Consider the following 65,928-nt stretch of genomic DNA (forward strand, 5'->3'; position numbering starts at 1 on the left):
CGCGCCGCTGCCTGCCCTACCAGCACCCGAGCTGCCCTCTCCCAGCACCCGTGGGGCCCCCAGGCAGCCCCCCCCACCCCTGTTTTAGTCACCAGTATATTTAGTAAAAGTCACGGACTAGTCACGGGCCGTGAATTTTTGTTTACTGCCCATGACCTGTCTGACTTTTACTAAAAATACCTGTGACTAAAACGTAGCCTTATGTATGAGCCCTGCCCCCCTCCCCCCCAGCTCCACAGGTTCAAATACCAACCCTCTCTCCTTCCCGGGACAAGAGTTCCAGCATGAGGCTTCTAGACAGAGCTCCTGGCTGGCCTTAATGGACACCAGATCCTCTGGGCCGCCACATTAGTGGGACTCATTGCAGTGCTCCCTCCCCAGCTACCCAACATGGGCTAGCTGTGTGGCTTTTCTTGACTGGAAGGGGCTATAGAACAGGATATGTTAGGTCTTTGCAAGGACTTTAGGTGTGTAAGGGGTGTGGGCCCACCATCTGTCCTTAGTGCAAGGTGTCCAGAATAAAACAGCACAATAGAGGCTGTTCAGTGTTTGCCTCAGAAGTGCCCTTGGCTTGGAGTCCTCTGTCTATCTAGCCTCTACCCAGTTGGCAGAGCTTCCGTTAGGGCTTAAACAACAGCCTTTTGTTATCTCCAGCCACTGCTAATTTAGTGGTGGCCTTGGAGGAGCAGGAGATGACTGTGGTAGGGGATGGAGGAGTGGAAGCTTTCCCCCACCCCCACTTGCAGTCCCCACCCTCCATATTCTCGACATGGAAGCAAATTGTCTCACTAAATGCATCAGCCTTTTTCTCACATGGGTCAAGTGAGTGGCAGGTACCCTTGGAAGGCATTGGGCTGGAGGCTTCTGGTGAGCTTTGTGCTTTTATTCCCCCGCTGACCCTTGCTTCCTGACACCACCTGTAGCACAAAATGTCTGTCAGAGATGAATTACCTACTTTACTTCAAGGGACCTAGGAAGCTGATTGCATGTGGAAATTTCAGGCTTGGCATTCAGAGGTTGTGTGAATTGAATACAGAGAAGAGCAGAGGTAGAGGGAAGGGGCAGTGCCTGCATTTCCCAAACCACACAGGAGGAAGGGCCTTGTCAGCTGGAATCCATTTCTCCCCGGACTCCTACGTCAAGGGGTAGGGGGAGGAGGTCTTTACAGGCAACCCTTCCCACCCCCCTAACCCTGCTGCTACTAGCATGATTCGTCAATAGCAGATGACTGACGGCCTATATGTATCCCCAGCTGAGGTGCGGTGCAGACAGTTGTGATGCAAGGGAGCAGCTTCCTACAGCTGCAAGCAGTTATGTCAGCCTTGACCTGCCAGGAATGCACTGGGTTTGATGTCTGCCTCACTGTTGGGCACATGTATGCACCCCACCATGGGAGGTAGTGCCTCAGTGACAGACAGTGCTGCTGCTGTATGAAGCAGCCCTTGATCTAATAGAAGGGTGGGTTGGGAGGGAGGAAGGGGCTGCCCCATCTCCAAACCGCAAACTATAAAGCTTTAGCCTTATATGGAGAAATAAGAACAAAAAGGTGAAGAGACTTGCCTAAAATCTCACAAGCAGTTGAGAAAAGAACCTAGGAGTCCTGGTGCTTCCAGTGCCTTACTGGAACTGCTAGGTCTCCCTGAGCTGGGGTTAGAGCCCAGGAGCCCTGAATCCCAGCCTCCCTTCTTCTAACCCACTAGACCCCACTCTCCTTCCAGAGCAGGGGTTAGAGCCCAGGAGCCCTGAATCCCAGCTGTGCTACTAGATTATATTCTCCAGTTATTTCTTCAGTCACCCTCCCATTCCCCAGAAGGCTCTTTTGTCTAGGCTTCTCTCCACACCAGGACAGTGAGGTTCTGCATACTGCATGCAGGCTTCCTATTAGCCTAAGTGCTGTGTATGGATCTAGGACAGTATAGAGCCCTTACTCTCCTGCTATTCAGCAGCTCCCTGTTGAAATCACCTATTGGTGAAGCAGAAAGGCGACTGAAGGAACATAATATACTAGAAGATGCAAGTAATTCCGACAGCGCCTCTGGCTTCATGGCTCCTGCCATCAGTGTCAATACCCTCTCGCGTTAGTGCTGTGTATGGATGCCGCATCTGCTATCTGTCATGTTCAAAGGTTAACCCCTTGGCAGCTTGAATCCGCTCTTCTATCAAAGCCTCTGATGCGTAAATGCAAGGAACTGAGAGGGCGCTGCTGGGGAAGTTAAGTTGGCAGCAGGTGTGAGAGGCAGGTTTCAAGAGGGCTTGTGAGTCACCTGTGTGCAGTGGTGAGACTGTGCCATGGGGATTCTGTGCTTCTGTGCGTGTTGGGGGTGGAAAGGAACTTTTGTTTCTTGTTGTCTCTGAAATTGACTTTTCTCAGTGTTTAATAGGAAAAAGAATGGACATTAAAACATTGTGTGCATCTGTCCCTGTGCTGGGAATCTAGCTTCAATGATCCTTGGTGTCTTTCCCTCATGGCTACTATCCAGGAAAAGGAATGTGATTTACTCCACACACTGAGGTGTTGGCACAATCTTAACTCGGATCTGTGCATTCAGTGCTGTTTGTTGTAGTTCTGATTCCCCCACGTGTACAGCGCCTGGCATGTTGGGATCCCGTCCATGACTGGGGCTCCCACCATCCTGCTACTGTTAGTCAGAAGCCTGTGTTCTTGCTAAGAAGTTTTCCGAGGACACGCTTGTATTCGTATGTATCTGAGGTGTGGACAGGTGAAGACTCTAGGCTGTCTCCTCCATTTGGTCTCTAGAAACCTGATTACAGTTGTAACTATTGAAGTTGGGGTGACTCCTAATTGCACCAGTGTGAATGAGCAGAGGATGGTCCTCTAGCTTTATCCTGTTGTCTGTTCAATCACTTAACCGTGAAGTGCTGGAAGGTTAAAGTTAAGATTGTGTGGGACAGGGTGGGAGTTTATTCTCCCCAATTCTTTAAGGGCTTTAATGAGGAGTATATTGTTTAACTGACCGTGTTAGAGGCTGTTGATGGTGATGGGTTGTATTGTAGCAACCCCAGTCATGGACCAGAATCCCTTTGTGGTAGGCACTGTACAAAGAAAACCAAGAGACAGGTCCTTGCCCTAGGCTAAGGCTTGTGATAATAGACTCCAGGAGTCCTGGCTCCCAGCTCTCCTGCTCTAACCCACTAGGCCCTGCTCCCAGAGCTGGGGAAAGAACCTGGGAGTCCTGGCTTCCTGCCCCTTGCTTTAACCAGTAGCTCCCCCAGCCTCTTGCTCTAACTGTTCTAGGGGTATTTAAGGGCTGCTCTAACCGCAGCCCTTACATACTGCATGCTTCACCAGAAAATAAGCCCACCAAGCTAAGGAATTACTGTTTCTCTTACTGAATTTTGAGCCCCCTTCCTTGTAACATCAGGTTGTTGATGGGATGGGGCTGCTGTGCCAAGGGTCTTGGGGCTGTTGGTTGTGAGCTGACAGCCTTAACTGAGTGGTGCTGTAACATAGCTCTTGACTTCCTTGTAGCCAGTGGGGAAGCTCTCCTCCCCCTCTTCCCCCCACCCCACCCCCCAGATTCTGTGACAGCCCTGGTGCATTGTGTTGACTTAGCCATCTTGCCTCTGTGTTCCCCAGCCTGTGGTTTGGCTGCTGTACAAGGATTTCTCAAAAAGGGCGTGTGCACACGGATGTGACAGGCTAGGAGCCACCCACTAGGGGAGTTGGGGGTGGCACATCACTGCATTCTACCCTAATCTCCCCCTGCCCCCACACTGCTCTCATTTGGCAGCATTTGATTCCCTTTTGAACTCTAGTAAGAGCTGCCCCATATCTGTTCATCTTGCTTAGGGGCTTGCAGGCCACCTGGTGCAGGTAGAGCATTAACTTCATACTCTTTTTTTCAGGCTGAGCATTTCCTTCTCACACTCACTGACTGAAGAGCCCTGCCCATTGCAACCAAGGGTGGGGCAGGCAACTTCCTGTGGGGGAAGAATCCTGAGTTGCTGTAACTCCGTCCTTCCCCCAGCCTAAGGCCAATTCTCCTCCCACCTTGCCCAGTGGGAAGAAGTGCTAGTGAGTTATGGTGGAAGTTTGCCTTCCTCCCTTGATGTATCTTGGAACTCAGATCCAGACAACACCCTGAAGCTCTCGGTAATCCCAGTGCTTCTGCTACCTGTGGTGCTTTTTAGGGAAGTTGCGGAGTTAGCCTGAAACTGATTAATTGCAAAACAGGCCGGGCTCTGGGTTAGCAATCAGGGAGATTGCGAAAGGTGTGGCTTGCTCAGGTATCGAAGGCGGAGTCCCACTGCCGGTTGGTGGGGGAAGTGGCTTGCCTGGGCTGTTCCTGTACTTTGCTCCTTCTGAAGAGTTTCACTTTGGCTGCTGCCGTTTGTTACTACCCTCCTTCACCACTTCAGAAGAGGGATTGCGGAGGCTAACGAGGAGAGATGAGACAGCTTTATTCCCTGGCGTGCCTCTTCCCACAAACACACTCGGAATAAGTTGGAGTTATTTCCCCTCTCTTACCGGCTGGCTGAAGTGATATAAATGAGGGGGGAGAGACGTTTCCATTTGGGGTCCGGAATGGAGAGCCAATGAGATACAGCGTCTGCCCTTCCAGACTACAGACGCTACAGAGAAGGCGCTTGCGCCAGAGTTGCTGAGATTGTGTGAAGGGAGGGGGAGAAGACGGCTTTTGATGAGCAGAGGGAGCACATACACAAGGCCCATGGCTGGAGTAAGTGTTCAGGGCGTGATCCTGAGATAAACGGGAGAGATATGATCAAAGAGCTGGGTCTTGGGTTTGGGGAGGTAGGGGGGTTGGGTTTGTTGTGCACCTTAGAGTTCAGCTGTTGGATTCGGAGACAAAGCCTGCTGAAGGATCACGGGTGTCCTCTATCTATATCCCATGCAGTAGGTCGGTACATTGCCTTCCTCTGAAACAGGCTGTACATGCGATACCCACCCCCGCGTGTGTCGCCCCAGTCAGGTTTGAGCTTGTTCAGCGGCCATACAGCTGTCTGCCTCCCTCCCTGGCCAAGTCAGCACTTAATTAGGTGTGCCCGCCTTCCAGGAGTGTTGGGAGCTGCACTTCCTCTGCAGCCCCAGGTCACAGGTAGTGGCTCACCAAAGCCAGAGCAGTACTGTGCCAGGCACCAGGATTCCAGCCTCTGGCTTTTGGGAAATGACCCCAGGTAGGGAATTTATGTGGGAGGGTATTCCCCAGGTCTCTGTGCATCAAGGAACAATGATGCTTGTTAACAAACAAGCTCTTCTGTAACATCTTAGCAAGCACTTGGAGATAGCCCCAATCCCCTAGCGGCACCAGCATCCGAGCTCGTGGATCAGGGTGCCCATGTGGCCTTTCCCACGCTCTGCTCCTCCAGCCAGAATAACAGCATGGCTTTCCCCATTCAGTGCCCAGCGTTCCACGCTGCCACACCCTGGGGCAGATACTTGCCCAAGGCATGCTGCTCTGGTAATAAAAGCTCCACAGAAACCCTGGAAACTCAGGATTATCATTTGCATACAGTTACCCAGCATGCATTTCCAATCAGCAGCTACTTCCTGGCAGCTCTAGTGTTAGACTCCAAGAGTGCATAGAGCCGTTGAAGGCCTTGATTTTAAAATGTACACCTCTCACGGAGACTGATGGTAAACTCTTCTTGCTGCGAAATGGAGAGCAAGCACCTCTGACTGTATAGCTCCGATAAACTGGGGTAGGGCAGGGGAATGAAAGCTACATGGAGATAAGGGATGTTTGCTTTCCTTGCTCCCAGCCACAGCATAGGGCAGCCACAGCCTAAGAATCTCCTTCAGAAAGGGTAGCAGTCTTATACTTGGAGATTGTTAGGGGGAAAGCACTATAGAAAGGCAAAAGGGTCCCTTAAGCAGCCTCTGCCCCAGTGAGGGAGGTGTGGTGGTAGAAATTCAGCCATAGGAAGATGAAGTGTCCTTGTGCAAGTCGAACTGCAGGTTGTTGAGGAAAGCTGGGAATGGGCTGTCCTAGTCCTGGGTCCCAGCCTCCCTAGCTCTAACCACTGGACCCAACTCTTCTCCCAGAGTTGAAAACAGAACCCAGGAATCCTGGCTGCATCCCCCCCCCCTGCTTTACCAGTTAGGTGCACACCTTTCTATATCTGAGGTTACTGTTTAGAGGAAACTCTTCCTTGCTCTCTGTAGCTCATTGCTTCTCTCCATTACATGCTGGGGGCAGAGGCTTGCATATCCTCTTGCTTTGTGGATGTGGTGTCATGTCTGGTAACTTGCTTTAGAGCAGGAGTGGGCAAACATTTTGGCCCGAGGGCCACATCGGGGAATAGAATTTGTATGGTGGGCCACGAATGCTCACAAAATTGGGGTTGGGGTGCTGGAGGGGGGTGAGGGCTCTGGGGTGGGGCTGGGGATGAGGGGATTGGGGTGTAGGAGGGTTCTCTGGGCTGGGACCGAGGGGTTCAGATTGTGGGAAGGGGTGCAGATTCCGACTGGGGGTGCAGGCTCTGGGGTGGGGCTGGAGATGAGAGGTTGGGGGTGCAGGAGGGTGCTCCAGGCTGGGATCGAGGGGTTTGGAGAGCAGGAGGGGGATCAGGGTTGGGGTGTGGGGAGAGGCTCAGGGGTGTGCAGGCTCCGAGCGGCGCTTACCTCAAGCGGCTCCCGGAAGCAGTGGCATGTCCCTTCTCTGGCTCCTACACAGAGGTGCAGCCAGGCGGCTCTGGACGCTGCACCATCTGCAGGTACCGCCCCTGTAGCTCTCATTGGAGCGCTGGAGGGGGCCATTGGAGCACGTAGGAGCCAGAGTGGGGCCGTGCCGCAGCTTCCGGGAGCCGCGTGGTGCGGCTCCCGACCCTGCGCCCAAGCAGGAGCCGAGCCACGTGGTGTGGCCCCTGACCCTGCGCCCCAGCAGGAGTGGGGCCGAGCCGCGTGGTGCGGCTCGCGGGCCGGATCCAGTCCACGGGCCGTAGTTTGCCCACCCCTGCTTTCATCTCATATGGGTGGCATCATAATCTCAACCCTGATGATAAGCCACTTTGCAGTGTCTCTGCCACTGGTTCAGTGGTCAGTTTCCCCTCCTTCCAAACACCCTTTTGTGCTCTCCCTGCCCTGCGCTTGCTGACATGCCATGTGCCTCCCTAAGATAGGAGCTGTTGCTGTGGAAACTAGCTCCCTGAACCACTTCCAAAGGGGCCTGCCTGGTGGGCTTCTAGGAGATGGAAGTTGGTTGGCTGGTTACTGGCTGCCACTCTATATGACATCTTTGATCCTGTATAATTGAGTTAATTCAGCTCCCCGAGCGATCCCACTGCAAACTGATTGCTGCAACAGTGCAGATTAGGTTGGATAATTGTGTGTACTGCAGTAGCACCAGGAGCTCCAGTCATGTACCATTGTGCTAGGCACTGTACAAACATGGAACAAAGGGACGGTCCTTGCCCCAAAGAGCTTCCAGTCTAAGCAGAAGAGGAAAGGCGACAAGGGGATACAGAGAGGACAATGGGGGAGTACAAGGAAACAATGAGACAGTATTTTTTAGCCAGCTAGTGATCGGTAACTACTAAGGGTCACAACATACAGTGGATGGAGCTATGGCATCTATGAATCCCCTCTGCCTTCCAAAGGCACTTTGTCCATGCTTCCCCCAAATACTAAGCTTTAACCTGACTTTTTGTGGAGAATTCTTTATGGGCACACGGACTATGGAGCTTATGGCCCTTTGTGGCTGTCGTATCTCACTTCTGTTTCTGAGAGGTGTCCCATGAAGGAAGTGGGATTAGCGATTCCATAGGGACTGGTCTCCCATCAAATGAGGATCCAGCCCAGTGCTGGAGGGGCTGTATTGCTAGTGGTGCCACCTTTCAAATAAGGCCTAAAACTGAGGTGCTGACCACAAACATCTGCGATCTGTATTGCAAGGAGTTTGGGTGGTAATCCCAGTATCCTGGCCAAGACCCAGTTTGGGTTATTTTAATCTGCCTCTCTAGCTGATGTCTAATTGTAACTCAATATCTTTTTGTCCAAAACTGCTTAGTGATAAACAGCTGCCATTCCCCATCCCGGAGGTGGCTGTATTTCAGTGGTGTGTGCTTTTTTTTTTTTTTTTTTTTTGCGGGGGACTCCTTGGAGTGAAAAGGTATTATTGAAATCTAAGATATTATTGCTAGCAGCTGTCTATTGGGTCACCTGTTAGAAGAGCAAATACCAGAGTACCAAGGCACAGAAATTGAATTGCCAGACTGGATCAGACCCAAGATCCATCTAGCCCATTATCCTGTCTAACAGTGGCCAACACCAGCTGCTTCAGAGGAAGGTGTAAGAAATCCACCACGGGGAGATGTGGGATAATCTTTCCCCACATATATATGGCTCAGCCTGGTCTCTAATAGATCAACAGAGATCAGCTCAAGCCCTGAAGCATGAGGTTTAATATCCCTCCCCAAATTTTTATCCTTAGTTATGATGACTCCTGTTTCCTCTCCCTTCTGATTGTTTCCATAGCTGAACTTGGGATGTTTCTAACATGCTCTGCAAATATTCGCACATACATCCTGCAGGATCTTGGCTGCTCCTTGGCATGTGACATTTCAGGGGATCGTGACAGAGTGTGAGGACTTTCCTGAGGAGCATCCTCTAGCTAGATGACCCCAGTGAACCTCTCACAGGAGGCTGCTACAGGCAGCCTGGTTGGCTAACGGAATCTACATAGATCCCTATGAAGTGGGAAGGGGATCTCGAAGAGATGGGCAGCTCCTCTGAGATCTTTAAAAATAATCATCCCTAGCTCTTCTATAGTGCTTTTTATCAGAAGATCTCAAAGCACTTTACAAAGGACATCAGGGTCATTACTGACAGATGGGGAAACTGAGGGATAGGAAGGGGCAGTGACTTGCCCCAGAATCGGCCAGCGGCTAAGCCAGGAATAGTCCTCCTGAGTCCCAGTCCAGTGCTCTATCCATTAGGTCACACTGCCTCCCACAACTTCTTCCTCATGGAGCTATGAAAGCAGCAAAGCTGTTGATAGTTCAAGCCCTCCTCAGCAGCTGCAACAGGTTACTGTTTGGTGACTGTTTGCCCCATGGAAAATGAACCAGGCCCTTGATCCTTATGGGAGGGGATTCCATGTCCCAGAGGGCCCAGGAGAACTGGCCCTGCTGCTGACCCCTCTGTAGAGGGGGTAGAATAGGCCCTTTTAGAATCAGGGCAGAGGGGCCAGGACTTCCTCCTACCTACAAGGAAATCAAATAGACCAGCACTCATTTCACTGTAAAACATAAGCTTGCTGAAATGGGAGCTTTTCCACAGCCAGTAGTTTAATTAGATGTGTCTGGAGTTACATCAGGAGCTTGGTGTGTTTCTTAGAGTGCAGCACAGGGTCAGCTGGAAGGTAAAATGGAGACTCAGGGACGGAGCGCTGCTGTGAGCCTGTTTGAAGAAGTAAATGGTGCTGGCCTCCTGCAGAGAGACCTGGGGGCCAGGGGGAGTCATAGCCAGAATGTTAAGCTGTTCTTGGCAAACAGCTTCCCAGCAAGCTCCCAGAAGAGCAGCTTAGATTTAGACTGTTTGCAGACAGGGGCTGATCCGGGGATCAGTAACAGCACTCGAACAACTCCAAACCCAGCATGGCTCCTTACCCAGGCAACGTTACTCCAGCCATGAAACACGTCGGCTCTGGAGTCGTGTCAGATAGGAGGAGACTTGTGGGGCACGGACATCCCAGCAAAGAGAACATGAATTCAGCTACTGCCCAGAATTGGGAGCACATAGCCTGGGTTTGGAGGCAGGAGTGAGGTGGTTCTCTCCTTGTTACAATCTGTCCCAGCGCAGGAAATGGTCCCACATGCCAGAGGGGAAGGTTAGACAGGGGACTCTTGCCGTGGTTGGGGTATAGTTCTCAAGGCTGCAGCAGGCAGGAGACTCTTGCTTGTCACAGGCCCCAGTTTAAACACAGAGCTGTTTTGCGCTTGAACATGTAATGCCAACAGATCAAACCTCCTGCTCAGACCTAGGGGCCTGCTGGGTGGATTATTTTTGCTGCACCTCATATTAAACTGGTCTCTCCTTCCCATTAGCTTCCCACGCTAAAGGCTGTGATGAACACATGGAGGCTTAGAGAACGCCCTTGCAGAGCAGAGGGTAGGCAAGCAAGGAGCACAGTACCTCTGTTTTTCCTAAAATGCTAGCTTCATGGAATAGCTAGAACAAGCTGCCTCTGCGGAGTCACCTCTGCGAGGCGTGGGTTCGTGGCATGCTTTGCTGTTAGTTTGTCACACGGGGCTCTGATGCCAAGGACTCCTGCGGCTGGCCTGACCTTGGGAAGCTGGAATCTGCACAGAGTGGAGGAAGACAGATTCTTCTGTTGGATTTGGAGATGGAAAAGATGTGGCTCTTGCTTCTGCCACGATTCCCATTTGTCCTGGAGAATAGGAATATCCTGGGTTACAGTAGCAAATGCTGAAAAGAGAAAGGTTTTGGAACAGAGATGAACCTTCTCGTGCTTCAGGCCTTAAACTAATCTCTAACCATTGTGGACTTTTCCAGGGGCCAGGTCTTCTTGCGCCATTGGCTGAAGCGTCCAACAGAGCCCGGTACCAGGCCTGGGTCTGATCCTGGCTGACATCTCCTTGGCTTCATTTCCCTTTGGTGCCTGAGTATCTGAACTCACTGGCTTTGGGGAACTGTCTGTATCTGAGTGCTCATAGACTGGAGTTGGAACATGTCTTACAAATATATCCAAAGGCCACTCCCCTATGCATCACACCCAGGCATGCTCAGCTAAGCAAGAGGATACGGGCTCCATCCAGGAACTGTCGGGTGAACATCTCTGCCCTAAGCTATGCAGGAGGTCAGACTGGATGATCACAGTGGTGCATTAAGGCCTGAAAATCTCTGAATCTGTAGGAAGAGAGGAGACTGTCTCTTCCTTGATTTTTCAGATTGGCAGGCAGTCTTTTCCCCATGCTTGGCGTAGCCCCATTGTGCTAGGCATTGTACAGACAGCCACGATGGTTTCTGTCCCGAAGAGCATGCGGCCTGAGGACAAGCCAAAGAGTTGGGGGAAAGGGATGCAGCATATAAGCAAAATGATCCATGGTAGCAGATGTCATGTCAAGATGAGGGGTGTTTGTCTGTGCTAGAGGAGAACTAATAAGGACAATGAAGGGTGGCTGAGGCTAGCAGGGAAGAGCCCGTGAGGTAGTAGGGACGCTTTCATTGTATTTTAAATTCTGGACGCTCCTCGTCATTCCTCAGTCCGCTTTAACTCTGTGCCAACCTCTGAGGTGTAATGTAGCAGCTGTTGTAACGGTTCCCAGCAGTGCTGTACAACCGCTTCATGATGGGGAAGAGGGACACTGTTCCCAGCAAACTGCAGGGGAGTTCAGGAGGTCGAGCTGGGTTCGGGTTGAATCAACACCCCTATCCTCATAGAAAGTGGCATGCGATCTTCCACGATTGGCAGCCTGATCTGCTCACAATCTTAGGCCTCTTTGGGAAGACAGCGTCTCAGGCAGGGCTTTGTCCCCGAATGCTGTGCTGATGCCTCGTGCCGAGTCCTGAGATGGGGGAAAGTCACCCACAACCCCCTGCAGTCGTCCACCCAAATAACTGGCCTGGCCAAGCTTTAGACCCAGCAGCCTGTGCAGGTGATGGTTGTGCACCCGCTGTCCATGCCGCACATCCACGCCTGGCACAGAGGGGTTAAGGTTCTCTCTGGCTTTCCCTCTGCTTGGCATTCCCCCTCCCTCCTTCCCTGTCAGGGCATGAATTATAGATGAGCAATGCAGCAGCTCCTTGGTGCCGTTAGCATAGTGGCTCACCTGCCAAGGCGGAGCCTGGAGAGCCAAGGCCCACAACGTCCTTGAAGAGCCAGACCCGAGCAGTGCAGGAACCCAGCGGGAAGGGTGTGTGTGCTGTCTAAACAAATGTTCTCAGACTATGTTTTCACACTGTGGAGCCGGCATCCCTGGGTCGAATGGGGGCACGGAGCAGTACCTGGCTTCCAAACCCCTAGGGGCAAAGGGGACTTTCATTTCCATCTGTATCTTACCTCCCCTGATTTGGGTGCCCTTGTAGACAAACAGCTGCATTTCTGCTCTCTCCAAGACCTTTGAGCGCTAGATCGTTAGTGGGAAGTGTTGTGTGGCCAAAGAGGCGTTTTGGGGGCTTGTATCCTAGTCTGACCCTGCTGCCCTGAGCTTGGTGTTGCTGGCTAGTTATTTGTTCGGGGAGTGGCTGCTGAGGAAAACGTCCACAGTAGATGCAGAGCTGAAACAAGCCTGATTGCCCTTGGGTACTGTTTGGAGGAGGCCTAATGTGATTATTTTTTTAAGTCCAGTAGCAACTCTGTACCCAAAGCGAACTTCACTTCAGTTGATTCTTCTGGACTTGAGAAGAATCTCACTCCCCTCCTCCCCAGTCTGGGGTAGGAACAGTAGTCTAGTGGGCAGGGGGCTGGGCTGGAGCTCAGGACAGCTGGGTTCCATTCTTGGTTCAGCCACAGACTCCCTGTATTTCTTTGTATTACCGTAGTGGCCAAGGAGCTCCTGTCACAGACCAGCACGACCCCCCTTGTGCTAGGTGCTGTACAAACCCTGCACCAAAGAGCTAAGGTGCGTTGTTGCCTCAGTTTCCCCCCACAGGTAAAATGGGGGTAACCCTTCCCTATCCCACCAGAGGAGTGAGTCCATAAATGATTGTGAGGCACTCACATACTACAGAGATACAGGCCTCAATGATGAAATTAAAGTAATTGCCCCTTCTTATACTGAGTCTGAAAGCTGTGTGGGGCAGGGACTGTGTCTTTGTTCTGTCTCCGTACACACATAGCACAGTGGGATCCTGTCCGTGACTGGGGCTCCTAGGCATGCCTGCAATACCAATAACAATTGAGAGAGTGTGTAGAGGTTACTCCTGCTGGCTGTCGTCCGTCCGTCTCCCGCCCACCCTCCCCCCCCCCCCCCCGCCCAGTGAGGCGGCTCTGTGGGTGGGCCCTCTGGCCCGCTTGTTAGTGCTGAGGACTTCAGATCGTATTGCCAAACCCTTTGGGCTTGCAGTGTTTCTTCCAAGCTTCTCAACAAGCTGTGCTCTTCCCCCCAGAGCAGGATCTGTTCCCTGCCACGGGGGTGTCTGGAGCAGCCTCCATCTGCACCTCAGGTGAGGGAAGGTTGGAGGGAACTCTGCAGCTGATGGGCCCTGTTCTGTCTGTTTGCAAACCTTTGCCTGGCTAATTAAACAGCAGCTGTTTCCTGGGTTAGATGAGTTCTGTGTCTCTTGCAGGAGCCTGATCTTGGGGCTGGCTGGGGATTGCCGCTAGCAGTAGCGCTTGTTCGCGATCTGCTCCGTGGGGTTGAGGAGCCGAGCTATTCCAGATGGACCAGCTGGAGGAATACCCTTAACCCTGCTGATTGAGGGGATTCCGGGAAGGTTTTGCACTGGGCTCATGGCTAGCAATCCTACAGGCAGCACAATTAAAGCGTATCGTGGCAGCATCGGCTCCAGTGTATTCCCCACATACCCCTCCCTTCCCTGCCAGGCTTCTCTGTGCTGCTCCAGGCAAAGGCTTCTCCTACCATTGCCCTTTCTACAGCAGATGCCAGTCTGACAATTCAAACACTGCAGTGCCGCCCTCCCCTTCCCAAAATCCCAGTGGCCGCTAGAAGAGCCAATTCCTTGATGTCTGTAGGTCCTACTGAAATACAAACAACACCCTTGCCTGTCCCAACTAGGATGCAAGATCAAGCCATGCCGATGGGAATATGCAGTTGCCAGCAGGTTCCCCTAAGACAGGAGCTTATAACAACATAGATCTGTCTGTTTAAGGCACTTACCTGGACCCCATCACCATAGGATCCAAGTGCCTCCCAATACCTTTGCTGGGCAGGCCAGTGCTCTTCTCCCATTTTACAGATGGGCAATTAGGGCACAAAGCCCATAGGTAGTGTTCAAAAGTGCTTACGTCCCTTTTCAAAATGGTCTCAGGAACACTGGCTCCTAAATCTCATTGACTTCCAGTGAGATTTAGGGCTTGTCTACACTGTGCCGCAGGGTGTGAATCGCAGAGCGCACCCAAGCGTCTCACACTAACTGCCCTATGTGGACACTGCCGGCGTGAATGAAAAGGTATCTAGTTCACGGTAACGTAGTCCTATCTGAAAGAGGACAACGTTAACACGAACAGGATACCTTTTAATTCGCACCACCTGCATCCACGCAGGGCAGTTACTGAGAGACGCTCTGGTGTGTTCTGCGCTGTAGCTCGCACTGTGGCGCAGAGTAGACACAGTGTTAGGCTCCTACCTGCGCCAGTCACTTTTGAAAATGGGACTTTGGGTAAAAATATTCACAAGCACCTAAGGCCTTTTCTATACACAATTTGAAATGGTTTAACTACCCCGCTCTCATTAGAGCTGACCAGCCCTGCTGGTGGAGGTGATGGAATCACGAGGCCTGGTGAGTATGGTGGATCAGAAGATCGCCAGTGTGGTTCCCTTTGTGACTGCTTTGCACATCGGGAGGCAGGATGGTCCAGTGGATAGGGCACTGGCCTAGGACTTGAGACCTGGGTTCAGTTCCCTGCTCTGCCACAGGCTTCCTGGGTGACCTTTGGGCAGGTTGCTACATCTCTCTGTGCCTCAGTTCCCCATCTGTACAGTGGAGATAACAGCACTGCCCTGCCTCACAGGAGGGTTGGGAGGGAAATGCATTAGATTGTGAGGCACCTGGTACTGCGGTGATGGAGGCCATATAAATACATTACATAGAGACAGTTATAGCACTATAAAGGTGCTTTATACCAGTGCAGCTGTTTCCATCCAGGAAGAGAAATAAGCTACACTGGTATAAAGGCACCTTTATATCAATATAACTGCATCCACACCAGGGCTTGTACTGGTAGAATTGGTAATCACACGCACCCCAACTGACACTGTTATATCAGCACAAAACCTGTGTGTAGAATAGGCCTTGGACTCAGGCACTTAGGGGCCACTTTGAAAACAGGACTTCAGGTGCTTCTAAGTGACTTGCCCAGGGTCATACTGGGAGTCTGTGGCAGAGCAGGAACTTGAACCTGGGTCTCCTGAGGCCAGAACTACACTAGGGGTTGCTGCTGGCACAGCTCTGTTGGTCAGGGGTGTGAAGAGGTGCAAGCCACAGCCACAGAGCTGTGCTGGCAAATAGGGCTTAACCAGAACTGTTGTTTCACGGGTGGGAGGGGGACTGGAATAAGCTAGATAGACTGATGAAAGTGCAACTCTGTTGGTATAAGCTGGGTCCACACAAGGAGTGCTTTGCTGGCTAGAGCTCTAAACACTGGGACATCCCTAGATAGAAACCGCCTCTACTGAACTGACCCTTCAAAATCATGGTGACTGGATTCACAGCCTTACTTCAGACTTCCTCAAAATGTGGCCTGAAACTCCTCCACCTCAGGCCAGCAATCCTGAATCACAATGGCCCCCAGAATTTGCATTACAGCAATGCCTCAGCGCCTGCACAAATACAACAGAGTCAACATGGCTTTTGTAAAGGAAAATCATGCCTCACCAATCTATTAGAATTCTTGGGATCAACAAGCATGTGGACATGGGTGATCCAGTGGATATAGTGTACTTGGACTTTCAGAAAGCCTTTGACAAGGTCTGTCACCAAAACTCTTAAGCAAAGTAAACAGTCATGGGATCAGAGGGAAGGTCCTCTCCTGGATCAGTAATTGGTTAAAAGACAGGAAACGAAGGGTAGGAATAAATGGTCAATTTTCACAATGGAGAGAGATAAATAGCCGTGTCCCCCAGGGATCTGTACTGGGACAAGTCTTGTTCAACATTTTCATAAATGATCTGGAAAAAGGGGTAAACGGTGAGGTGGCAAAATTTGCAGATGATACAAAATTACTCAAGATAGTTAAGTCTAAAGCAGACTGCAAAGAGTTACAAAGAGATCTCAGGAAACTGACTGGGCAACAAAATGGCAGATGAAATTCAATGTTGATAAATACAAAATAATACCACACTGGAAAACATAATCCCAACTATACATACAAAATGATGGGGTCTAAATTAGCTGTTACCACTCAAGAAAGAGATCTTGGAGTCATTGTGAATAGTTCTCTGAAAATATCTGCTCAATGTGCAGCAGCAATCAAAAAAGCTAACAGAATGTTAAGAACCATTAGGAAAGGAATGCCGCTATATAAATCCATGGTACGCCCACACCTTGAATACTGTGTGCAGCTCTGGTCGCCCCATCTTAAAAAAGATATATAGGAATTGGAAAAGGTAGAGAGAGAGGCAAAAATGATTGTGGGGACGAAACCGCTTCAATTTGAGGAGAGATTAAAAAGACTGGTACTGTTCAGCTTGGAAAAGAGACAGCTAGAGGGGAATATGATAGAGGTGTATAAAATCATGAATGATTGGAGAAAGTAAATAAGGAAGTGTTATTTACCCCTTCCCATAACACAAGAACCAGGGGTCACCACATGAAATTAATGGGCAGCAAATTAAAAACAAACAAAAGGAAGTACTACTTCACACAATGCATAGTCCATCAGTGGAACACTATTACCAGTGGATGTTGTGAAGGCCAAAACAATAACAGGATTCAAAAAAGAATTAGGTACGTTCATGCAGGACAGGTCCATCGATCGCTATTAGCCAAGATGGTCGGGGATGCAACCCCACACACTGGGTCTCCTAAGCCTCTAACTACCAGAAGCTGGAAGTGGACAACAGGGGATGGATCAGTCGATGATTCCCCTGTTCTGTTCATTCCCTCTGAAGCATCTGGCATTGGCCACTGTCGGAAGACAGGATACTGGGCTAGGTAGGCCATTGGTCTGACCCAGTATGGCCGTTCTTATGTTTTCTTATGTTCTGTTCAACACAGTCCAGGCAGTCCCTGCCCGAGAGAGCTCATTATCAGAATAGACAAAGGATGGGAGGGGGAACTGAGGCACAGAGCAGCTGGGAGTAGTACATCAGGTCAGTGGCAGAGCCAGGAATAGAAAACCTAGTGTCTTCAGTTTCCATCCAGTTCCCCATAGCTGCTATAACCCAGCCATGTTTCTGACTCTGTGTGAGCGTATTGGGGCGTGGGGAGGTCATGTCTGAACTCATAGCAGTGCATGTACCTAATCCTCCGTGAGGCTGGTTTCTAGTGAAGGGGCGGGGGGGAGAGTCTGGTACTGTGTGGCTGCAATTCCAGTGTCAGGGAAACCTTTGGCTTCTGGAGGCTTTACTGGAAGACACTTCATTGTGTAACCCCAAAACATGCTCATTGCTCTGGGAAGTGCTAGCCAGGCTGCCTGGGTCTGAGCTGGTAGCTCCCAGACTGCGTCAGAAAGAGCCTGTGGAAGTGTCAGGCTTTGCCACACCCCTCCTGAGTTGCCTAGTAGAGATCCTATTGCCATGAATGTGGAGAGGAAATGATCTCTCAGGGGAGCCCTGTAATTGATTTACAGAGAGCAAGGGCAGCTGTGCCAGGCACTGCACCTGCCTGACCTCCAAAGGGTTAAGTTAACTTTTGGCACAGGTGGGCCTTTAACTTTAGCTTTCTTGGCAGCTTCCTCTGATCTCTTCCTCCTTTGCACTTATGTTACATGAGTGCCTGGCTGGACACCCGCAGTAAGGGAACAGGTGTGGCTGTTAGCTTGGGGCGTGGATGGGAGCAGTGCTGGACTTGAACCTCTTCTCACATTCAGCTCCCCAGCTCTGCCTTTTCTATTTTCCCTGGAAACACGTAGGATGCAATTTAATGATTCCTGTGTCTAGATTGTGCAGGGTGGGAGTCAGAGCCAGAGATGTAACCCAGGCCCTCCTCATTAGAGTGGAGGACTGGGAGTCAGGACTCCTGGGTTCTATACCCAGCTCTGGGAGGGAAGCGGGGCTGACTGGGTTAGAGGGAGGAGAGCTGGAAGTCCAGACTCCTGGGTTCTGTTCCTAGCTCAGTCACTATCCTGCTGTGCGACCTTGGGCAAATCACTTGACTCTTTTCTGCCTCAGTTCCCCTTTGTAAAGTGGAGAGAACGTTCATACCAACTCTGAGACAGGTGCTGGAGCTGAAATTTCACACACCATGCTGGTATTGCACAGATGTATTTGTCCCTCGTGATCCCCAACCTGCAAAATGGAAATACCCGGGTGGGGGGAAGGGGGGCTCTGAGGCTTAATGGAGGCAGAAGCTATTACTGGATCATTTGTCTAGGAGGGTAGTGGCAGAATCCATCCCACCGAGATACACACTTGATATCTTTAGCCACTGATCTGTAGTGAGTCTTACATGTGCTGGGTTAAGCTGTCCCCTCCCCTGGCGTCAGGAAGGAAGATAGCCCACTGCGGGTTGGGTTTGCTTTTCCTTCCTGGGTAGAGCATTACCCAGGAATCCACACTCAGCATTGTGCATTACTGGTATGGGGCTGGTGCCAGGATCCCCATCGTAAAGAGTTTGCGGCGATGCAGAGCTCTTAAAGCTGGAAGGGCCTGTTAGATTAACTGGTCTGACCTCCTGTATAACACAGACCAGAGAATCCCTCCCATTCGCCCAGGACTGAGCCCTCCTCAAATAACAAAGCAGTGTGGGTGGTGGGACTCTGCTTCCCTCATTAGGGGATGGAGGACTGCACTTGGGGGTTTGCAGGGTTGTTCTACCTAGTGGAGGGGTGTCCCTGCCCCATCTGTGTCCCATGACTGCAGGAGAATGCTGCTCTTTCCATCTGGCTCCTGCTCCTCCACAAAGCAGTGTGAAATGCTTTCTAGCAAGAGGGCATACAGCAGCCCCAGCCAAATCCTAGGTGGGCTCTAGTGGCAATGAAATCTGTTGATCCCTTTCCTCTCAGGCAAGTGTGGGCTGGACCTGCGCTTCAGGCGTGTTGAGGCTACTGCCAGCCAACCAGATTGACTGGTGTGTTTGCCGTGGTCTCTGTGTGCAGGTGGGTGAGGGGTTAGTAGCATGTCGTTCCTCATGATCCCTGGTGACCTTGCATTTGGGCTTGGCTTTCACCCCCTCCTATGCTGAATCCCGTAGTGCATCCCTTTTAAAAGGGCCTGAATGAATTTGGGGCCACTTCCTAGTTAACACATGCTGGGGCAAGGGTCTTCACATCTCATGCTTCAGGGCACTGCCTGGTTCCCAGTAGAGATCAGGAAGGGAGTCCCCTCCCAATGCATCATGGCATAGCCTGACATGTGCATGGAGTGGAGACGAGGCCAGTGGAATTGGGGCTCAAACCCAGTGAGGCTGGGCAGCGGTGGCTGATCCCCACCCCTGCAGTGAAGAAGGGGCTGGGCAACGCTTGCTGGAGCATAGGCAGGGCCCAAAAAGGTTTAACCCGTCTCCTGAGGGCTCTATCCCGCCGGTCAGGGTGAGAAGCTGAATACCAGAGTGGGCCCCGCAGAGCACGCCGGGGTGGGGACACCGAGCCTCAGTTCGGCACTGGGGCTGAGCACAAGGGGATGGTGGGAGGAAGCGCATGACCCTCTGGTGGCTTTCCCTAGCCTAAGTTGTGTATGTTTGTCTCCACAGCCGGCGCTGGGCCACACAGAGTCCAAGGCCAGCAGCAAATCCAACATGCTGCGGGGCCGCAACTCTGCCACCTCCACCGATGAGCAGCCGCACATTGGGAACTACCGCTTGCTCAAGACCATCGGCAAGGGCAACTTCGCCAAGGTCAAGTTGGCGCGCCACGTCCTGACGGGGAAAGAGGTGAGATCTGTCAGGTAGGGAGGAGGGGGAGCAGCACCTAAATGGAAAGGGTGTGAGGCCAAGCCCACAGGCTGGGATGCAGGATAGAGGCCAGGGCAGATGTTCCCAGGCCAGGGCGGTGTTGCCGGGGGATGGGGCTCAATGGGGAGGGGGATGTGCTTTGCGATGATGGAGTGTCCATGTGACAATCTCTCTAAGGCTTGGTCCCCTCTGTTGACTATTTTGTTATGACCCCAAGCCTAGTGGCTAGAGCCAAGGGGAATCTCAGCATCTGGCCTTGCTACTGTGTGACCCTGGGCAAGTCCCTTCCATCTCTGCTTCCATTTCCTTCTTTGTAAAAGCCCCAGGGGCCTTTCTCCAGGGTCTGATGTGCTGCCGTGCAGAGTCTGTGCCACATCTGGGGTGGGGGGGTTGCCCCCTCTGGCAAATGGGTTGGCTGAAGTACCAGGGGAGGCAGAACCTGGGTCTCCTGACTCACCGGTATGTCTACACTGCAGTTAAAAACCCGCAGCTGGCCCATGCAGGGCTCAGCCTAAGGGGCTGTTTAATTGCGGTGTAGACGTTCAGACTCAGGCTATAGTCTGGGCTCTCTGTGGGATGGGAGGGTCCCAGAGGTCAGAGCCCGAACATCTACACTGCATTTAATCAGCTTATTAGCCCAAGCTAAGTCAGCTGGCACAGGCCAGCCAAGGGTGGCTAACTGCAGTGTAGACGTACCCTCTCAGCCCTGCACTTGAGCCACCATGTTGTGCTCCCTCCTGCTTGGAGCGCTTTGCAAGGCCTCCAACCCAGAACAAGCGTGTGCACTCGGAAATGCCAAGTACCGTTCGTTGCCAAGCTGCCAGGCTCCCAGCCCAGGCTCCCACTCCCCGGAGCAGATGGCAACAGATGCACCTCAGCACGTGGCTCTGCTGCAGCCGCTTGGGCCATTAGAGAGGCAGCCCTGAATCCTAACCAGGGGCCAGGCAGGTTTATCCCACTGCCTTAAAGCCTTGTGTGCTTGTAGGAATGTGCTAGAATCCTGCTGTGCTCCGAAGGGCTGCGGGAGGGTGGAAGAACCCAGTCTTGCGTCTGCTTGGCTTTCCCATCCCGCCCCTCTAGGACAGGCCCTGCAGGCTGCACTGCTGAAGGGGCAGAGTGGGGCGAACAAACTGGAGAGTGATCCAAGGAGCTCTTGGCTCCTTGAGAGGCTGGGGCCCCGCCCCCGAGAGCAGCTCAGCCAGGCAGCGCTCCACACCAGGAGCCAGGGCAGGTGCCATTGTTTCCTCTTCTTTGGGGAGGTGTGTGGGTGTTCGTTGGTTGGGCACACGTGTATTTTTCACAGGAACAGAGCAGGCCCCGTCCCACCATGTTTTTCCCAGGATAGGTAGCAAACAGAACCCAGCAGCTCATGGGTGGTTCTGCTTCCCCCCCCCTCCCCCCGCCCCTCATACAGCAGCTCTGCTTGGCTGCCCCTCTTCAGGATGGCGGGAAGAGGAAAGGGCAGCCAGTCAGATGGGGGCATTTTCCTCTTCAGACTCCCAGGAGGGTGTGAAATACCAGAGAAGTGGTGGATCAGCTGGATTCAGTTTCCCATGGGCTCAGCGGCAGGGCCAGGGCGTTGGGTGAGCGTCCTTTCCCCGCCCCCCAGCTCTGTAGGCTGTAAATAAGCCTTGGCGGCAGTGTGGAAATACCGGTTTGTTCACAGGGCCCTGGTGTTTGCACAGGCTGAAGAAGCCGGTTATCTCCAGCCTGAAGCCTGCGCCTGTTTCCCAACAGCTCTTGTAGCATTGTCACTGCTGAGGCTGCCCTTGGAGGGCATCTGTGTTTGCAGCCTGCCCCTGCCTATGCTGCAGCCCAGAGCACTGGGTTTGGTGCTCAGTTAACACCAGCCTAGCTTACCTGCCCCTTCCAGCTACCAGAGTAGGGTCTGTGTGAGGGGCACTAAGGGGCTTCCACTGGGGGAAGGGAGAATAGTTCCTGGAGGGGGGACTGCAGGAAGAGGAGGGGTTTTCTCATTCTGATTGATGGGCCCAAGTGCAAGCGTGGAAGCCAGGAAGGCGTGCTCCCCTGGCTCTGAAGAGCCCTCCCTCTGTCCTACTTCAGCACATGCTGCCTCCCAGCATTAACCCCTGTCCAGACTGGTGGGAGGGATTGATCCAGGTCAGCACTGCAGGTCAGTGCTGTGAGACCTAGCTGGGATCCCCCTTGTGAGCCACATCCATCCCTGGGAGTCAGCGCAGGATCGTCCCCAATGCCTTGTCTAAGTGTCCTGATCCACGGGGCTCCCACTACGTCCCCTGGGAGAGTTTCACAGCCCAACAGATCTGGCTCCCAGCAGGTTTTAGCCTCTTCTTTGGTCTGTTTTAACCCCCTCACATCTGACCCATCATTTGACCCTCTTTCCCTTTGCCATAATGCCCTTCAACACCCGTGCTCAAACAACTGTTGCCCCTGTCCAGCCCTGGCTTAGCCTGTTGGCTCTCCACCTAACCCCTCCAGCCCCTTCAGTGTCTCCACTGAACTCTGGTCTCGGGGAAGAGTTAAAGGGGCCTGGCAGAGCTGCGGGCTGTGGTGCTGCTAGGCTAGCTGGGTTTTTACAGCTGCACTGAGGCTCTGCTATTGTGTGTGTCCCTGGCTGTGAGGGGGGTGGGGAGAGGAGGCAGCAAGCTATTCCTCCCTGCTTTGCACGCAGCAGAGGGTTTAGGATCCAAGGGAGGATGAAGTGTTGGGGTAGGTTTGCTGGAGGAAAAGGGGGATTGCATTACCCTGGGGGTCCTGGTTGGCTGAAGTGGTAGCTGGCTGTCCCTTCGCTGGATCATAGTTCAATGGGGCTCAGGGAGCTATAGCTCCCTTTTGGGAGACTTGTATTTTCCTGACATGCTGGCTTGCAGTGGAGCTGCTGTAGTCAGTGGCTCGCACTGGCCAGCTCGTAGCCAGTGGTGTGTTTGCTGTAAAGACTTTAGAAGTCATAGGGCTTAGTGCCCATGAGGAAGTGTTTGAACAACATCTGTCCTCTGCCAAGGCCCAGGACTCCAGATTAGCATCATGATCGAGGGTGATACCTGCTGAAACTCTTCCACGTGTCTTGCCTTTCCTGGTCCTACTGGGTCTTGGGGGTGGTGGTGGGGGTTCTGTCTCAGTGCTTATGTATGCACCAGGTTGCCTTAGAGTGATCTAGCTTCAGCCATTTCTAAATGGATCTAAGGCTCCACGCAGGGGATGAGTGCAAGTTGGGGAGTGTGTATGTGGACAAAGCCTTGGCAGGAGTGATAGGTGGGGCAACAAGGGCCTGTCAAGCAGTGAGAGCCAAGCTTGGGTACCTGAGGGAAGGTGGAAATACCTTCCCCACCATCCTCACTGAGTGCCATCCCCCTGTTGTGGGTTACTGGCCCAAGCCGGCTAATCCCAGCCCAGCTCGCTAGCCTCTTTGGAGCGCTCTGCCGCACGCTGCTCGCGGAACCTGCTGCTGTGCTAGCTCTCTGCCACCTGTGAGATTAGCCAGCAGGTCTGGGCTCTTCATTTGGCTCTCTCAAAAGGATCCAAGTTGAACACCGTTCACTGCAGGTTCCCTGTCCGACTCCAGGAACCTGCCACGTGTTGCAGTGTGACACAGTCACTGCTTCGCACCCGATTGGTTCAAGTCCTCGAGACAGGATGAAGAACCGCCCCCACAGTCGGTCTGACACACACTGGCCTATAATCTGAGTTTTCCCAAGGCTGTAAATTGCCCGCTGGCCTGCTGCCAACCCTATGCTGGGCCCGCTGGGGAGCTCGGCGGAACAGAGACGCATTGTCGTTAACCGGGGCGGCAGAGGCAGCAGCGAACAGCCAGCCTGAGGATTGTCGGGGCCTCCATCCTTGTTTGCACCTGCCTAGGATTCTCCCTCGGGCATGTTCTGCTCCAGCTTGTCCAACACTATGGGAGAGATAACTGAGCTCCTCTCTCTCCCCATCCAGGTGGCTGTGAAAATCATTGACAAGACGCAGCTTAACTCATCAAGCCTGCAGAAGGTAAGGGCCCTGCCTCTGCTATGTTCAGACTGTGGGCATAGCTCCCTGACAGCAGGAGGTGCTCTAAGTACTGCCTCCCCCCCCTAGCACCACCTTCACTGTCATGGTGTTGCTCTGAATTAAACAGAGTAAATTCTCTGCCCAGCTGCTCGTGCTGTGTTCTGAGCCCTGCACTGTCCAACCACCTGCCTGCATGGGGGATTGGGAGCGTGGGGGGTCCCTGGGATAGCACAACCAAGTTCCAAGGGTTCAGTTTGCCAGCATTACTGGCAGGGTGTGTTGTGCTTCTGCTCTAACTATTGGACTTGGGAGCTAGGGCTCCTGGGTTCTGTCCCCAGCTCTGGGACGGGAATGGGGTCTAGTGGGTTACAGGGGGGTGGCTGGGAGCCAGGACTCCTGGGTTTTACTTCCAGCTCCGACCTGCTCTGCCTAAGTAGAATGGGAGAGACTACATGTTGCCTACCTTCGTGAAGTACTGGCTGTGTGACGCCACAGAGCTGTGCCCCATGAGGTCAAAGCTAAGCAATGGAGCACCCAATGCTCCATCCTGCTGAGGGCTGGAGGTCAGTCAGCCTTGCCATGGCGCCAGGGGGTCATGATGTGTCATTAATGGGGTCCCTAGAGTGGTGTGGGGGGGTGTGAATGTCCATGGGCACAGAATGTCCCGCCCCGGGAGCTTGACCCTGTGCCTGTTGTTCCTCCTCCCCCCCCCCTCCCCAAAAGGAATACAGCTCTGCTTGTGGGAAGTGAGTGGGGCAGGGAGCCCATGCCAGCGGATCCCTTCAGTGTGCTCTGGGGTGTGACTGCTCCTCTTGCCTGCTCGGCAGATAACCCCCAGCTCCTGCAGGAGTCGGGCTCCAAATGGCCAAGGCTGTCGCCAGTCCTCCGCCCGCATGGGTCACCAGAAGGCCATGTGGGAGGTGCAGCACTCTGTGCCCAGACTACTCCATGTCCTGTTTGACTCAGAGCCTGACACCAGCAGCCCTGCATGGCTTGGCAGCCGCTGATGCAGCCTTGTCAACAGAGCCTGAGCAAAGCGGCTGAGCTGGCAGCCGCTGCAGCTTTCAGGGCATGTGAACACCCAGGGAGGGACTGGCGTGGGGCCTGAACCATGAGGCCTCTTCTATCCCATTTCCCCCCATGTCAGGATGCATCTCCTGGAGCCACCTTACCTCAGTGACCCCCACTACCCCCTGGTGTGTCCCTCCCCACCGAGATGTAGGTCTCCCTTATCTTCATCAGGCCTTCATTCCACTTCCCAGCACCACCTCTGGTTATACCAAGCCCCCTGCCATGGGCTGGGTCCCGCTGGAGTGGAGGATGCGGAGCCCCTCGCTGGATGGGCCCTGTTGCCAGAGGAATGCCAGCCCTAGGTACAGCGGAGGCTTTCCCCAGCCAGGCTTGAATAAAGGGAGCTGGGAGACGTGTGCTCAGGAGCTTTCCAGCCACCCCCCAGCCTCCTGCCATGTGAGACCAGGCATGTGGCCCAGGTGAGCTGTGTGCTGCCCCATAATGCACCTGGCCAGCTGTGGAGGAGTGATCCCTGCCATCTCCTGCCCCTATGAACGTTGGTCCCCGGATTCTCCAGCTCAAGGCATAAGCATGTGGCGCCTTCCCCCAGGAAGCCAGAGCACCCTGCAGAGGAATCCCTCCCCCCCATTCTAAAGCCAGCCATAGCAACCGTCGCATCCCTGGCAACCAGCACAGAGCTGCGCCCACCTCCAGAATCAGCCTCTCCAGCTCGTAGGCTCTGGGCTCTGCTTTGGGCACATCCTGGGGAGGGGGTGTCTAGTGGGTGAGGGTGAGCTCAGCCCTGGGCCTCCTGCATGGGTGCCAGCGCTTCGTTTAACCCCTCCCTGCCCAGTGTGCTTCCAAGTCACAAGGCAGTTTGGTGCACTGGGCCCGGCCTCAGCCCTGTTGGGGTGGAGCTGAGGCTGGAGGGGATGCTGGAGCTCTCTTTCCTGGGGGTTTCTCACCAGCCCAGCAGCTCACTGCCTTATTGTTTACTATGGTGTCCTGTAGGGGACTCTGGTAGGTCAGAGCCCTACTGCGCCAGGCACCGTACAAACTCATGATGGACACAGTCCCTGCCCCAGAGAGGTTATAGTCTAAGCACAAAGCCTCATGCCTGACCCTGGGGAGCAGCTGTGTGTTGAGAAGTGGCTTATGGGATGTACAGAGGGGAGCTCTCCTATGGGAAGAGCATTGTGGCATAGTGGGTAACGCATGGGGCTTCTGGTGCAGTATCAGGGCATGCACCTATGCCTTTTGGTGCCCTGACTGCTTTTCTCTGGAGCTCTGAAGAGAGACGTGCCTTGTCCTGCTGGAAGGCTCTGTCCAGGCTCGCGAGCCAGCACAGAAGGGATGCCCTCGCTGACTAGTCCCAATGAGGTTTGCACCATTTCATCCACTTAGAGTCTCCACAATGGCTGGTGGAGGCATCCCTGTGGCTATGAGTGGAGAGCGGAGCTGATCCCCTCCTGTTTCTCTCTGCGCTGTTTAGCCCAAGCTATCCCTAAATCCTTGGCTGTACCCCAGCCCCAGATGGAGGTGGGGATGACAGATGGTTGCTGGAGGAAAAGCCTTTTGCTGTAAAGCCTCAATAGAGCCCCTTCCAAGAGCAGGACGTTAGGGAATAATGCCTACAAAGAGGCTTGCTGCTGTCTTAGCCTGCAGCTCAGTGGGTGACCAAGATCTAGTGAGCACTGGCTCACCTGTGGCCCAGATTAGCTGGGAGCGAGCACCGCTCTCTGGGGAGCGGGGAGCAGTGTGTTCTAGATCACCTGTGTCCTGGGCTATCCAGGAGCGAGCGCAGATCTCTGGGAGCAGTGTGTTCTCAGCTCACCGGTGTCCCGGGCTAGCCGGGAGCCAGCGCAGATCTCTGGGAGCAGTGTGTTCTCGGCTCACCGGTGTCCCGGGCTAGCCGGGAGCCAGCGCAGATCTCTGGGAGCAGTGTGTTCTCGGCTAGCCGGGAGCCAGCGCAGATCTCTGGGAGCAGTGTGTTCTCAGCTCAGTGGACCATCTGGGAAGCTGTTGAGGATTCTTCAGGGCAAGGGGGGAGATACATGTCACTGCATCCTGTCTGGGTAGGAACCCAAGTAGACAGCTCCTCAGTTTCACACCTGACCATACTCGCACCATTGTGGGGCATTTGTGGATCAAATGAATCGAAGGGCACCTGACTAGGAGCTAACAGTCCAGCTGCTGGACTGACTGACTCTGTGCAAGCAGCTGTGGCGTCTGAACATCTGGCTGCCAGTTTTCAATTTGGCTCAGTCTCCAGATGTTTGCTGGGGAGGTATTTATAGCTCTCTCCCATGTATGGTCATTAGGGAGCCCATAGACCGTTTAATTGCTGTGGTTTTGGGACTCGGGGAAGGGGGCGGGATGCGTCTGCGCTACCAGCTGCGGGAGGGAGGGAGGGTTCTCCTGGAAATCACTCTGTCACGTCCCCGCCAGTCGCCAAAGGGAAGCTGTGATGCAGAAAACAGGGCCTGGGATGGGGCCTCACTTTGTTCCCCGGCCCCAGGGCACCTGCCCACTGCAGCAGGACCTGGGTGCATGCTGCCAGGTTTGTGCCCAGGAGCAGGGTAGCACTCAGCATGGCATCCTGAAAGCCTCAGGGTTCTTCCCTGGCCGGAAGGTATCCCCCTCGCCCCCCAGGGGGAAACTGAGGTACAGACCCAAAATTCATCAGTCCCCTGCTCTCTCCTTTAGCTTCCACTTCCTTTCCAGAGCATGAAGCTTGTCACAGGCGCCCTGACTGCTCCGATGGCCAGAACACAGTCCCTGCAGCAGCTCTCACGGACCCACGGCCAATGTGCCTGGAGCCCTGCCCTGGGCCCTCCTTGCCAATGTCAGAGGCACCAGTGCAGTGTTCTCCTGCCCCGTGTAGGACCATGTGCTGTATGCTGGAAGGCAGTTCCCCTGTTCGGGAGGGTTTGTAGCTGGCGGCAGGCCCCCTGAGGAAGGGGCAAGGGTGCCTGCTTTCCCATGGCCTGCAAGTGGACCGCGTCCACCTAGCCGTGTCACGCAGGAAGTTGAGCAAAGGCCTGAGAATCCAGAGACTGACCTCAAATTAGCCCAACTCACAGATCCTCCTGGAAAGGAAAAGCTCTCCCCCCTTACTTCCCCACACACAGGGAAGCTGAGTGAGCAGGGGCATGGAAGATGCCGAGTGGGCGTCCCTGCAAGCCAAGACGTGAAGGGAAGGAATGGAGGAGAAAGCTCTGGGTTGTCTGTGGCTCGTTGCCTTGGTAACAAGGCAAGTGTTAGTCAGACACTTGGCATTGTTTCCCGAGAGATAGCTGGGAGAACAGCGCTGGGGCCCATGTGTGGACAAGGGCTCAGCCCCCGGGCAGAGCCTTGGGGGGATAGCTAAGTGGAGAAGGGGGGTCAGCCCAAGGCAGAGCTGAGGGGGTGGAGGGAAGCTGTGTGTGGAAGGGGGGAGACAGCCCCACATCCCGACCACTCCCGCTCTCCTGCTAGGCTGGGCACTCAGCCCAAGCATACCCCATAGGCTGGCAGCATCTAAAGCATGGCCCCCTCCGAAGCCTGACAGATATCCAGGCAAATCCCAGACCCCGGGGGGCCTTGCGGCCTGGCCTCAGCTTGGGGCCCATCCCAATGCTTCCTCTGTGGCCCCACCCACCTGGGTCAGGACTCGGGCAGATGCCAGCATGGCAATGCTGCCCCTGTGGGTTGTGCAAGGCAAGGGGGCAACTCCAGCCCCTTCCCTCCATGGGATATCTGCCGTGGGGCTCCCCGGCAGACACAGCTCCTCAAGCCCCACCCCACCCTCAGCAAAAGGTAGCAATGCCCTGGCTCAAGACAGGATACAGAGGAGCCAACCCCTCAGACCCACACCTGCTCCCACTCTCAGCCCCTGGAGCACTGCCCAGACAGTTTCCCCTTGAGCCCTTGATGGTACACAGAGGAGCAGCTCAGCATGACCTGATGCTCACCCACAGAGCCAGATGCTTCAGGGAGCCAGTGTTCACATGCTGACATGCAGGGGCATCACCCACAAAGGCCCTGTCTACTCTGCACCGCGCTTCCCATCACAAGAGAGATCAGGCCCCAAAATCCTGTGCTGGCAGCTGACTCACTCCACACCAGAGGTGGCTGCATTTCATCAGCATTGCCCCGGGGCAGCTCTGGGCTCCTCTGTGGCAGAAGGTGCTGGATGAAGTGGCATCCCCTGAGACAACTCCATTTCCAGTCCAAGCTCAATCTCCGGTGGTTAATTGCTTGTGCTGGGTTCTCTCTCTCTCTTTTATGGGGGGGAGACACGTTGCAGACGCCTGCCCATGACCAGCCGCCTGAAGGTGAGAGAGTTAGTGTACCTCTGCTCTGCATGGCAGGAGGTAATGTGAACCCTTCCCTTCTGAATTAAGCAGCTGAGACCCTCCTATGTCACAGTAACTTTGAGGCAGGGTGGCCTAGTGGCTACAGCACTAACCTACAACTCAGAACTTCTGGGTTCTAGTCCTAGCTCTGCTGTGACCTCTGTGCCTCAGTTTCCACATATGTAAAATAGGGATAGTGATACCGACCGTCTTTGTAAAGCACTTTGAGCTCTGCGGATGGGCAGCACTATAGAAGAGCCAGGGATTATTAGCATAATTGTGTGAGGTGCTCTGGTGTCTCTCCTGTTGTGTGCGCGTCCACCTAGCCCAGCCAAGGCGGCAGGAGGCTCAGTCTTGGTGCCCGATTACCCCAGCTGGTTACACACAAGCGGATTGCTTTGTTAATTAATGGATTACAGTAACAAGATCTGTAATCTGGGGGGAGCGGGGGGGGGATTCCGACCTGACCCCAGGGGAGGGGTAACGCGCTCCCACTTAACAGAATTGCTGTGTTGTCCAAACACATGCTAAGCCGCTCAGCAGCCCTGTTAGGGGGGCATTGTCCCTCTGCTTCCCGTTTCCAAGGTAGCTTTCAGACCCTTCTGCAGTGCAGCAGCCTCCCCTAGGAGCTGAACCCTGGCACTGGGGAAGGGAGGCAGGACTCCTGGGTTCCAGTCCCTGCTCTGCCTTTGTGGCCTTGGGCAAGTCAGTTTTGCCTCCTATGACAGTGCTCTGAGATCCTCAGCTATTGACAGGCAGATGGGCCTATGGGGGTGTGTGGCTATTTGGGCTGGCCACCCCACTCCAGCCTGATCTCAAGGGTCCTGGCTCTGTGCAGTGACCCCTAGAGTAGGGGTCTGGGCCTTTGGGATACGCTGGCCTCGTACTGTTGGGCTCCCCTTGCTGTTTAACCCCAGCTGTGTGCTCTCATCTCTGCTTTATTCCAGCTCTTCCGGGAAGTGCGAATAATGAAGGTTTTGAATCATCCCAACATAGGTGAGACTGTGCACACAACTTGTCCCAGTCCCAGGCTCGCTCGTCCTGGGAGAGGGATGGCTGGGACGCCCAGGGGCAAGCTCCCACCCACCCCACTGGGGAAGGCAGGCTCTAGCTGGTGAGGGTGAAATGCCCCAGACAGCTTCTACCCTCAGGGCTGGAGAGCCACATACCCAGGCCCTGGTGAGCTGGATTTCATGCTCTTTGCAGTTGTAGCAGTTCTGGGCTGCGGTGCGCGGGCACCTGGAGAGCTCCCAGCGCTGATCCAGGCACGACAGCTAATGCCAGCACTGGATGCCCAAGTGGGCACAACTCCAGTTAATGTGAGTGGGTTGGTGCCTACACCAGGTTTGGCCCCGAGAGCCTCCTGCCATCACCAGTAGGGGGAGCATCAGCCCAATGATGCAGCCAGCCTGCCACAACCCCTAGGACACCCACTTTCCCCTGTTTTGTGTCTTGCAGTTAAATTATTTGAAGTCATAGAGACGGAGAAGACGCTGTACCTCGTCATGGAGTACGCCAGCGGGGGTAGGTGCCCGCCGGGCTGGGAGGGGCATCCATAACACCCTCCTGCCCTCAGCCAGAGCAAAGGCTTCTGGGGGGCTCAGGCCCGCACCCTTCTCCGTGTAACGTCTCTGTCGCTCCCTGCAGGTGAGGTGTTCGACTACTTAGTAGCCCATGGAAGAATGAAAGAGAAAGAAGCCAGGGCAAAATTTCGACAGGTTAGTTCTGCTCCCGGTGACACGGGGCCCTGACCCCTGGTGCAGGGGTGCTGGGCGTTGTGTGGGCATTAGCACACCAGCCTCTGAGCTAAAGGCCACTTGACAGTGACCCCGCCATCCCCAGCAAAGCCCAAGGCTGCTGAGGGAGAGTCCGACCAAAGCCGGGTTTAGCCTTGTGAAGCCCTGGGATGCAGCAGGAAATTTTGGCGGCTGTGTAGAGGGCACTCTCCTCTCTGTCTGTAGTGGTGCCAGTGTGCTTAGATACCATGAAGGTGGGCACCATGTGGACACCTGAGGTGGGGGAGCTGGGCTCAGCTGTCCTTTTGAGCTGTACAGTGAGGCTGAGGGGGACATAGGTGGATTGTGAAGCGTGATTGCGTCCCTTTCCCCGCACGGGCAGCTCTGTCGTGAAGACCCCCCCTGCATCTTGATCTTCTCTTCCCTTCCAGATAGTGTCTGCTGTGCAGTACTGTCACCAGAAGTTCATTGTACATAGAGACTTGAAGGTAAGAGACACTCTCTCAGCAGGGCGTGGTGCTGCCAGAGCCCCTGTTCAGATCTGCTCCCTGCTCCTCAAGGTGCCGCTCCCACTACATTGATCCCTTCCCCTCAACTGGCATGGGACTCGCACTCAGTTTTGCCAATGCCTTTTCATCCCAACTCACAGCCCCATTGGCTGTCCTCTCTCCCTACCCTGCGAGGGATGCCCAGGCAGCAGTGACCCCCCCCGCCATGTTGCTCGTACCCTGCAGGCCGAGAATCTGCTGCTCGATGCCGACATGAACATTAAAATCGCCGACTTTGGCTTCAGCAACGAGTTCACGTTCGGGAACAAGCTGGACACGTTCTGTGGGAGCCCTCCCTATGCTGCGCCCGAGCTCTTCCAGGGCAAAAAGTACGACGGCCCCGAGGTGGACGTTTGGAGCCTGGGCGTCATCCTGTACACCCTGGTCAGCGGCTCGTTGCCCTTCGATGGGCAGAACCTCAAGGTGAGTGGGCACGGCACCCCCACCTCTGCCACCGGCGGTTCCCCCAATCAGCCCCTGGCTCCTTTCCCCCCGACGTGCACTGAGGGAGCACTGGGCATGCTGGGAGCCTGCATACCCACCGTGCGCACCCCGAGTAGGGGTGGGAGCCAGGACTCCTGGTTCCGTTCCTAGATCTACCAAGGGAATGGGTAGAGCAGAGGGCTGGGATTCCTGGGTTCTGTTCCCTGTTCTGGTAGGGGCGAAGTGTCTGGTGGTTAGCGTGGGGGGCTCGGCGCTAGGAGCCCTGGATTCTGTTCTTGGTTCCCTGACTTGTCTGACCCTGGTAAGTTGTTGGGTTTTTCCCCCATCTGCCTAATGAGGATAATCACATCCCGCACCTCTCCTTGCATAACAGAGTTGGGGTTTGTGTGTGGGGACATCGTCTGTGTGTGCTCACGTGTGTCTCCGTGCACCCACCCTCTGGGCTTCCTGCTGACCCTTCCTTTCCCCCCAGGAACTGCGGGAGCGGGTCTTGCGGGGCAAGTACCGGATCCCCTTCTACATGTCCACGGACTGTGAGAACCTGCTGAAGAAATTCCTCATTCTCAACCCTAGCAAGAGAGGCACTTTAGAGGTGATTGGAGGGCAAGGGGGTCCTGCCAGTGCATCCCAGCAGAGTCTCCTGTGCTACAGTTGGCTGTTCCCACTGCGCTAGTTGGAGTGTTCCCAGACTAGGCACAGGCCCGGGGGGTCTGGCTTGATACCGGAGCTGGGAGCTGTTGTGTGCCCTCAGCGCTGTGGGCCCCCTCTGTGGGGAGCAGTCTGTGGAGAGGGTGGGAGGGCCTGGCAAAGGCGGGAGTTCCTGCTGCCAGGCCCACCCCACCCCGCTCTGGAACAGAGCACTCTAATCTCTCTGTAGTGCCCCTTCCCCAGCCTGGAGCTAGCACAGGGGCAAAGGCCCCTCCGAAGGCTGCACTCGGGGTCCACTGCCCTGGTGGCTCCAAGGGGAGCCTCTCTCATTCCGGGGGCATGGCAGCTTGGGCCCCCCCGAACTGGCTGTGGAGAGAGCAGATAAGCCAGCGGTGCTGCCTGTGCCTAGGCAGAATGGGGCGGGGGCAATGCTCAGACATGGCCTAGGAGCCTGCCTGCCTCCCTCAGTGCTCCTCCCCTCTGCAGCAACAGCAGCTGCCCCCCATCAAACCAATGGGCCCAGCCAACCCAGCATCCCCTCCCCCCCAATCAAACCAATGGGCCCAGCCAAGCCAGCATACACCTGTCACCAGGCCAATGGGACCAGTCCCTGCCACTCTGGGTCAGGCCCATGGGGCCCAGCCAGCTCAGTATATCCCTCCCTCTTAGGGTGACCAGACAGCAAATGTGAAAAATCAGGACGGGGGTGGGGGGGTAATAGGAGCCTATATAAGAAAAAGACCCAAAAATCAGGACTGTCCCTATAAAATCGGGACATCTGGTCACCCTACACTCTCTCCTTCCCCATGGGCCCAGCCAGCTCAATATATCTGTCCACCCTCTCCACAGTGGATCAGACACATGGGTCCCAGCCAGCCTGGCATCCCCCCAGTCCCTGCCACTCTGGGTCAGACCCATGGGCCCGTGCAGTCCAGTATCCCTCCCCTCCCCACCCCCTAATCAGACCCATTGGCCCCTCTGGCCTAGGATCCTCTCTCCAGCAGTGGCCTGTACCTTGATGCTCCTGAGGAAGACCCAAATCCCTCTCAGTGCTGGGCCCATTGGGTGCCTGACGCACTCTGGGGGAGGCGGGTTCCTTCAATGGCTGCACAATGGGGGTCGAGGTGAATGTTGCATCCCCGGGTGTCCTCTGCCCATCCCTCTGTTGACTCCCCCTCTCCACTGCAGCAAATCATGAAAGACCGCTGGATGAATGTGGGGCATGAGGACGACGAGCTGAAGCCCTACATGGAGCCCCTCCCTGACTACAAGGACCCACGGCGGACAGGTACGGCACCGGAGCGCCCGGGGATATGGCAGCTTGGGCCCCCCCGAACTGGCTGTGTAGAGAGCAGACAAGCCAACAGTGCTGCCTGTGCCTAGGCCTCAATGCTCCCCACCCCTGCCCTGTGTACACTGCTCCCCCTCCGCAGTGGGGCGAGAGATAACGGAGAGGTGCAAGGCGCTCTGCTGGAGAGGCAGTGGGGGCTCGTGACTAGAGGGAGCTGAGAATCCGGATGCCTGTGTTCAGCTCCCAGCTCTGGGAGGGGAGTGGGGGCTGAGAGCCAGGATGCCTGGGTTCAGTCCCAGCTCTGTCACAGAGGCGGTTCCCCACTGGGTCAAACTACTGTGCCTGTTTGACCTCTGCTCAGTGTCGTCACCCCCCAGTACCTGCTGCTAGGGGGCAGTTGTTGCCAGCAGGTGCTTTGAGCCTTGTCATGGGAAGCACTGAGCTAGTCAGTGCCAGCTGGGAGCTAGAACAAGCCAGGCCAAACACCTGGGCCTGCTCTCTCCCCAGCTGCCCATCACCCGGGCACACCTCCCAGATGGGGCACCTTAGTGGGGACCTACGCCGTCAGTCACACGGTGCTGTGCACAGTTGGACTGGGGCTGTGGGCTACCTCGGCGCCAGGGCACCCCTCTCCCCCTGTGCTCAGCAGCGGGTGCCCAACCTGTGCCAGGCAGGGTGTGGGGCTGTGCCTGGGGACTCCTCACCATGGCATGTTTGTTTCTCCACAGAGCTGATGATCTCCATGGGGTACACGCGGGAGGAGATCCAGGAGTCGCTGATAGGGCAGAAGTATAACGAGGTCATGGCCACTTACCTGCTGCTGGGATACAAGAACTCAGAGGTGGGTGCTGTGGGGAGGTGGGCTCCAGTAGCAATCACACGGCTCTGTCAGCTGCTCCCCTGCCATCCCAGCCCTGGGCTGTCTCCTCCCCCTCCTCCCCCCCAGCCCCTCAATCTTGACCCACAGCCCCGGACTCTGGTAGGGGCTGTTTTCTAACACCCTTGTGATTCCACAATGAGCTTTCTGGGCAGCGATTGGATTGAGCCCCTGGAACTGGCCATCCCAGTGGTGGCAGCCTGTTGCCAATGCAGGCTTTTGGCAGTGAAGGCTGGTGCAGTACCCTATGCCCTGCCCAGCTCCCTGCCATTCCCTGGAGCTCTCTGGAAACCCCAGCCTGTCTCCTGTTCTTCCAGCTGGACAACGACAACATCACGCTGAAGCCGAGGCCTCAGGCCGAGCTGGCCAACAGTAGCGCCCCCTCCCCCTCGCACAAGGTACAACGCAGCGTCTCGGCCAATCCCAAGCAGCGGCGCTTCAGCGACCAGGGTAAGTGGCCCCCCAGGCAGCGCCCCACTGGCCACCCTGGAGCCTCTCAGAGCCGGGGCAAACAGGAAAGCTGATGGCTAGTCTGGCAGTTATCTCTACGGGATGGGTCTAGTGGTTACAGCGGGGAAGGGTGGGAGTCTCCTGGGTTCTATCCCCAGCTCTGCTGTGGACTAGCAATGTGACCCAAGGCAGCCCTTTTGATGGTGAACGGTGCGGCTGATGCTGTGAGCTCTGCTAGTGGGAAGGGCTAGAGAAAGGGGGCCCTGCTCTCGGCCATGGCTGGCAGCGGTTTCCCTCAGATCTGCAGTCTCTCTCCCTGGTCTCCTCCCTCAGGCCATGGTCCCAGGGCCGTGTGACAGCACAGCCCCCTTTCAGCAGCAGGGGCCGCCCCTTGAGGGCTGGAATCCATCAGCAAGCAGGAACACCAAGCTGCTCTAGTCTCCTGGCATGGAGATGTCCAGGGCAGCCAGCCAGGCCTCTGTGGTGATGGGGGAGAGCCAGAGCCTAGTGGGGTGGGTAGCAGTGGAGGGGGATGGTTCCCAGGCGGGTAGTGGTGCTGGGTGGGGGCACTGAAGCAGAACTTGAGACCCCTGGCTGGGTGGTAGTGGCAGGGGGTTGGGGGACAGTACTGAGGTGGGATGGTTCCTGGCCAGCCTGGGTGGTGGTGGGGACATGGGGGACTCATGGCCCCTGGCTGGCCAGACAGCAGCAGCAGTGGGTGGGGTCCATCTGGCGCTGCCCATGCTCAGCCCGCAGGCCCGTCGCTGTCATTACAGTCCCTGCCATCCCCACCTCCACTTCATACTCCAAGAAGACCCAGAGCAACAACGCGGAGAACAAGCGCCCCGAGGAGGAGCGTGAGGCTGGGCGCAAGGCCAGCAGCACCGTCAAAGTGCCCGCCAGCCCGCTGACCGGGCTCGAGAGAAAGAAGAGCACGCCCACCCCATCCACGGTCAGGACTCCTGCATCGTGTTCCTGGCTCTGGGAAGGGAGGGGGGCCTAGTGGGTGGGGGGAGCTGGGAGCCAGGACTCCTGAGTTCTATTCCTGGCTCGATTGCAGACTTGCTCTGTGAAGTTGAGTGAGTCACTTCACCTCTGTGCCTCAGTTTCCCCCTGTGCAGGATGGGCCTGGGATGAGGTGAGGGGCAGCAGGTGTCAGACGCCCCCATTCACTCCATGTCTGTCCCCCCCACAGAACAGTGTCCTCTCCACCAGCACCAACCGGAGCCGGAATTCCCCCATGCTGGAGCGGACCGGTTTGGGCCAGAACTCCATACAGAATGGCAAGGACAGGTAGGGATCCCCGGGCAGTCCCGGGTAGGAGGCTAGATGGGGGCCATCCCATCCCTGGGAGCCTTGGAGTGCCACACTGGGAGTCCACCGGGGCATTTGTCTCCCATCTGTGCCACGCTGGGGCCTGGGGGCTCGGCAACACCACGATCTTCTCTGTGTGGTGCCCCACTTCAGGGAGCGCACTGCATCCCAGGGCTGAGGAGGAGTGGAGGGGGCTTCCTGCCTGGGCAGCAGGGGCCCTGGCACGGCAACGCAGAAGCTGGCAGCTCTCCCCTTCCAGTGCCCAAGGGAGCTGACTTGCTGCTCCCTGGGGACTGCTGCTCATTTTGCCACCCTCGCAGATGTAGCAAGCGTGGGAGGGGCATTTGGCAAGGGGGTCATGCCAGGTCCCCATCCCAGGGTTTGGCTCACACCATGCTGCCCTCTGCGCGTTCAGCTGGGGAAGTCCTAGGCCAGTACCCTACCCATTCCCACAGCCTCTGGGCTCTGCGTGCCCGGCTCCGCATGCCCCTCTCCCCTCCCCGCGCCTGCTGACTGGGCTCTGCGTGTCCAGCTCTCCCCCACCCCCAGTGCCAGGGCATTGTGCATCCCACTGTCCCCCTCCCCCAGTGCCAGGTGACTGGGCTTTGTGCATCCCGCTGTCCCCCTCCCCCAGTGCCAGGTGACTGGGCTTTGTGCATCCCGCTGTCCCCCTCCCCCAGTGCCAGGTGACTGGGCTCTGTGCATCCCGCTGTCCCCCTCCACCAGTGCCAGGTGACTGGGCTCTGCGCATCCCGCTGCCGACCCCCCGCCCCCCCAGTGCCAGGTGACTGGGCTCTGCGCATCCCGCTGTTCCCCTCCAAGGCCAGGTGACTGGGCTCTTGGTGCCCGACTGCTTCTAGACCCCACTGAGCTCAGACTGAGGAGCAGCAAAAGGTTCCCCATCTGGAGCATGACACCCCCATTCCTTCCATTGCTGCTGCTCCATCTCCGCTCCCATTCATTGTGCACCCAGCATCCCCCACTGCTGCAGGACCCCAGTTGGGGGAGAGGCTCCATGCCCACCTGCACCCCACTGCCCATCTCCTTTATTTTACCCCTCACCTTCATCAGCACCCACCCCTTGCCCATTCTGCATCTGAGTGTGTGTCCCTCCCCCCCCACCCCCATATACACATATACTGGGCTGTATATTGTATATTTTGCTCCCTGATCTGTCTCTGCCAACATGGGACTGTATCTCTAGGGCAGCACAGGGGGGCTGGGGATTTCTCTTCCTGAGTGGGCTTAGGTCTTCCTGAAAAGTTGTAAGGCTATAAATTGGGGTGCCCCTACCCCCAAATCTCTGTAGGGAATGTGGCAAGGAGGCCATAGCAGGGCTAAGGGACTGAGCTATTGAGGCCTTTCTTTTCTAGAGGGCATCGGCTCCAGTCCAGCCACAGGGCAGGGACTGACTGGTTCAAGGTGGTGGGGAGTGGGATCTGGTGCCTTTCCCCTTTAGGGGGCACTGGCTCCACTCAGGCCCCAGGGCAGAAGCTGCCAGCTGGCTCATGGGCTGGGGCTTTCCTTTTAGGGTGCACAGAGCGAGAGTCGTTCCCTGATCCTGGGGCCAGCTAAGCTTGGCTCTCGGGCTGGTGGCTAGTGGGCCAAATGCAGCTGATGCTACTTGGCCCCATGGCTGTGCAAGAGAACAATCTAGCCACCCCTCAGGTCCCAGCACTGTGGAGGAGGGTGGGTGGGAGAGCCCTATAGACCCTGAGAGCAGGTGTAGCTCTGGATACAGCCTCATGTCCCCTCCCCCTCCCCTCCCTTTAAATCTGTGCTTCTCCCCTGCTTTTGTTTCCTAGTTTAACCACTCCAGGGTCCAGGGCTTCCACGGCTTCCGCTTCCGCCGCCGTGGGCTCCGCGCGCCCGCGCCAGCACCAGAAATCCATGTCTGCCTCCGTGCACCCCAACAAGCCCACGCTGCCCCCCACTGAAAATAATTGTGAGGCCCAGAGACCCAGGCAAGTAGGCAGGCAGGGTGCCCCCTAGTGTCTGCTCCTCGCCCACTTCCTGCGCACCCCTCCCTGGGCCACCCGGCCTGCAAGTGAGTGAGCAAGAGGATGCTGGGCCATGGGGCCCAGCAGATGTGGCAACCCCCATCTTTGTCCATGGTGGGTGGCACCAGGTGATCCCTGCAGCCAGCGCTGCCCAGGGACCCACCCAGCCACTCAGGGAGGGGATGGCTAATCCCATGATCCCCCTGAGGCCAGAACTGGTGGAAGCCTGTGCAGGGCTGGAGTCTCAGCCCTGGGTTAATGTTCCCTCCATATAGCCCCTGCTAGCCACTCCCTAGGGTCCCCCACACACTAGCTCACTGCACCCCAGCTGATCTGTGGGCTCCAGCCACAAGGGGAGCCTTAGGGGTCAGCTGCTGGAGATAACCATCTGCTGCACATCTAGCTGGCAGGGGACAGCCCCCTCTGAGGCCTCGTGGAACCAGAGATGGAGGCCCTGGGACAACTGGCCTCCGTGGCACCTCCACTCCTGCATGCGAGAGTGCCCTATGTCCCCTCTGCTCCCAGGCACTAAGGAGCCGCGCTGCGCAGGGAGGGGCCAGGGTGGGGGGCAGGATCTTGACTGATGTGGCTTTTGTAGCTGCCTGTGCCTGCTACACTTAATATTGATAACTAAGCGTATGTCAACACAGCAATTAAACACTCGTGTCTGGCCTGTGTCAGCTGACTCAGGCTGCAGGGCTGTAAAACAGCAGCGTAGACGTCCAGGCTCAGGTTCCAGAGCCCTGCCACGGGTGTTTAGACTGGGTGCTGTGTAGACTGGCTGGCTTGGGGTCCAGGGAATGGGATATGGGATCATTCCCCTCCCATGGGAACCAGCTCTGATGTGGCCCAGAGTGGGGGGAACTGGCTTGCTTAGGGGCATGGGGAGTGGGGTACAGGTCCATTCCTTTCCAGGGGGCACCAGGTCTGATTGGGCCCAGGGTGGGGAGAACTGGCTTGCTTAGGGGCATGGGGAGTGGGATACAGGTCCATTCCTCTCCAGGAGGCACCAGCTCTGATCTGGCCCCAGGTTACCCCACCAGCAGTCTCTTGGATCCATCTGGTCCCCAGAGGAGGAGGTGCCCAGTGTCTGGTTGGCACCTGATGGCACCTGTGTCAGGAAGTGAGTGGATGCTGGCAATCAATGCCCCCTGCAGACTGGAAGACTGGGGGGGTAGGCATGTCTACCAGCACTGCCCCCTGACTGGATCTCTGCCCCCACCACAGCACTGCCCCCCAGAGGGTCCCAGGGGCTTCACCCTCTGCCCACAACATCAGCAGTGCCATCCCAGAACGCACCAACTTCCCACGGGGCATCTCCAGCCGCAGTACCTTCCACGCCGGGCAGCTCCGGCAGGTCCGGGACCAGCAGAACCTCCCCTACAACGTACCACCTGCCTCACCCTCTGGGAACAGCCAGGGACGCCGGGGTGCCTCCGGCAGCATCTTCAGCAAGTTCACCTCCAAGTTTGTGCGCAGGTGAGAGCAGGGGGGGCTGCGTGTGTCTGTCATGCAGGGGGGAGAGGGAGGCGTTTTGCTGTTGTTGGCTCACCTGCTCCTAGAATACCTGCATCCCCAGGCCAGGGAAAGGCACAGAGCATCCTGGGCTGGCAGGCAGCAGTGAGCCCCCTGCGCAGCCCTGGCAAGGGCACTTGAGAGCAAGCTGTGTACTGTATTGTGCTGTGCCAGGCACTGGGCTTGGCACCCCTGGGCTCCCAGCTGGCTCATCGCCCTTCTGCGCTGTCGTCTGCTGCTCTCTGTGTTGTGCAGCTCTGATCTGGCTTAGGCTGCCCTCGGCATCTGTGTAAAGTCCTGTATCGCAAAACCACCATGTGCCCATGGCAGGGGGCTCCAGGGTGGAGGGGCACTGCAGAGCTGTGTTTGGGGGGGCAGGGCCGGGATAATGGGGGTTGCTGGTTGGAGTTGAGGGGCACTTGCAGAGCTGTGGGAGGAGCCCTGGGCTGGGACAGCAGGGGGCTGTGGATCAGGTTTGAGGGGCACCAGCAGAACTGGAGGGTAGGGCAAAAAGGGGGGGGTACAGAAGTGGGAAAGGAGCCTTTACTGGCAGTGGGCATAAAGTGGGGGCACGTTGCCAGTACAAGGGGGCACTTTGAATAGATGCCGAGTGAAGGGAAGAGATGTCTCTCTAGGGCCAGCAGCTGGGCGAGCTGCCCCTGAGCACAGGACCACGCTGGAGATTGGGCTGGGATGGCCCAGGGCTTGTTGGTGCAGGGGAGTGTCTTCTAACCCCTGCCCCAGGGCTGCCAGGCTCCCCAGAACCCACAGGGCAGCTGTAAGGCTGCTGCTGGGGTCACTGGAGACCACAAAGGCTGGGGGCTTGTGAAATGCCTGGAGTTGGTATGTTCTAGTGGGTTAGAGCTTGGGGGAGGGGACTGGGAGCCAGGACTCTGGGGTTCTATTCCCAGCTCAGGGAGGGGAAGGGGTGGCGTCTTGGGTGACTCTCTGCTGTGTCTGTGTGGCAGATTCCCCCCAGTGAAATGGGGCTGATTTCTGGGGGGAATTTGGTCAAGTGCTCTGAGCTTCACAGCTGGGCAGGCCTGTCCTCAAACCCAGCCTCTACCCTGATCCCTTCTGCTGTCGCTCGCTGGGGCGAGGTTTGGCTGCTTCCAGGAACCTGGGAGAGGAGCCATGGGTCCCCAGACGCCAACATTCCCCTTCGTGGTGGCAGCTCCCCCCCTCCTTCTGCTTAGGCACTAACCCCCACTCCACCCAGCACAAGCTGCTTGCTTCTGTTCCCTGCTCTGGGAGGGAAGTGGGGTCCAGTGGGTTGGGGGGGGCGGGGCTGGGGGTCAGGACTCCTGGATTCTACTCCCAGCTCTGGGGGGAGGGGGACCTAGTGGTTAGGTATGGCTGAAAGTCTTGTGCCGTGGGTGGGTGTGTAGGGGCGGTGCTGCCCTGCCCCGTGTTGTGGCACCATCTCATCCTCATGGCTCTCCTTTCCCCATGGGCCGGGGTCTCGCAGTGATGCACCCAACGTTCTCCCTTCTCTTCTCTGTTTGTGTTTTTGTAGAAATGTGTCTTTCAGGTTTGCCAGAAGGTAGGCGTCTCTCCGGATTTGTCCTGTCCGTCCCGTACTAACCCCGTCCCACCCCGTCTGCTGGGGGTCTGGGCTGGTGCCCCGACAGCAGCTTAAAGGGACAATGGGCTTATCTCCCCGCCTGGCATTGCCCCCTCTTGCCTAGTGAGCTGGCTAGAATCCCCTCCCCTGAGGGCAGCCTGCTCAGGAGGGGTCACCACTGTGGGCGTGCACCCCTACACCTGGCTCTGAGTCTTCCAATTCCCCCTGCATCCATGGGGCTGGGGGAAGAGTCCCTGCCATCTCAGTCATAGCCTAGCACGGGTGGCAGGGTGGTATGGCACGGGGCCTGATAGGCCGCACTGTCCCTTTAAGGGGGCCCTGCCTCTCCCTGGTGAGCAGTGCTGGGGCTCTGATCTCTAACCGGACCCAGACTAACCCTCTCCCCGTGCATGTGGCACTAGGAGCGGGGCTTCGTGGGGTGCTCGCCAAGCCTGCTAACCTGCTGGGAATATGCTCTAGGGGGGCTGCCAGGGTCCCCCGGGGCTGCTTCAAGGGGCGCTTGGCTGCTCTTGAAGCTGCACCCCCTCCATGCTTCATTCTCAGATCCGCAGGGTTGGCAGGGTCCCCCCTACAGCAGCTGGCAAACATGGCCAAGCTCTTCACCAGCCAAGCCACCCACCTATGGCCTGGGCTGTCACCACTCCCCATGAGGAGAGCCTGGTGTGGGGCCTCCGCCTTGGCCCCACCAGGGAACGAGCTCCTCCCCCCCTCACGGTGGTCGCTCCCATGAGAAAATAGAAAGGATAGGCCCTGTGCCCTGGGGGCAGCATCAGACCAGTGGGCAGAGCAGAGGGAGCTAGGAGTCAGGACTCCTGGCAGAGCTGTGGGGGCAGGGCTGGAATAGCAGGGAGCTGTGGGTCAGGATTGGGGGGCAGAGCTGGGGCAGTGGATGGGGGGGGGGCTGTAGGTCAGGATGGAAGGGCACAAGCAGACTGGGGCAGTGGGTGGGTCGGGATGAAGGGGCCCAGGCAGGGCTGGGGCAGAGCCCTGGACTCTAGCTGCTCTTGGCCCTGAGAGTCTATGAGGAGGAGGCGGCTGCGCTGTGCTGCATGGCTCCCTGCATGACTGTGCACCCGTAACCACCCTGTAACCAGCAAAGGGAGCCAGCCAGGCAGTGCGGGCTGTGCCAAGCGGATGGGCTTCAGGCTGCTGTGCTGGGGGGGAGAGTTGGGATTTGGCCGTGGATTTACGTTCTGTCTGTCCCCGCCACTCCTGTGCCCCCTTCTGTGCCATTTCCTCGCTAGCTGTCAGAGCTGGGATCAGGGCCCTGGCGCTGTTTGTGCCCCAGGCTGGGTGTCGTCCTAGGGATCCCTCCCCCGAGGAGAAGCAGGAGATGGCTGAGGCAGGGATTAGGTGGCTGCTCTGAACCCTGGCCATGTGGGGACGCCCATCCCCTGGGACTTGTGCTGCTGTCAGCTGGTCCCCGGGTGCCAGGGACTGGGCTTGGGCTGGGCCGTGGTGCCCTGGGTGAGAGTGGGCATGAGGCAGTGTGGGCTGGGGGCCCTCCTCAGGGGAAGCAAGGGCGGGAGGGTGGGGCAGTGGTGAAACGGGGAGCAGCGCTGATGCCCCTAGTGGGGCAGGGTGGTTGGTGCAAGGCAGGACTCGGGCTGCCTTAGCAGAGCTTGGCACAGATCAGGGTTCCGGGGTTCTGCTTCCTGCATGCAGGGTGGGAGTTGGATGGAAAGTGCGGGGGTTCCCCCAACCCAGCCCCCCTTCACCCCCACCCCTGCCTGGCTGCTGGCTGGAGCCTGCCCCTCTCCCTGCTCCTGGGAGGCTGTGTCCTTGGCCCAGGGGCTGCGCAGCAGGTGGGCTCAGAGGACAGTGATCAGCAGCATCATGTGACAGATGGGGGCACCCCAAAAGGCCATGGAGAAGGGGGTCTCTAGTCAGCTCTCCTCCAAGCACATCTGGGGGGAAAGGAGCGGGGGGGTTGGTAGTGTCCTGGCTCTGAGCTGGTTCTGCCCCTTTATTATTGGGAACAGCAGGTGCCAAACCTGTCCCTGCCCCCGGATCTGCTTCTGAATGGACTCTGGCTCCGGGGGACAAGGGGGCCTAGTGGGTTAGAGCAGGAGGTGTTGGGAGCCAGGACTCCTGGGTTCTATCCCGAGCTCCAGGAGGGGTTGGGGGGCTGAAAGCTGGGATTCCTGGGTTCTGTCCCTAGCTCCAGCAGGAGCATGTGGGGGGCTGGGAGCCGGGACTCCTGGGTTCTATCCTCAGCTCAGGGAGGGGCGTGCGGGGGCTGGTGCCAGGACTCCTCCTGGGCTCTGTTCTCAGGTCCATAACTCACTGTGCCATTCTCAAACTGGCCCGATCTCTGCGGTGCAGGGGGTGGGCGCTGCCAGTGAATGCCTGGTACTCATGCCAGCCTGGCCTAGTCCCTGCCTGGGGACAGGAGGTGAGCACTGCTGCCAAGTGGCAGCTTGTCCTGGGGCTGCTGAATGATGCCCAGCAATAATACAACACCCTGCGCCAGGCTTACCCCCAGCATGGCCTTAGCTCCTTTCTTCCCTGAGGGGAGAGGAGGCAATGGCATTCAGAGTCCTACCCCGTCCGTTCCGGCTTCTCCTGCCTCTTGGGTCTCCCTTGTGCCCTAGTGTTGGGAGTCCTCCTAGTGCAGCAGGGCTCCCAGCAACCCTTTCTCCACAGCACCCTTTCCCAGCATGCACTGCTCCCCCTCCACCAAGTGTGAGGCTGCTGAAGCAGGGCATGCAGGGAGCTGTCTCGTGCCAACGCCCAGGCTGAGGCGGGGGACTCCCTTCCTGTCCCCCTGCAATTGAGGGGGGCTGCCCCCGGGGGTGGGGCCATCAGCATTTTCATTCCCCAGTTGTGGGGTGTGGCCGTCAGCGTTCTCGCTCCCCGTCCCCCTCCAAACTAAACTCTCCCACTCTGTTTTTTGAGGAACCCGCATGAGCCAGAGAGCAAAGACCGAGTGGAGACCCTCAGGTGAGAACGGAGCTGCCTCCCTGCTCCCTGGGGCCCCCCAGCCATGGGATCTGGAGTGGGCAACCCGGGGAGGGGGGCACAGCTCAGCCTCGCTTTGCCTGACTGGTTCTCATTGGGGGGAACCCTGGCTTGGGGCTCCCTCTCTTCTAGGGTCCCCGGCTGGCTGGGGGCTCTCTGGGGGCCCCTAGCTGGAGTGCACCCTCTGTCTCAGCCCTTGCTCCTGTCTGTCCATCTGTCCTTAATGCCACCTCTGTCTCCTCCAGCTGTCAGGATGGGGGCTGGGCAGTTGGGGTGGGGTGCCCCCACCGCACTGACGCTGTCTCCCCCTTGCAGACCTCACATGGTGGGTGGGGACAAGGAGCGGGATGAGAACCGGGAGGCCAAGCCTCGCTCGCTGCGCTTCACCTGGAGCATGAAGACGACGAGCTCCATGGAGCCCAACGAGATGATGAAGGAGATCCGCAAGGTGCTGGACGCCAACAGCTGCCAGTGCGAGCTGCAGGAGAAGTACATGCTGCTGTGCATGCACGGGGCGCCCGGCCACGACTCCTTTGTGCAGTGGGAGATGGAGGTGTGCAAGCTGCCGCGGCTGTCGCTCAATGGCGTGCGCTTCAAACGGATAACGGGCACCTCCATGGCCTTCAAGAACATTGCCTCCAAGGTGGCCAACGAGCTCAAGCTTTAACCAGCCCCCTGCTGCGCTGCACCCCACGTGCCCTGGGCTGGGACGAGGCGATCCTGAGCTGCAGGATCTCCCCATGGCGGTGTGCCGGGGGCACTGAGACGCAGACCCTCCTCTCTCGAGCTGTGTGCCCGGGAGGGGCATTGGAGACGTTCCTGCCCACCTTGCAAGGACCCACAGCCGTGCACCAGGACAGGGCGTGCAGAAACATGCCTCCTCTCCCCCACTGCTGTGCCGAGATGCCCCCTGGCCGTGCACCAGGGGAGGGGGGCACAGCTGCCTCCCGTGCAGACATGCGCCTCCCGCAGTGCATGGGGGGGGCCCAGAGCTGCACACTCCTCCCCTCGCAGGATTGTAATTAATTGGAGAAATGTTTATTTTTTGATACCCCGGTGGGGGCAGCAGCAGAGACGGTGGCAGGGGGAGGGCTGGGGGGCAACATTGCCCCCCACTGCCGCCAGCATGCGGGCTCCAGCAAATCGTGGTACTGCCCCTCAGATGCCTGCCATGCTGGCCGGGAGCTCTTACCAAAAAAGGAAGTAGTTCAACAGCCAGAGAAGTCCGGCCCCCTTTCCTACAATGCCTTTCACCCCTCACCTCTCCCCCTTTCCCACAATGCCTTTCACCCAGCCCCCTTGCAGGTGCCGACTTGCCCTTTCCCTTGGGGCTGGGCCTGCTGTGCTGGGCACTGAGGGCAGCTCCCACAGGCTGGGGCAGCAGCAGGGAGCTGGGAAAGCCAGGCCCCACCTTCCTGCGGGTGCCCCCAAGGGGCATCAATATGGGGGTGGGGTTGTTGGCAGCCTCTCCCCCAGCCAGCTGTAGCACGTGGACTCCCAGGCTGAGCCCCTGCCCTGAGTGGGGATGATCAGGCCCAGCGGGACAAGCCCCTCCCCAGCTCTGCTCCCGCTGGGGTGGCAATGCGGGAGGGGGAGGGGTGCTGCGGCTGGGCTGTGAGCTCCACCTCCTCTGGCCTGGAGCACTTGGTTGACGGGCTCCCTCCCCCGCTGCACCCCGTCCCCCTCGGTCTGGCATTAGCTCCCCCAGCTGGGCCATGTCCGAGATCCGATGGGGGTGGGAGGGAATCTGTGCAGGGACTGGCTGGGATGGGAGGGGGGGGGGGGGCTCTTGGCAGCAGCCTCCTCTCCCCTGCTGCCTATCCCTTGCTTGGATGGAGGGTGCAGATGGATGTGTTCCTCTCCCTCCTCCCCCCCGTGCATCTCACAAGAGGGGGTGGTTCATACCGAATCTCCCCGGTCCCAGGGTGACTTCCCCCAGGACAGGTGTGGGGGTGTCAGGCTGGAGGGGTCTGAGGCCTCTTCCCCGGGGGCTCTGCCCTGAGCTGAGTCCCTGTCTTAGACACAATAAAGAGAATGTTTTTAACCTGCACTGCAGCTTTGGTGTTCTTCCCCCCAGCTCTAGGGCTGGCTCGCCCCCTGGCCTGCATTGGGCACAGCTGGACCCCCAGGGGGCATTGGAGGGGCTGTTGGGTGTCAGGGAGCTCTCAGTGAGGGCCCTTCTCTGGATCTGCCCCCAGCTATTGTTCAGCTTCCCCCTCTGCCCACCAGGGCTGCTGCTGTGCCCTCTGCCCCATGTGGGGCAGGGCAGGGTCTCCCTGGGACTGGCTGAGTGGACCCCCCCACATACTCTGGTCCCTAGCAGCAGTGGGCATCACTGGGGGCCTACCCTGAGCAGTGGAAGGGGCCTAGTGTTTCGGGGTGGGGGAGTCAGGACTCCTGGGTTCTATCTAGCGAGTCCCTCTCCATTGGGGAGCTAGTGACATCTTCCCCCAGCCCGTGTGCTTGGCCCTGCTCCCTGTCCAGTTCATTGTGCCGGGGTGAGGAGTTGTGGGAGCCACGGAGTGTTCCTTGCAGGGCCCCCCATGCTAGACTTTGGATGATCCTGTCAGGGGGGGGTTGTGTTTGGAAATGCCAAATGATTCCCTGCGGGGGGGGGACGGGGGACTGTTACCTGCTGTCCTGGGAACAGGGGCTCCTCCCACTCTCCAGCCATTGGTTCTTGGCTCTGGCTTCCCCTCTGCGGGAGTAGGGGGAGGGGAGGCCTTGCCCACATGGCTGAGGTCCTGATTGAGCCCGGAGCTGCTCCAGTTTTCTGGTTAGGCATTGTATAGGGGGGGCACTGCCTTGGTGTGGGGGGGGCACAGGTACTTGAAGCCAAGAATAGGCAGGGGGAAGGCAGCAGTTGTGTGGTGCTGGGGGGGAGAGGGTCTAATCCCCATCCAATCACAGCTGGCCCTGGCTCAGCAGGGACCCCTCAGCCAGTGTTTCAGGGCCTACACTGGCTCCATTACCCGCCCCCAACACTGGCTACAGGATTTCCCCTGCTTCCCACCCCCACCCCCTGCACTGGCTGCACTAACATTCTTCCGCCCTCCCCTTCCGCCCCCCCCCCCCCCCCCCCATCGCCACTAGGCTTCTCCATGCATCATAGCCACACTTGTGATGCTAAATAATGTACTGGGCTGCCCCTCCCCTCTTCTCCCCCCCCTGCCTGTATATATCTGTACTGATACCTCGGTTTTGTGAGTGGTTTTTTTTGTTTTGTTTTGTTTTATTCTGATCAGAAAATGCCTTTTTTTTTTTTTTTTTTTTTTTTTTTAAATAAAACAACACAAATCTGCTCTGGTCCCGACGCTGCCCCCTGCTGGGGGGGTCAGGGAATGGGCTCTATGCTGCCCCCTTCTTGGGGAGGGAGGGGGGGGCCCTGCCACTGCCCCGTCCTGGAGGGCTTTGGCCTGCTGGGACCCTGGAGCGGAGCTGCGATTCGATGTAGTTTTCCAGGTTCTAGATTAAAACTTTCCAGAAAGAGCCGCTGCGGCCTCCTGTTTTGTATTCCTCTGCCCCCCCCTCCCGTGGCCCTCCCCAGCCCCAAAGGAGCTGCACAACTGAGGCTGTCTGGGCACTACCCCAGAGGCAACTGCAATGCCTATAGAAACAGCCCCCCTTCTCCCAGCACTGGGGGAGGTGGTTTGGCCAGAGCTTGGGCTGGAAGGTGCTGTAGTAATACTGTTTTTAGGGGGAGTCTTGGCTCCCCTCGTGGCCATTCTGGGTTCATCAGCCCCGCTCTGTGCTCTGCAGCCAGGGGAGGGCCTGGGGTTTGCTCAGCCAAACCCCTATTGGGTTGGCTTCAGCGCTGCCCCTCTGCCAGGAATCCTTGCAGTCAGCAGTACAGGTGCAGGAGCCACAGGCTCCCTGGTGCTGCAGCCTCAGCCCACCCCAGCGGAGGCCCCCAGCTGGATGCTCCTAGAGCCTCAAGCCTCACTGTCTGTGTCCTGTCACTGGCAGGGCCCCTGTCCCAGGCACCCAGGCTCGAGGGGCTGGTTGTACAGGCCCATCCCAGCTCCAGGAATCCAGGGCAACAGATTCCAGCCCAGCAGCTCCAGGGGTGTTGGCCCCCTGGACTGTCCCCACCAAAGTGAATGCACCTTTCTCAGTCCCAACTGCTGGTGGGTTCCCATCCTGCCCTTGGCCCCACCTGCCTGGCTGCTGCAAGGGGCGGCCACGCTAATGCCCCAGCCCAGCGGCAAGATGGCTGAGGCAATAGCTCGAATTGGACCAGCTCTGGGGGTGGGGGGAGCCAGCCAAGCATTTTGAGCTCCAGACAGGAAGAGCAGAGCTTGTCACTGCCCCCAGCAGAAGCTGATCCAGTAACAGCTGTTACCTCACCTGCCTTGTCTCGGCTAGTCTGGGCCCCTGCTGCATCCAGCCGGGAGGGGGCAGACCCAGCCTGCCCAGGGCCCAGAGGAGCTGGCTGCTGTTCCCAGCTTTGCCTAAGCTTGGGGTTAAATCCTTGCTGGGGCTGCCATGTCAGTCTCTGCCTTGTCCGGGCTTCGGGGGGGGGAACGACATTGGCCCTGGGCATTGGGGGAAGTGCCCCAGCTGAGTTGTGGGCTCAGCCCACCTAGAGCCTGGTGTGCCCATTGGCCAAGCACAGGCCCTTCCTGCCCCAGGCAATGGGGGGTGGGAGGCTCCAGGGAGTGCACGGCTCCTCTGCAGTGCGGGAAGTGGGGCAGCTGATGTTTGGGGGAATGGGTGGCAGAGGGAAATGGAGGGGTGAGGGGCAGCACATGGATGGGCTCAGGACACATCTAGTAAAATACTTTTATTCAAAATGCAACATGAATGTAACCCCCTTCTCCCCCCCCCCCATCGCTCCTACCTCCCCCTACCCCATCCCTGGGGCTGCAGCTACAAACCCTGCCTACAAATGCCCCATTGCCCAGACCCCCCTCCCCTAGCAGAGCAGCATGCACCCAGCATGGGGGGGGGGGTCTCCATGGCTGTGCAGGTGCCCACTGAGCTGCTGTCCTCTAGATGGGGGAGGGGGATGCCCAACCCCCTCACCCAGCTCTGTGCTTCTTCCAAGGCCTCGTCAATGCTGCTCCCACCAACTCTCCTGTAAGTGACTCACCCAGTGTTAGCGCTGGTTACCCCTTACCTGGACCCTGGCATTCAGGTCCCCCCTGGGAGCCAGTGCTGCCCCCCAAGGTGAGGGAGCTGTGCCCATTTGGGGGGGGGGCTTTTGTGCTACTCCTGCCCCTCAACACCCCCTCCCCCCCCAGCAACTGCTCTGCCAGCCAGGGGCTAGCGTCAGCTCTCTCAGCTCTCCCCGCCCCCCCCCCCCCAGTGCCAGGAGAACATTCCTGTGCCCCTCCCCCCAGGAGGTGATACATCCCCCAGCTCATTCAGCCACAGGTAGGAGCCCCACCCCCACCCCCTGCCCAGGCTCCTAGGGGTGAGGAGGGGTCCCTGCCCCGCACTGGGCACGGCTCACCAGCAGGGGGTGTGCCACTCCATTGAACTGATCCCTCTACAAGAACCCCCCTCCCCCCCACTACCCCAGGCTCCCCACAGCTGGCATTGGTACCCACTCCCCTGCCTGGATTTCGCTTAGAGCCCAAATGGACCACGCTGGGGGGGCTGGGTTCAACCAATGCAAGTCCTTCAGTCTCTCCCCTCCCCTGGGGAGGGGGGGTCCTAGAGACACCCCCAGTGTGTCACTATGGGGTAGATGGAGCCCCTGACCCCTTAACCAAGCAGGATCCAGGCCACTAAGGAAGCAGGGGGCTTCAGCTGGCCTCCCCCCCACCTCAGAGGGAGCTGGAGGAGGACGGGGGAGGGGGCTCCAGGGCCACGCCCACCAGCGAGGAGGGGTGCTGGGGCCCCCGCCCATGGTGGCGGGAGGCAGCAGGCCGGATGAGTGGCGGGGGCGGCTGGTTGGGCGACAGTCTGGGCTGCAGGAAGCGTCCCTGCTGGAGAGGGGGTGGCTGGCGGTGCAGCGTGGGCGCTGTGGGCAGCGTGGGCCGCAGCAAGGGGGGAGGTTGCGACAGCGTGGTGGGTGGCAGCTGGGGGGAGGCAGAGGGCGGAGCCGCTGCAGTGGATGCTGGGGGCTGCGGCTGCTGCTGGGCAGAGCGGGACACAGCTGTGATCTGCACCTGCAAGGAGAGAACAGAGTGAATGGGGAGCCGTGCAGGGCGCCCGGGACTGGCAGGGCAGGGGGCCGTGGGTCGGACTGGGGGGCCTTGGCTGAGTGTGCGGGCGCCCGGGACTGGCAGGGCAGGGGGCCGTGGGTCGGACTGGGGGGCCTTGGCTGAGTGTGCGGGCGCCCGGGGCTGGCAGGGCAGGGGGCCGTGGGTCGGACTGAGGGGCCTTGGCTGAGTGTGCGGGCGCCCGGGGCTGGCAGGGCAGGGGGCCGTGGGTCGGACTGGGGGGCCTTGGCTGAGTGTGCGGGCGCCCGGGGCTGGCAGGGCAGGGGGCCGTGGGTGGACTGAGGGGCCTTGGCTGAGTGTGCGGGTGCCCGGGGCTGGCAGGGCAGGGGGCCGTGGGTCGGACTGGAGGGCCTTGGCTGAGCGTGCGGGGGGCCCGGGCCCGTCAGTCAGACCGAGGGAAGTGGCAGAGCCGGGGGCTGCGTGTGGCAAATGGATGGCTGGGATAGCAGGGGGCTACTGGTTGGATTGAGGGGCACCAGCTGGCCTGGGATTGGAGGGGTCTGTGGGTACAGGTCAGGGGTCTCACCCCTTCCTCACCTCATCGTCCTCCTCGCTGCTGGCAAGTGAGACGCTGGAGCTCTTGGTGTCATGGGGGGGGGAGCGGCCCCTTGGGGAGCCCCCCTGCTCAGCTTCCCACTCCTGCAGCACCTCCTCCAGGTTGAAGCGGCGCCGGTAGCTGACGAAGAAGGTTTTCACCTGGGCCAGCGTCTTGTTGCCAATCACACCAGCCACGGCCTGGAAATCCTTCCCGTACCTGCGGATGGCTGGGGAGAGGGAAGGGGGTCAGCTACCCAGGGGAGGCAGGGTCCCTGCATGCAGGGAGGGAGTCCAGGGGCAGCTACATCCCCAGGCTGGTGTCACTTACATACCCAGGGGGCAGCCATGATGGGAGGGGCGCCTACCCCCCCCCCCGGCGCTCCCTCCCTGGAGCCCCACCCCCACCTCCCCCGACCCCAGCTCACCCTGCACAGCCAGCAGCTGCTCGTCCGTTGTCCAGCGCGAGTTGAACTTGCCGTTCCCCTGGCGGGAGAGTGGAGAGCATCAGGCTGGGATTCAGACCTGCCCTTCCCTCACCCTCCCACGGGGCGGGTCCTGGGCTCGCACTTCCTCTCCCCAACATTTGTGCACCATGGGAGCTGGGCCCAGCACCTCACCTCCCTCAACGGGCTGGTTCCTTCTCCCCCTACATGGAGGTCAGTGCCCCTCATCTCACCTCAGGGGGCCGCAGCTTGTCGATCCCACCCTCCAGGGCCTGCTTCATGCTGCTGTTGATCTGCTTGATGCACTGGACCTGAGTGGGTGGGGAGAGAAGGGGACTGTCAGTGAGAGCTGGGGGCTAAGGGGGCTCAGGGGTTACCTGGCGCTTGAGGGAGACGAGCTGTGAGTCGAGGTGGCGCAGCACCAGGGTGCCCACGTCAGGGCTGGGGGGTTGACAGGGGTGATGGGGGGGGTCGGGGTTACCTGGCGCTTGAGGGAGACGAGCTGTGAGTCGAGGTGGCGCAGCGCCAGGGTGCCCACGTCAGGGCTGGCTGAGATGCCAGCGATGTCATCCTGGCTCAGGTACATGCCCTTGGGGGGGCGCCGGCGTGAGCGCAGTGGGTGGTGCCGATACTGCGACAGCTGCGCCTCCTTCCTCACAGGCCCTGAGCCCGATCCTGGGCCCGGCCGGCTGTTCGGCAGCTTCTGGTAGCTCGGCTGGGCAGGGAATGGAGCTGATCTGAGTACAGCGCCCCCTAGGGACCCCTGCTGCAGCACAGTGCCATGGACTGGCTCCTCCCACAACACCCCCTACAGCACAGCACCCCCCTCACCGTCCCATGGCACAGTGCCCCCTACTGACCCCATGCTGACCCCTGGAGCATATTGCCCTCTAATGATCCACTGCAGCCCAGGGTCCCCTCTCCCACCCTCAGCACAGAGCCCAAGCAAGTGAGGATGTGCCCTCTCCCACCCACCTGCCTGTGAGCCAACCCACCCCCAACCCCTCACCTCCTTCTTGGGGTCCATGGCATCAAACTCCCCCTCGCTGGCTGCCCGTCCCTCCTCCATCTCGTCGTTACTGGGGGGAGCATGGCATGGGTTAGAGGGGATGGTACCAAGAACCCCAGGCTGCCCCCCAACCGGACCCCCCAGTCCCTGCCCTCCACCTCACCACAAACCCCCTGTCCCCACTGTCTGCCCTCCACCCCCTCCGTGGCCATCTAGCCTGCCCCCCTTCCTCATCCAGAACCCCCCACCCTGCCCATGCCTGTACCTCCCCCCTCCCACACCTCACCTGTCATCCCTCTCCTTCTTGCTGAGCAACCGGCGGGCCTGTCGGTCCATGACACTCGTGCGGCTCCTTGTCTTCTTCCAGGAGTAGTAATACTTCACCAGGCTGGGGATCAGCTTGTCGGGGAGCTGGGGACAGATAGGGGATGCGGTCAGATGCCTGGAGGGAGCGGGGGGTTGAAGTGCTTGGCAGAGGGCTGGGGGAGGGGGGGATACGATATCTGGGAACGGAGTGGTGAGGTGCTTGGGGAGATTGAATGGTGCAGGGAGGGATGGGATGACAAGGAAGGGGAGGGAGCGTGAGGAGATGCCTGTTGAGGGGAGAGACTCAAGGGAGGGATGGGATGCTGGGTGGGGGAGACTGGAGGGAGGGATGGGATGCCAGGGGAGGAGATGCTGCGGGGGAGAGATGGGGCAAGGGATGGGATGCCGAGGGGATGATGGGGAGAGGAGATGCTTGTGTGGGGGGGGGGAGATTGGAGGGAGGGATGGGAATGCGGGGGGGGGGCCGGGGGAGGGAGAGATGGGGCAAGAGATGGGATGCCAGGGGTATGAGGGGCAGAGATGGGATGCAGGGGGGCAGGGGTGGGAGGAGATGGAGGGAGAGATTGGAGGGAGGGATGGGATGTAGTGGGGGTGGGCGAGGGGTGGGAAGAGATGCTGGGGGGGAGAGATGGGGCAAGGGATGCCGGGGGGATGAGGGAGAGGAGATGCTGGGAGGGAAGAGACTGGAGTGACAGTTGGGATATGGGGTGGGGCAGGGGTGGGAGGAGATGCAGGGGGAGGGAGAGATGGGATGCGGGGGTGGGTGGGGGGAGGAGGAGATGCCTGCATGGGGAAAAAGTAGGAGGGGGAGAGGAAGGAGAGGCCTGCCAGGATCCCCATGAGAAGGAAGGTGGGTCCCTAGCTATGGAGGGTACACGAAGTCCGCACCCCCATGCCAGGCCCTAGGGGGTTGGCATATATCACATATGTTGGCCGCAGGGGGAGATGGGGACATCGTGGCATATACCATCTGCTGGCGGGGGGGCGGTGCAGTCATTAGCACATACCACCTGCTGCCTGCAGGGGGAGAGACAGTGGCAAATACCGTTTGGTCACTGTGGAGGAAAGCAAGGGTGCCATATACTATCTATTAGCTGCTGCAGGGGGAGGGGGGTCACATACCATCCACTAGCTATGGGAGTAGAGGGTGGCACAAGCTATCTTTGCTAGCTGCCAGGTGGCGGTTGGTGGCATGTACCATCTTTGCTGGCTGCTGGGTGGGGGTGCATGGAACATACTATGTGGTGGCTGGGGGGGAAATTGTAGCATATGCCAATTATGTTGACTACAGGAGGGATGGCAGGTACCATCTGCTGGCAGGGGGGAGCAGGCACGTCAGGTGCCATCTGCTGGTTTGTGCGGGTGGGGGCAGCAGGTACCATTTGCTGGCGGGGAGACAGGGTGGCAGGTGCCATGTGCCAACTGCAAGGAGATTGTAGGTACCATGTGCTGGTTGTATGGGGGAGAAGAGTGAAGTGGAATGTACCATCTGCTTGTTTGCAAGGGATGAGTTGCAAGCACCATCTGCTGGCTGAGGGGGCGTGATAGGCACGTACCATCTGCTGGATGCGCGCGAAGCTCTTGCCATGGAAGCTGAACGCCTGCTCGAATAGCACCTTGTCCTCCACTGTCCACTCGTCTGGAAAGGGCGTGAAGTTGGCCAGGTCAGCCAGAGACTTCTCCACGTCATGCTTGTGCCACAGCAGCATCCCCAGGGCCTGGGACGATATGGGGGGTGAGAGGGGCAGCAGCATCCGCAGGGTGGGGAGGGGACGATGAGATGGGGATGAGGGGGATCCCCAGGATGGAATGAGGGAGATGAGCTAGGGTGGGGATTGGGGTGTCCAGGGGTAGGGTAGGGGAGATGTGTCCCTGGGGATGGGGAAGATGGTGAGACAGGGCGGGAGGGGTCAGCGTCCCCAGGGCAATGGAGGGTGGGTGAGATGGGGCACAGGGTTCAGTATCCCACGGACGGGGTAGCATTCCGGGGTGTGTGTGTTGGAGGGGCCAGGTCAGGCATCCCGGGGCATGGTGAGGTAAGATGGGGTAGTATCCCTGGGACCTGTGGGACACAAGAATCAAAAGGGCCAAACTCTGTGGGATCTATCCCCACACGGCTGCCCCATGCAGTGTGCGGGGTGTGGGGATTGCTCCTACCTGCTCAATGTTGTAGCCGTGCTTGTCCTTGGCCATTGCAATGTATTTGTCCACTGGTGGGGGGAGAGAAGAGACAAGACAAGTCATCAGGACAACTCCTTCCTGCAGGACCCTCTCCTCCCCCACAACTCCCACCACCCAAGGTATCACATCCACTGTGCAGATCGGCCTGAGACAGCACAGCACATGCATGGCAGGGAGTGTCTGATGCCAGGTGTGTGTTAGGCGGGGGTTGGTGTGATACTGATTGTGTATGTGCAGGGAGGGGAAATGTCTAACACTGGGTTTGTGTGTGGGAGGGATCTGATACCGGGTCATGGGGGGAAGGGGGTGTGCATGTGGGGACATGCCTGACAAGGGGGTGTGCATGCACGGAGGGTGTGTCTGATGCGGAGACATGCATGTCGTGGCGGGGTGTCTGATACACAGGGGTGTGCACGCAGGGAGCATGTCTGATGTGGGGTTATGCATGCGGGGCGGACCTGTGATACACGAGGGGCGCACGCAGGGTGGCATCTCTGATACACGAGGGGTATGCATGCAAGGGAGGTGTCTGATGCTGTGGGGCTGGATGTTTGTCTTTCTGTGTTGGGGTGTGAGACCCATCCAGCCCCCATGCCCCGTCTCACCCAAGGGTTGTGTGGGAGTGATAGGCTAGACATTCTGTCTAAGCCCACAATCCCCCTGCACCCTGCAGGGCAAGAAGTTGATCCCCAGCCTGGAACCTCCCCACGCCGTTTCTCTGATCCCAACCCTGCCCTGCAGGATGGGGAAGCAGTGTCCTGGGCAGTGAATATCTCTAGAAGGAGGGGGGCAAGCCGTGGCCATCTCCCCCAGGTCCTAAACCCCACCGGAGCAAGAGCTGAAGGGTTAGAAATGACTCATCTAGAGTATCTGTGGGGGTAAGCGGAGGGGAGGAGCAGCATGTGGGGGCCAGAGGAGGAGTAAGGGGGCAGTATGTTGGGAAGGGCAGAGGGGATTGCTAGGCCAAGGAAAGGGGGAGAGAGATTTGCTGGCCATGGAAAGGGGGGCAGCACACAGGGCTTGGGGGGAGGGGTTTGCTGGGGGCAGTTGTGCACTGGGCTAGGGAAGGCATGCTGGGCTTGGGGGACAAAGGGGATTGCTGGGTGGGAGAGGGTGGAGCACTCTGGGCTGTGGAGGTTGCTGGGTGGGCCTGGGGGGGACAGAGGTTGGGGAGGGGAGGAGGTAGCATGCTGGGCTGGCAAACAAGGGGGCTATGGGCGATGAGAGAGATGGGCAGTGCACTGGGCCAGGGGAAAGAGGCAGTGAGCTGGGCTTGGTCAGGGAGGAAGAGAGGGCCATGTGTTGAGCTGGATTGGGGCATTGATTGGCAGGGGAGGGGGGGTTCCTGGGCCAGGGGAGTGGGGGAGGGATTGCTGGGCTGGTGCCTTGCCCAGACAGGGAAGCGGGAGAGGGAACAGCCCCAGCCAGCAGGTGCCCTGGCTGTGGTGCCCATGTGCTAATGATAAGGGCTAGGGGCTGCTCACATTTGGCATCTGACACGCAGTGGTTGGGCGACCAGACCAGCATCCCCTTCAGCTCCTTGTTGCTGTAGCGAGCGGGACTTTCTGCATCAGACAGACAGGAGACAAAGGGTCAGCACAGAGCTCCCCGCACCAGACACTCCTGGGCCCCACCCATCACACAGCCCCCAAGCCCCTGCTCTGCTCTAGGACTCACTCCACAAAATGAAGAGGGCAGCAGGGACCAAGACCCCACAGCTCTGCCAGTGCCCTTCAATCCTGACCCGCAGCCCCCTGCTATGCTGGCCCTGGGCTCCGCCCACCGCACAGCTCTTATGATGCCCCTCAACCCCAACCCACAGCCCCAGTGAGAGAAAAGCAATTGTACTGAGCCCCCCAGCAGCCCAGCTGGCAGCGGAGGCAGCTGTGGCCCTATGCCAGGAAAAGCTTCTTGCTGTGCCAATGCACAAGTGGGGGGAGGAGAGACTATGGGCACAATCAGGCCCAGAGTATGTTGCTCTGCTCCTGGTAATGGGGGAGGTGGGGCATTGGCAGGGGCAGGCACCATGCAGGAAGGAAGCGAGTACACTTTTCCCCTCTGCTCCTCCGCCCTTTTGAACCTTAACAAAGCCCAGCACCCCCATTCAACCCCACCCAGGCACTGTCTTGGGGGAGGGGGCTCCCACAGCATGTGAGGGGGGAGGCTGCCTGCAGACAGACCAACCCCCCCACTCCTCTCTCTGCTCCCCCCATCAAGCCCGCACTGAGCGAGGCTGGGGGGTACAGCCATTGGTCCTGGGAGACTGGAGTAAGGATTTCAAAGGAGCGGTGCCCCCTGCTGTCTCTGCCCCTCCCCAGGAATCCAGACGGCATCAGTACCCTTACCTGGCTTGCACTCAGGGATCACAGCTTGGTAATCAGCCCCCACCCGAATCATGCTGTCTACAAGGGAAGGAGAAGGGCGGGTGTGAGGGAGCAGCTGCAGTTGAAGGACAGAACCCAGGAGTTAGGCTCCCAACCCCTAGCTGCCCTCCCCTAAGGGAGGGAAGTCTTGGACCTTCCTGTGAGCGCCAAGCTTGCACAGAACAGAGCTGAGATGTGACACGGGTTGGTTGGGAGGCCCCACAAGGTGCTGCAGGAAGTGATGGCTCAGTAGGGGGTGCTCTCCCCTGCAGTCAGTGCTGATCCCAGTGCAGCACTAGGGGGTGCTATGCTGCAGGGAGCTGGGCAGGGGGCTCAGTAGGGGGTGCTCTCCCCTGCAGTCAGTGCTGACCCCAATGCCCCAGTTAAGCACTAGGGGGCGCTGTGCTGCAGGAAGTGAGATGGGGCTCAGTAGGGGGCTCTCCCCTCCCAGTCAGTGCTGGCCCTAATGCAGTATTAATTCCTAGCTCTGGTAAATACTATTCTTCTTAAATACCCTGTCAAATAAGTACAGCTTCTCCTTCACTTCCCAAACTACGTGTAGCTTTATTTAGCTGTTAATCAGCCCAGACAGCCCTCCCCAGAAGTGGCTGCATCCCAGCACCAGGACAGGGATCCCTGTATATAAACATCCCCCCGTAGCTGCATATCAGAGTTGGACAAGCAATCTAGCTCTAGACGCACTGGTTCACCGGGGCGGGGGGGGGAGGGGGGGAGGACTACACTATCCCATTCCCCTCTCTACTTCCCACCCCACCCCTGGCTCCCTTTCCCAGGAAGCCTGACTTGTCACAGCTGCAGCCTGATCTGGAAGCATTTAGCCAGCGCCTGCCAAGGAGCTGCCCTGCTTTCACTTTCCGGCACGGGGCCCAAGAAACACACGCGAGGGAGGGGGAGGTGGGGAGAGGACGTGGGGAGGGAGGAGGTCTGCTCCTAGGCGGATCCCACACCCACAGGGAAGATAGAGTGGGAAGGGCCCCCAGCTGTTGATGGGTACCACCCAGGTAGCTGCCCCCTTCCTGCACACAATATAACCCCCACCCTCCAGGATGCAAACCCCCCGCCCCCGGCAGGGGGTGGTGGCTGCCTGCGGCGCAGCTGTGACTGGCGCTCTCGCTGGGGAGGAGGGGGTGTCTTTGGCAGAATTTCCCAGTATCTTGACCAGCTGGGGGCGGTGGGACGCCACCCCCTGCACACTTGGGGGAAGAACATGAGAGGTCTCGGAGGTGAGGCCCCCGTTTCCTTAGTGATGGGCTAACAGGGCTGGCAAGGGAGGGTGTCCAAACAGCAGGCTAGCACTCCACCCTGTTGACCCCCCCACCCCATACTCCTGGGTTGCTTGTGCCTCCCCAGAGCCAGCAGCAAAGGGGCGTAACTGTCCCCCCACACACATTCCCCAAACGGATTCCACATGGCCGCTGGGAGGAATCGGCCGCTCTAATCTCCTTGGATCCCCCCAGCACATCCCTTGCTGGCGCTGGTGTGCGGCGGGGGGAGGGGGGGCTAACAAAGCCGGCTGACGCTGGGAGGCAGCAGGCACACACGAGGGCGCCAGGGGACAATGGGGTCGAAGCTGTTAGCAAACGCAGCCTTCCAGTGATGCCCCGGCTCTTTGTTCAGCCGGGAGCGTCCCTTTGCTCACCCTGGGGCTAAGTTTAGGAAGGGGTTGGCCCCCAACCCCCTAGTGTTGTTCTGTCCTTCCCCCTCCCCACCCCACCCCCCCTCCGCCGCCCGCTCCAGGGATCGGGCCCCAGCAGGGATTGCAGGAGAAATAATATTCCAGCATTGTTGTATTCTACACTGTGTTCTAGTCCCGGGCCGCCCCGGCTAACCCCAGGAGCCATGGGGGTCACCACGTCTCCCCGTTGGACGCCAGGTGAGGAGGGGATCCCGAGACGCCGTAGAAAGTGGGTTTAATTCAAGTCACTAGGGAGATAGCATCTTCCCTCCCCGCGCACCTCCTGGTTCTGGGGGAACCGGGCCACTCGCTGTCACTTCCCCAGACCCGGGAAGTTGTCGCTAGCTCCCTATTCCTGACCCTTAGGGCCTCGCTCTCCAGCAGAGTTTTTCTCCTCCACGGGGAGGTGCGGTCTGCAAGCGTGGCGTGACCCTCCCGTCCACACGCGTGGCGTATCACGACACCCCCCCCCCCAGACCGCACGCATGGCGTGAGCCCCCCTAAGTCCACACTCGTGGCGTGTCACGAGCCCCCCAGTCCACATGCGTGTCGCAAGTGAATCATTCTCTGCTCCCGTTCCGGGACACGCACGCGTGATCCGTGTGTGGAGTGGACCGTAGCTGACTCCCTGCCCCTTGCACAATAGCTGTGCCCCCAGTCTGGCACTTACCGTGCGAATGCTCTTCTTCGCTGCTCTCATCCTCCGAGGTCTGATGATTGCCATTGGTGGCCGATTTCGCCCGGCTCCTCGACAGGATCCCGGAGGCCGGGCCGGATTTTTCCATCACGGAAGGCATTGCCCCCCCAGCTCCCTCTGCTTTGCGGCCCCCTCCACCACAGGAATCCCCCCCTTTAGCCCTGGTTCAGGGTGGAGGACACGCGCGCGCTGGTCGGTGGCGACTTGAAACAATCCAAAATTAAAACAGCGAGGGGGCGAAACTTACAACCCCAGAAAAATCCATGGGGGGCGGATCCCAGGATGGAGGGATCCCCAAAATTCCCTGCAAAGGGGGAGGATTTCAGGGTTTCTTTTCCCAGATTGAAATCTTTCCTCCCATTCAAAAGTTTCCCAAACTCCCCTGAAATGAGGGGGGGACTTTCCAACAAACCCCTTTGCTCCCAACACCTGAGATTCCAGATACTTCACTCCCCCGCAAAAAATAACCTACCAAATGCAAAAAACGGGGGAGGGAGTTGGGTTAAAAATGAGGGATTTCCCCCCAACTCTCCCCTGGGGACGATCTGACCCCAGTTTCCTTCTATGGCTTCTTTCTTCCTCCAAAGATGTAGCAACTTGTGCACAAAAATAAAAGTGACCTCCAGGAGTAGGGGGTGGAAATGGGGGGGTCCTGATTCCAGGGGCTGGGGATGCTGCAAGAAGAGGGGGGTTGACTCAGTGTGTGTGGTGGAGGGGGGAACCCTGGTGGAAAGTTGCGTGGGCAGGAGGCTTTACAGGAGCTCCTGTGCCTGCCTCCGTCTCTCCTCACACACACACACACAATGAGAGTCAGACTGGAGCTTCCTCGGTCGGCTCCTGCTGCTTGCTGCTGCTGGGGGAAAGTAGTTCCAGCTCCCCTGGCCTCAGCACCTCCCAGCTGAACCCCTCCGCCTGGATGCACATCTGGCCAGAGGGGGGCAGGCAGGGGCAAGAGGCAGGCGGAAGGAGGGGGGGAGAGAGTTGAGCCCAGATGTGTATATAAGGAGGGGAATGTACTGAATGAGAGGAGCTGCTGGGTGGGTCTTTATGTTGTCTTTTAAAATGCCCCTCTCCGTGCAGAAGGGATGAAAGGGAGAGAATGAGAGAAATGGAGGGCTGTTCAGAGACAGAGACACCCAGGGGTGCTGGAATCATTTTTATAGTGGGGGTGCTAAGAGCCATTGAACCAAACTGTAAACCCTGTATAGAATGGAAACCACTTCAAGTCAAGGGGTGCGGCATCCCCAGCACCCCTAATTCCAGCGCCTATGGTGACACCCCCCACCCCCAGCAGGAGACTAGGCGGCTTAGCTTTTGCAATGGATATATTTCTCCCCAGCCAGAACACACCCTCCCCTTTCTGCCTATTGCACTGTATGCCTTCTTGGACCAGATGTGCTTAGCGTATGTGGATGACTATAGATATGCATACATAGATTTAAATATAGAGAGAGAGAGCTAGATTAGATAAAGGAGTATATATGGGGAGAGACAGATAGAGATGGATAAGTGGAGAGGTATATAGGGTGATGGATATTTATGGGTAGATGGATCAATAGATAGAGGTGTTTGTATAGGGATGGATGGATAGATAGATATAGATCTATAACATCTATTCTCTCAGCCTATCACTTCTAGGAGAATCCCTTGTAATATATTTATTAGCACAGTATTAACATTGTTTTCTTATATATTTATGTAAAGTAAATGAATGCTTCCTTCGATTTGTTTCTTTTTAGCTTTCTAGCCCTCCTGTCACCGGCTAGCCACCCCGGGAAACACGTGTGTGTGGGGGGGGGTAAAATATACCCTAGCAGCTGTTCAATGGCACTTTAAATAACACAATTGTAAGTAACACTGCATTCAAAAAACTCTTAAAACATAAGCCTTTAAACATGGTGGGGAGAGGAGAAGTGGGCATCCTCAAGTAAAACTCAAATCTATCTATCTAAGTAGTATAGGCAGAGCTCATACTTACCCAACAGTTCCCATTATTAGACCCTGTTTCCAGTTGCTTATAACTTTGCCAAACTTTAACCATTCAGCCTGAAATTTTCCATGGCGGGTGTCTGCCTCAGGAAGAACTTTTTTTTTGGCAAATCTCAGCTAAAACAGTTCAGCCATTCCTGAGAATGAGATTAGGGAAAAATACATTGTTTGGCCCATGCTAACAATATTACGAATAAACTCATGCCCTACTCACACCCCCCAACCTCGGGAAGGGATCAAAGGGGTTAATAATCCAATGGAGATTTTAAGGCACATCTTTGCTAATAGCTGGGTTTTGCCAGCTGGTTTTAAATCCTCCCCCACTTTTGCATAAAGTTCTGAGGTGCAAAAAAGCAGACCAGATCCCTCTCCAGTAGGAGGGAAAGTAGCAGGGGGTGAGAGAAGAAGCTGTTTATCCCTAGACTCTATGATCTTCCAGTAGGTTGGGTGCTGAGCTACTCTCTAGCATAGGCTGTTTGTACCTTCACAGTGCTGGTATTGCTGGGGGTTGGGTATGTATGGGGGGAGGCCCTCTGGGAGCTAACTGGAGATTTGCTTGTTTCCCAGATGATTAGCTGGATTGGAATGCAGGAGTCAGGTATTTATTGGGTTACTTTGATGTAAATTGGTTACTCCAGATTTACACCACATAGCAGAACCTCAGATCAGGAATAGGACTGTGGTGAATACATGCAACCAGCGCACAAAAACCACCAACACTCACGTGTGCACACATAACCAACTCACACAAGCAGCAAACACAATCAACACATGTACACAAAACCAGTTAACACAATCAACTGACATGTATCATACACAACTAGCACACACAAATACAAATACAGTGGGCCCACTTCATCTTGTGCAAAGCAAGTGCCCAGCACTGCCATTCTGTGCTGCTGGTGTTTCATACCCACTGTACCCTGAGCATGTCTCTGTGGGCTGCAGCTGAGAACCAGGCCATGGGATGTTTAGGTCCAACTAGCTTGTGTTGTATTGGTGGGTCTGTTCAAGGGCTAACGATGTTGGATGTGACTGAGGGAGGAAGAAGGGGGGTTGATTTCTGCAGACCACTAGCAAACAGCCTGGCACAAGCGGCACAGAACGGGGTGGGGGTGGGAACAGGAACATACACAATGCCCAGGGATTTGGCAGACTGCATAGCTTCCACTGTAGCAGCCATCTCCAGGCCCTGGCCGGGTGGGGTGAGCAGAAGCGGATCCCAGTCCCTGGTTCCCCCTGATGCTGTAGGGACCCTGGCCTGTCCAGCTAGTATTGTGTTTAGAGACAACAGCAACAGTGGAGCGAACACTATCTATCCATCCATCCATCCCCATATATACCCCTCTAAACTATCCCTCTATCTATCTATCTAACTAGTACAGGCAGAGCTGGTAGAGAAGTTTACCCAATGCTTCCCATTATAAGACCCTGTTTCTAGTTTCTTATAGCTTTGGCAACCCCCTGCCTCCGGCCACCACCCCATGCACGTGTCTGCCTGCCTCTGCATCCCCATGCACACACCTCTATTCCTCCATCTCCATACACCCCCCATATACGTCCTTTATCCATCCATCCCCCAGCCCCATTCATCTATTCCTCCCTCTTTCCCCATAGACACCCCTACATCTCAAATGCCCCCATCCTGGCAGTATTCTAGTCACTGCCCCAGTGCCACAAACTCCCCCCATTAAATGCCCCCACAACCCCTATCAACCTCCACACTGTTGTCAGCTGGAAGATGCAGCCCAGGCTCCATCCCCCAGTGTAAGGGAAGCTCTCTGCTGACCTTTTCCCCCCCCCCCTCTTTCTCCTTCTCCTCTCCCCACCCCCTCCCCCTGCAGCCCAACAAAGCGGCGCCATTGTCTGAGCAGACACCTGCTCGCCTGGCCCTCCCTCTCCACCACCGAGACAGGCCTGGAGAAACGGCTGGGCTGCAGGGAGGGAGTTTGTAAACACACCACTGGTGGGTGGCAGGAGGGAGGCGGGGCGAGACAAAATGGGAGCAGTAGGCTGGGGGGAAGCTGGTACAGGGATGGTGGGGAACTCTAGGGGAGCATGAATATGGGGGAGCTCCCCCCCACCCAGCTGGTGCTACTGGCAATGTGCAGGAGTGGTGGGGAACCCCAGTGCTAATGTAGGCAGAACAGCAGCAGCAAACAGGAGTGAAAGGCCACCCTGTCCTCTTTCCATGCATGGTATATCGGCTGACTCCCTGCTGAATGTGTGCTGCTACTCCCGCTCCCCCCACCACCACCACACACACACACTTTGAATGATGCTACAGGAGTGGGGGTAGGAGGCTAAATGTCTCAGCAGAGACATCAGGTTGGCATTGGGCCCAATTCTTCTCTTGCCAGGAGGCCAGAATCAGGGCCCCTTTCCCCTCCCCATATGGTAGCACAGGGCTCAGACCCCCTCTCCCCTGGGGGATGTTCCAAAGATGGAGGGAGCTATTTTCAGATGCTCAATGTCAGGGCAGGAGGTAGATGGCAGCAGCTGGGAGCTCTGGCCGCCCACTCTTTTTGCAGAGGAGAAATGGGGGGGGGTGTGCCAAGATGCTGTTGGGGAGTCTGAGTGTGAGATACAGGCCCACACTTTGTTCCCATGGCAGCAGTGGGATGGGTTGAGTCATCCCCCCACACCAGCCCCTGAGTTAGTGCCCCCTGGGCTTTTTGGGAAGCTCAAGCACTATACTGCCCCTCCCAGAGGGCCATCCATGGGGCTCCCCTCCCAGGACCTCCCCTACGCTGGAAGTCTGGTTCCCTTGCTCCCAACCCACTTAACACACAGCACCTGTCACAGGGAGTCAGCAGGAGCACAGGGGGGATGGGCAGGGTCTCCAGGGTTGGGGGTGGATTCCCTCTGCAGGGTCGCTGAGCCAGCTGGCCCTTGACAGAGAGGGACTGTGTGTGTGGGTGGGAGAGAGACGCTGTGTATATGCGACTGAAACTGTGTATGAGAGAGAGAGAGACTATGACAGAGATTTTGTGTATGATTGTGTGTGTGAGAGAGGCTGCCTGTGTATGTGACTCTGCGTGTGACTCTGTGTGCATGTGTCTCACATACTCATGCTGCATGTGTCTCTGTCTCGCACGTGCACTCATGCCCTGTGTCTATTCAATGGGAATTTTCCTCTCTCCTTTCCAAACCCCAAACTATAATCAGGCTCCTAAATTTAGCAGCCACCAATGAGGGCAGCCTGGCCCCCCGGCCCGCCTGCCGAGTATGAGGCCACTGGGGCCTGCCTGCCACCGTCAGCAGGAGTGCTTGCTTCATCCACCCGCCCTCCAGCTGCAGCTGTGGGATGAGGCACCCATAGGCTGGGGAGAATGGAGTTCCTGCTGCAAAGTCCCTGCTCCTCCCAGCATGCAGGGCGATTCGCAGTTGGGGATTCAGACTGATTGCATGTTCATGTGTGTGCATGTTTGTGTATGTATGTGCATGTACATGGATGTTTGTATTTGTGCATTAATGTGGATTATGTGTACATGCATGCCTGTGTATGTTGTGTTTGCATGCATGAATGCATGCTTTTGTGTACGTGTGTGCATGCATATGTGCAACACACAGCTCAAGCTCTGAATTCCCAGGTCTGGGTGTTTCATCATGAAGAGGCTGATCATCAAAGCCAAAGGGCGGGGGGGGGGGGGGGGGGTGATGCAGGGCCAGCAAGAGGAGAGCTCTATCCAGCTCCAGCCACTCTCCATCCTGCTGCAGATGAAAGGATGCCATGCCCCCCTCCTGGGAGCGGCTGGGGCAGTGCTGCAACCAGCCTGGAGCAGCAGGGAGGGGGGCCTGACTGGGGCTCCACACACTGCCTGTACCTAACTCTTCCCAGCAGACACATAACAGCCTCTCCCCCCCCCCCCCCCCCATATGCAGCCACTATACTCACACAGCATCACACACGGCCATCCTTCAACACACACAAACATGCGGCACCACATGCTGCCACCCCCAACACACACACAGCATCACACGCTGCTGCCTTCCAACACACACACACAGCATCACACGCTGCTGCCTTCCAACACACACACACCTGCCTTCCCACACACACACACATACACACATACATTATCACACGCTGCTGCCTTCACACACACACACACACACACACACACACAGAAAGCACCACACACTGCCACT

General features: G+C 57.5%; 2 protein-coding genes across 2 annotated transcripts; one reads left to right on the forward strand and one right to left on the reverse strand.

The window, feature by feature from the left end:
• Window positions 1-4,625: 4,625 nt before the first annotated feature.
• MARK2 (microtubule affinity regulating kinase 2) lies at window positions 4,626-45,293 on the forward strand. Its single transcript, XM_065408335.1, has 19 exons — window positions 4,626-4,700; window positions 19,475-19,654; window positions 23,594-23,647; window positions 29,943-29,991; window positions 30,454-30,519; window positions 30,643-30,713; window positions 31,163-31,219; window positions 31,466-31,702; window positions 32,196-32,315; window positions 33,560-33,659; window positions 34,391-34,503; window positions 34,857-34,989; window positions 35,766-35,941; window positions 36,185-36,282; window positions 38,109-38,267; window positions 39,531-39,782; window positions 41,335-41,361; window positions 44,302-44,346; window positions 44,680-45,293. The coding sequence occupies exons 1-19, from the start codon at window positions 4,662-4,664 to the stop codon at window positions 45,029-45,031; spliced, it is 2,328 nt and encodes a 775-aa protein (XP_065264407.1). The 5' UTR covers window positions 4,626-4,661; the 3' UTR covers window positions 45,032-45,293.
• Window positions 45,294-50,135: 4,842 nt separating this feature from the next.
• RCOR2 (REST corepressor 2) lies at window positions 50,136-59,887 on the reverse strand. Its single transcript, XM_065407897.1, has 12 exons — window positions 59,761-59,887; window positions 57,377-57,433; window positions 56,516-56,596; window positions 55,008-55,060; window positions 54,407-54,568; window positions 52,810-52,934; window positions 52,524-52,593; window positions 51,996-52,229; window positions 51,748-51,825; window positions 51,497-51,554; window positions 51,072-51,298; window positions 50,136-50,480 (listed from the first exon to the last, which is right to left on the reverse strand). The coding sequence occupies exons 1-12, from the start codon at window positions 59,885-59,887 to the stop codon at window positions 50,136-50,138; spliced, it is 1,617 nt and encodes a 538-aa protein (XP_065263969.1).
• Between the last annotated feature and the right edge of the window lie 6,041 nt (window positions 59,888-65,928).

The sequence above is a fragment of the Emys orbicularis genome, chromosome 7 (assembly GCF_028017835.1).
Source record: "Emys orbicularis isolate rEmyOrb1 chromosome 7, rEmyOrb1.hap1, whole genome shotgun sequence".
NCBI classification, from domain to species: Eukaryota; Metazoa; Chordata; order Testudines; family Emydidae; genus Emys; species Emys orbicularis.

Coding starts and splice junctions, on each gene's coding strand:
- MARK2 (XM_065408335.1), top strand. CDS start 4,662: ATGAGCAGAGGGAGCACATACACAAGGCCCATGGCTGGA. Junction 31,220..31,465: donor TTGTACATAGAGACTTGAAG/GTAAGAGACACT, acceptor CGTACCCTGCAG/GCCGAGAATCTGCTGCTCGA. Junction 32,316..33,559: donor GCAAGAGAGGCACTTTAGAG/GTGATTGGAGGG, acceptor TCTCCACTGCAG/CAAATCATGAAAGACCGCTG.
- RCOR2 (XM_065407897.1), bottom strand. CDS start 59,887: ATGCCTTCCGTGATGGAAAAATCCGGCCCGGCCTCCGGGATCCTGTCG. Junction 52,935..54,406: donor TCGCGCGCATCCAGCAGATG/GTACGTGCCTAT, acceptor ATCTGTCCCCAG/CTCCCCGACAAGCTGATCCC. Junction 52,594..52,809: donor AAGAAGGAGAGGGATGACAG/GTGAGGTGTGGG, acceptor TGCTCCCCCCAG/TAACGACGAGATGGAGGAGG.